The sequence below is a fragment of the Thalia democratica genome, chromosome 1 (assembly GCF_965202585.1).
Source record: "Thalia democratica chromosome 1, ktThaDemo2.hap1.1, whole genome shotgun sequence".
NCBI lineage: Eukaryota > Metazoa > Chordata > Thaliacea > Salpida > Salpidae > Thalia > Thalia democratica.
Genome location: NC_139165.1, coordinates 65,523,382 through 65,595,470, shown reverse-complemented (window position 1 = coordinate 65,595,470; position 72,089 = coordinate 65,523,382). Strand labels below are relative to the sequence as shown.

Here is a 72,089-nt window from a genome sequence, read left to right as displayed (position 1 = left end):
AGAAACATCATTTGTTTTATAGCTCTTTTTAATATATATGTTATAAGAAGCGGCATATTAATATTGATAGGTGCATGAAAATTATAAGTTTTCTTTTGCTAAGCAATTAAATAAACTAGCTTTAGTTTATAAATAGTGCAGATTAAAATGATAATTATTTAGACAACAGCTTTGCTGATTTAGTATAATACTTTTAAAAAAAAGTTTTTTTTTAATATAGATAACTTTTATAGCTTTTAGTTCGAAACAAAGAAATTACAGATTAGTAGTTCAAAGGAAAAAAAATAAAAACTGTTAAAAGTTTTTACTACAAATAAAGATAATAATTATCAAAATACTAAAACTTGCTGATCAAGTTCTGTTTTAAATAGATTTTTTTATTTTTTAACAACTATATTTATTTGTAATAAAACTTCCCTACAAGTTTTCATGGTCTAAAATAATTTAAAAAAACATTGAAATAATAAATGTTCAGTAAATCTTTTCTACAGTTTTTAACTTTTCTTTCAATTAGGAACGGTTCAAATATTCACGAAGGGACACTTTTACACGAAGACTTTTTTGCACAAGGACACTTTTGCACAAAGATTCACTTTTGCACGAGGGGTCACTTTTGCACGAAGACACTTTTACATGGAGCGTCATTTTTGCAAAATAGTAAAAAATGAAACAAAATAAAAAGGAAAAAAAAAGTAAAAAAAAAACAAGAAAATAAAAAATAAGTTGAGAAAAAAAAAATCTTACCTACCGAGGGTATGGGTTAGGGGTAGCAGTGCCAGTAAAAGTAAATAAGAAAAAAAAACATTTAAAAAAACTTAAAAAGAAAAAATAATAAAAATAAAAACAAAAAAGAAAAAAAATACAATTACTAACCGAGGGTAAGGGTTAGGGGTAACAGTGATTATAAGAAAAAATGAATACCTAATAAACATTATTAATCAAAAAAAACCATAAAACTAGAAAAATAACAAAGAATTAGCTATAAAAAAACAAAAACAAAGGATAAAAAAAATACCGACCGGGGGTAAGGGTTAGTTGTAATAGTGATAGTAAAAAAAATAGTAAAATTCAAAAAAAAATATTTAATCCATGCGAAAGCCTCTTCGTGCGAAAGTGTTTTTGTGCAGAAGTGAACCTTCGTGAAAAAGTGTTTCTTTGTGCATATTAGACTCCTACCCCTTTGAAATATTTTTATCTTAGTTTTATGAAATTTTGTACAAAATACTTCAGTAATAAGGAAAATGCTGTTTAGTTTGGAAATTTTATACATTTCTATGTTATACTTTTTTTTCAAATTATATATTGTAAATGGATAAACTTTAAAATATTTATTCTTACTAAACTAAAATGTTAATAACAAATCAATAAGGCTTATATTTTTGTATGTGTGATTTTTTTTTTGATATTAGTAGAATTTGCTTGTAAAATTATAATATAAACGCTTTGGTATATTTTGTTTCTTTGGCAGTACGAAACTTGGTGTTTTTAAAGTTATAACAATTAAATTTGTTTGATCAATAAAATAACGATAATAGAGTTTTAGCTTTTTAACAAGCAAAAAATTAGAAGTTTAAAAAATTATACAAATGTATTTGTTATTACAAAAAATACCTTAGGCAATGTTAGTCGCCTATGGTCTTGTCATCAGAAAAATTAAAACAAGTGGAAGAAAACTACAAAGGTCGACAAACAGCTCGATAATCTTAAATCGATCATCTTCAGAAAAAAAATCTACGACAAATCGGGTACTCCTCACATCAATTATTCTCGTTTCTACTTTTGCAGCCTGCTGGGCGCCTTTGCACATCTACAGATTGGCAAGAATAAAAGGAATTTATTTCAGTTTTGAAGAAGTTTGTTAATTAGTTAGAGATAATCAAAAATATTTCAAACATTTTTTTTTAATCTCAAAGGTTGATAAATAAATTCTTTGTAAATTTCTTCACTTTATATTATTTTGATTATCACTAAGGTTTTATGTTTGAGCTTTTTCGCCTTTGAATTGCATAATATTTATTCAGAGACACAAATGTGAGCTACTTTTTCAAGTAGCGAGGCTTTTTGGTTATTTTAATTCTGCAATAAATCCTTTCATATATTCTTTTATAGCAACGAATTTCGAACAGCGTTGTAGGTGAGTTAACCTTTTGCTTTTTAGTTGAAAAGAATATTACATACTAGTATTAGTTTTCTGATCTTTTAAATCACTTTATGTTTACAAATTTGAGAATTTTATCAAAAAATTGTTATAAAAAAATTTCAAATAAAAAAATTTGTTAGCGAATTAAGTCAACTTTATCAACTAAAAATATTTATAATTTTACAATATAATTAAAAAACTAAAATTATCTACTTCAGTTTTGATCATAAAACCAATTGTTTTTTTTTAATTATAAACAACTTGTTTTTAGAAAACAGCTTTTACTATAATTATTTCTAAGTCATGTTAAAACTTTTTTAACTAATTTTATTTTTTAGAATGAAAGCATTCTTTATCAAAAACTAATGTTTACATAATCTAGAACAATAATTAATAGCAAAGTTTTACTAAAACTTTAAAAATAATTTGAAATTTAAATTGTGTCTGATTAAAAAAAAGTTGGGTAATTGCTTATAAACTTATAGTAAAAGCTAAAAATTTAACCTTATTATGAATAAAATTACTAATATGAATAAAAAAGTTAGGTTTTAAAACCAAGTTCTAACATCAAAAAAAGAGTTTTTAAAACAATAAAAAGATCGACTAATAAAATAAAAACATTTTACACTGAGTTTCATATTTTTTTTTTTACCACGATGTTTTGATAGAAAATTAATTTAAGCATTAATTATTAGTAGAATTTTATAATTTAAGTTGCTTGATGTATTTATAAAATTTTATAGAAAGTCAGTGGAAAAGGTTAAACGTTTTATCAACCGAAGAAAGCTATAAAAAGCACGTTTTTAGACTTATTCAAAATATTGTTATGTTTTATACGTCACAAAGGTTGTAAATCAACATGCACAGTCGAATTGTTTTCTTTTTTTTTTAATAAGTACGTATTCGCATTTTAACTGCTACTCTTCAAAAAAGTTATAAGTATAAAGATAGAAAAAAAAAACTATATTATTTTTATTTTATATAATCAACAGTTTTATAATTTTATCAAAAGCATTTTTAACTTTCTAAACTTTTGTTTTTATGCTTATTTAAGGTTACATGGAAAAACATATGCGTTAAATGTCTTAAAGTTCAAAGTTTATTTGCATGGCATCTCGTTATGTCCATGGAAATAAGAATTTTTTTAGTTATATACTAACGAAACTTTATTTCTATACTAAGTACAATATGTAAGATTGAAAGTTAAATAAGTCTGAAAGTATTGTTTTGGTAGAAAATTTATTCGAATTTATATTTAAAACTGAGTTTAACTCTATTTTAACTTGATTCAAATAATTTTTACAACTAATTTATAAAAACTCTTACCTCGTATCTTATCTCCTTAATTTTTTAGTGAAAATTGTGATAGTTTGATTTTCAACCATAAGTATAAAATAAATTGATAATAAAATTAAGATAATTGTTATACAATATGGAGTTTCTAAGTAGAAAAACTATTGCTTTTTAATGTAAATGGTTTGAATTTTGGAATTAAATTAAATAAATAGCTACAATAGTTTTTTATTTAAACATTCACTCGTTGTATTTTTTTACGCAATAACAAAATTTTTACTGGAAATAAAATGATGCACGTAATTTTTTTCTTCTAAAAAACAATTCTGATAATAATACATATAATTACTATTTATATAGTGCATTGTTTTGTTTTTTTTATTAAAAAGCTATTTTGCTATACACTAATTAAACTTTACACCGGTAACAAGTTATCAATAATTAAAAAAAAATTATAATCTGTTTTAAAATGTTTAAAATGTTTTAAAAAAATATATATCAAGTTTTTGTAAACAATCGGAGTTTTTTGTAATAAAAATATATGGTTTAACTAGTCTATCTGGTCTAAAAACTACTTATTTTTTCAAAAAAATGTGTACCTAACAGTAAAATTTTAATAAAAAAAATTTCAAGCATTAGATAAGCAAAATGTTAATTTAGCGAAAACTTTTTTTTAAGTTTTTTCAATTTTTTTAATGTATAGTAATCAAAAAACAAAACAAAACTGACATTGTAAAATTTTAATTATAAAAATTCTCCTAAAATAAGAATTAGTGTTCATTTTAGTTTTACATTGTGTTAAATTTTTTCAAAGATACTCATTTTCGTAAAAACAATCATAAACTACAGTCTGTAAAAAAAAGTTCCGCGGCCTGCGATGTACTTTTCAGCTAAAACCATACTTTTATAAAACAATAAAAAAACAAGTTTGTGTGGTAAAAATTTTAAATTAAGCTTTTAGTTTTATAACTTTAAAATCTAGGCATTTTTTTTTTCGTACTTTTTAAAATATTTGCTGTAAAAGAATTTTTATTTATAGGTTATTATAAATATTTTAAATAACTTGAGGCGGCTTTAAAAACTTGATTTTTAAATTATCCATTCACTCATAAATGGCTGCCGACCCCTGTTTTAGTGCATGAGTTATTTTTTATATAGAAAAAATTTTTTATAACTAAAATGTTATGCACTTACTAAATATTTGACAAAAGCTACAAATTTAATTTAAAAAAATCTAAATTCTTAAAATTTTAAATATAAGGTTTTAGATTTCCGTCATACTAGTTTAGTTAATTACTATTTTGAATTTTTAAAGTTAGTAGATTGCTAAAAATTTTTTCATAAAAGATCCTAAAAAGTGTTTCGTTAGATTATAACAAAAACAACAAATTTCTAAGTACTTAGTTGAAACTAGCATTTCTAACTAACTAGTATTTCTGTGCTAAATTGTTAACACTGTATACTCATATAGTTTTTTACTTATAGATATTGGTAATCAAAAAAAAATTGAAGACTTTTGTGTATATATTATTTGTTACTAAATTATAAAAAATTTTAAGAAAAAATTCAACTTTTAAACAATTGACTTTAATTTTAAAGTAGAATAAAGTTTTTATGTTATGGTTATGATTTTAAAAAAAAGTAGAAGTTATATTTTAAATTAATTTGCACTTATATAAAATATACAAAGTATACTATAAAAACAATTTAGCCCACACGTAAACTATAATAGTCATTTTTATCTATTTAAAATATATCAAGATGATACTTGTAATCTAGCATCATTAAAGCAAGTTTGAAGATTAGTAAAAAACTATATACAAATATTGAAAATCATTTACTTTTAGTCTTGAAAAGATACATAAATCAGATAAACATGACTTTATTAGATATTTAGAGAAAATATATTCAACGCAAGAAACAACTCATTTGAAAGATATAGTCATTTATTTTTCTAAATGAAAAAAATGAAAAAAAGAACAAATTATAGTACTTAGGAATATAAATATCACATTTATTATAAATTTACTTACTACTTTTAATTTTTTAGCTTTTTCTTAAACTAAACTATTTATTTTGATTTTAGTGCAACCTTTTCGAGACTTTCTAATGAAACTCCACGCACTTGTTTAAAGTTGTATGCGTTTTATCTTTATAGACTTTACACTTTAAAAAAAAAATCAATATTTTAAGTTTTAAGATTTTGTTATATAAAAATTTTTATTTTAAAGTATCACCTTTAGTTTTACTGAATCTAATAGTGCTATCTCTAAAATAAACCTAAACGAAAAAAATCTAAAAGATTATTTACTTATATCATTCCAAAGAAATAAAGTCTATATAAACTTGGCTGAAAATACATTGCCAATAAAATAGTACATTGACAGTTTTAATCGAAATTCATCAGACCAACATACGTATGTTTTAGGACAAAAAACTATCACTGTTTCTTTTAAGCACATTTTGTTAAAATATTAAAAATAATAATAATTTATGCATGTAACTTGATAGTGAAAATTTTTTTGTTAGTTTTCTTAGCTTTAAATAGAATTAAGTAATTTTAGCGTTTTTTTTATGAAAAAACAATTACATGGTAATTAAAATAAAAATTACATTAAAAACACGAGGTTTTAATAGAAGAAATTTTCGAAAAGCTGCAAAAAGCTGCTCTTATTATATGTATGGTCAATTTTGTTTGTGTCTACTCTGATCATGATTGGCTGGTTTTGGTCTGTTGATGGAGAAATATATTGTATGTTTGTGCGTGATTGTTTTTTTTTGCTACTATCCAGTTTTTGTTATATTTTTGTTATATTTATTTGTTAGCTGAATATATTAATTATTATTGCATAATTTTTTTTTTTTTTTTCTTCTTACTTTTATTAGACTAAAATTAATTCCACCAATACAAGTTTCAGAAACTACATTTTTCTTAATAGTTTTTATTTAATTTTTATTTATTTATATATATTTTTTCTAATTTAGCTTAATTTTTAGGTTTTTTTTTCTGAGTACCATTTCAGTAAATTAGTTAATTATCAAGCTTTAAGATAGTTATTTAATGCTAATGTATTCATTATAACACTAGTTTTATGCAATTGCTCAATAGCTGATTGTGAGTTCACTTTGGTGGCGGTGATCACATGATTGGATTGTTGGTGTGATTTTTTTGTTGTAGCGCTGGTGAACACTTACTTGGGGATTTGAGCTTCATGATTTTCCCACACTTTGTGGTTTTTAGTGTTGAGATTTTAGCTTTGTGAGTGTTCTCCAAATGGCGTGTCACCAAGGGCTTTTTTATTTGTTTAAAAGATAGTTTTTTGTTTATTTTATTTTTGGATAGTTAAAGTTAAATATTAATGGGGCAGGTAAAATTACATATGATGTAACACACTCACTTTTCCCCAGAAAACGTTTATCGTTGCAAGGGGTAGAGTTTAAGACTGATGTTTTTTTACCATAAAAAAAAAAAAAAAAAAAGTATATTTAGTTTAGAAATACAGAAGAAATAAAATTATATATGTATACAAATTACAAAGTAGAACTGATTCTCTTAAAAAAATTAATAGTTCAAAAAAAATTGAAAGTAATAGTTAATTATCAAAAACTTTTTTTTTCTTTTAACGTGGTATAAAAGTTAAATACAGCCCTTAAAATTTTACTAGCAATAGTTTATACTTTGAATTATAAACAGTTTGTTTAGTACAAAAAAAAATTAGGCATAAGAATTTAGCCTTTATAAATTTTAATTATGTATAAAAATAAACAAAAGTTCTTTCTATTGAACTTTTTTTTTATATTTTAAGATTTTTTTTTTAGAAATATTTTTTAGAAATTATAATTAATTTTTTTTTAAATAAACAAGATTACTTGAGCATGACATTTTAAATTTAAACAATAATTATTTATTCAGTTTTTTTACAATACGTTACTTTTGGAACTTTGGCAACACTGCTCCACATCATTCTGTTTAAATGCAAACAGTTAAAAAAACAGATAGTTTTAATTAAGGTGTATTGCTTAAAAACTCAAATAACAATTTTACGAAAACAGCTTAAAACTCTAGGTTTATTAAAAGTAACTACATTAAAAAAATTAAATATAAGATTTTAACAAAAAGCATACTAAAAACAATTTAGTAATAATTTTTTAATGAGTAAAAACTGATAGAAGATATTAGTTATTATTTTGGTACATAAGTTGTTTATAATTTTAAACTAAGGTTTTAATTATAACTTTTTAAAGTAAAAAAGAATCAAAACGTAAACGAGTCGACATGGTTGCTTACTTAGCTTATTTGTAAAAACCTGAATAGTAAACTTTTTTAGTCGTCAGATAAAATATACGAGGTTTACTTTGGCTTGAATAGCTTTTTTTGTAATTTTTTTTTTACCTAACTTTAAAACCCATTATTTTTAATTTCTTTCATGCCAACTTGAAACTTATTTTTTAATTCTAAAGAACGTTCTTTTGCCTTGCTTTTCAAAATAAATTTAATCGAATTGGGGTTTTACTTTAGTAGTGGGCCCATTTAAATATTCAAAGTTTTTTTCCAATTTTTTTACTTATTTTAGTTTTTTTCCAAATTTTTTTTTTTCCAATTTACTTATTAAACTAAGTTTTTTGTTATGGATTTTTTTTTTCCTTTAATTTTTTTTTAAGATATCCCTAAATGTTCCAAAATAAAATTTTCCAATATATTGAAATTTATCATGGCTTTATGGCAAACTTATAATACTTTTCAAATAATTAATATTTTCAATAATCTTATATTAATGTAATATTAATACATATTTCAATTTATTTTATGACATATGCAAGTTTTACATAGATTTATAGCACTTGAGCCAGAAATTCCTTGAATAATCTAAATTTATATAAAACTTGCATAGGTCATATAAAAATTAAAAAAAGAATTGGAAAAATTAATCTTAAACTTAGTTAGATAAGAATTTTAAAATAAAAATTGTTTAAAAAATATTATATATTTGCAGCAAAGCCATCATAAGTTTCAACTTTTTGGAAAATTTTATTTGTGGATATTTAGGAAAAAAATAAATTAAAGAAAAAATTAGTTTAATAAGTATGCTAAAAAAATATATATACACTTTTGGATAAAAGCTAAAACAAGTAAAAAAATGGAAAAAGGTGTTAAATTTTTAAATTGGCCCCACTACTAAAGTCAAACCCTAATTCGATGGAACTTATTGTGAAAAGCAGAGCAAAAGAGCGTTTTTTAGAATAAAAAAAGTTCTAAGTTAGCAGTAAAGAAATTAAAAATAATGGGATTTAAAATTTGGTATTAGAAAAAATACAAAAAAAGCTATTCGAGCCAAAGTAACCCTCGTGTAATTAAAACCCTAACGCCATCAGAATCAGGCCACTGAACTTTATAAATACTTAGCTGTAATTTGATGGTAATAATATTTTTTTATCGTTAATCTTTTGAAAATATTTGCCTAAAAGATTCATTTTTCCGATGGTCTTTTATAAAACTGTAATCTGTATTTGTACTTTTGAAGTTCTTCTACACTACATTTTATACGATGGTTACTTTGGCTAGAATTGATTTTTTGTAATTTAATAAGACCATCGTAAAAAAATGAATCTTAAAAGAAACTGATTTAAAAAATATTTACGATAAAAAAATATTATTACCTGCAAATTACAGTTAAACAATTATAAAGTTCAGTGGCCTGATCCTGATGGCGTAAAGGTTTTAATTACGGCAGCAAAAAACATTCAGAGTTGAAATTTGCAAGATTAAAAGTAAAGCCTAGTGATCGAAAAAGTCCACTTTACATTATGCTTGTACTAATAATGTAATTTTTCAGTTTTTTGTTTAGTTTGTTTTTATAAGTTTAAATAACAAAAATGAAAAATAAGCTAGCAGCCTAGTAGCTCGATGACAAAAATGTATTTCTTTAAACAGATTGGTTGACCAAACTTTTTAGCGTCAATTTTTTTTTACCTTATTCAATGAAATTATACCATATATATTTTTTTGAAATAATATCTGATCTGCAAGCTGTGTGTTGCCAACCGTAGCTTCCAGAATTTGAGTATGACGTTAATCTAGCGGTTGTTTTGTTCATACTAAAAATTTGATTATTAAGCGTTTAGTCTTGACGAATTGAGGCCAAAAAAGTAGAATTTTTTAAACAGCTAATTTGTATAATAGTTATTGAATACAAGTTTTTTTAATCTTTGAAAGAAAGTGCTACAACAAATAGTCCAGAAGAAAAATGAGCAATTATATGAGTCATGTGAAACGTTAAGGTATTTCTTCTAATATTTGCTGAGTCAGCAAAATGAAAAGCTTTTTTTATAATTTTTTGTATCTTCGTTTAAAAAAAAATATTTTTTGATCACTTTTTAATATGTTTGGGTAAGGTGGATCAGGGAAAAAGGTATTAAAAAAAACTTTATAATTTTTGCTGACTCAGCAAATATTAGAGGAAACACCGTAACATTACAATCGAACCCCAATTATATATACAAAATTGCACGCTTTTGTAATTAATATAGAGATAGCAAGAAGTTAAAAGTCCGTTTTGGAGTTAGTAGAAATTTTTCTTAAGCTGAGTAGACATGAATGATTTACATCAGACTAAAAAGGAATTCCAAAGCTAAGGAATGAGTGTGTGTAAGTTAATCCAAAAATTATTATACTTATTTGGGGAATGTTCTATATGGTTAAGGATCATAAAAATCGAAATCTTAGGGAGGCCAGTGAGTGCCTAAACAGTAGACTATGGTTTCCATAATCAATAATGGCAGTAATGGATTAAAAAAGTTCAAACACAACTGTATGGCGGATAAATTTTATTACAAATAATATCAGCTTTTTACAAGAATTTGCTATCGAAACTTATTGTCATAACATGGACATACATTTACTCATCAGTTAAAGATATTTAAGAGAATAAAAAATTGAAATTTCAAATTTTAAGAAGTTAAGTAATCACTACTTTAAACAACTGTTTAAAAATTATAAGCATTAGTATATAACTTCTGAAAAGATAACTGTTATTTTGCAATAGTAAGTTTCATTATAGTTGATTAGCACTTCAATATAAAATAAAATTAAAAAAAGAAACAATATTAAAAAATAAATGTTGGTGGCTTATCATTTAGCAAAAAATACCAAGGTAAAAATCATAAGATTAAAAAGTAGGAAAGTCCTGAAGTTCAAATTTTATACAAGTCTTTAATTCAAAATTATAAATTTTTTAATAGTTATTATAGAAAGAAGTTAAAAATTTTTCCAATTATTAGACTTGAAAATTATGAAATAATTTCTCAATAATTTTGTGATGGATTTTTGTAAATAATATTTTTTTGCCATTTAGTTTGTGCAGTCCCTAAGAAATCGATAAGACTTCAATTTGATCAATTATATACCACTTGAATTTATTTTCAAAGTTACTTGTATCTTATTATGTAAACAATAAGACTAAACTTTTTTAGGTTCACCTTGCCCTTTGCTAACAAAGTTCTGAAAGTAATAAGAGTAAAATATTGTGTAATGGTGATTTTTATCTCAAACAAAAAGTAACAGATTTACCCTAGCATGATGTCACACCAATATCAAGCTGAAATTATATAATTTTCAATGTCTTTTTTAAACATAATTTTAGTCTAAAAATGCAATGTTTTTTATTCAACATAATATTGAAAAAAAAATTGTCTGAAAGTCTATCTTTAATTTTAGCTTGAAAATATATAGAAACATCCAGTAAAACTTTGAAGTTTGGATATTACAATATATCTTAAATTATCTTAATGTACAAATACAATATATCTTACTTCTTAAAAGTAAATAACTTTTTATGTATTTATATAGCTTGTTTAAAACAAAGTATCTTTTTAGACTTTACATATTACTGTTGAAACATTGATTATAGAATTTTTTGTGTCAAATCAAATTTTACTACTGAACATGTTAAAATTGTTCAAAATTCCAAGTTTAACTAGGTTTCATAGCTTAAATTGTCAAATTCCAGGTTTTTTGACAACTCTGATACAACTTCAGCTTGATATTGATGCTAGGTAATTACTAATATTTTTTTTTAGTATTTACAGACTTCCATCTTTCTTTTAAATCCCATGACTTTTGCAATTTCATTAAAAAACTTGATTTCCCTGATAAAGTTGATAAAATCAAACACTTGATTTTTACTTGGATTTTACTTATTTTTGCCATAAGTTGGACCAATTGTTAATTGAAATTAAAAAAGATTTTGATAATTTTTAAATAAATTATACCAGTCTTAAAGGTATTCATTTAAAATTGAAAAAAACCATCAAAACAGTTTTAAACTGCATTACTTCAAACTTTCTTTAAACTGTTTTAAATTGTTCACAGTGTGTTTGTGTGACAACTAGCCACATGTGAAAAAAATTAAGCTTAAAACTTCAAGGTTGCAATTTTTGGATCCCATAAATATTGCATTGGGGTGGTTTTTAGAGAATCAGTTGGTGCCAAAGTGAAAATTTCTTCAAGTCATCTGAAATTTTGTACAGAGTGTTTTTATGATATTTCCAAAACATAAAAATTTTTTCAGCTGTAAAAATATGCACCTATATTCAATACACCTTAAATTGTTTTTTAGCTTTATAAGGATATAATGACTTGAAATAAGTTAGTAAGTTAAGAAATTCAATATATCACTAAAAATTTTCCTATTTTCTGTGATTATATGACTTCATAATACTTGAAGAGCAGTTAAAGTGTTATTAGATATAAGTTCTAAGTTTAGGACATGTGTAAGTAAATTTGATTTACTAATTTAAGAATTCCAAATATTAAAGTCAAAAAATCAAAAATATGTATTTTTTAAATATGTTTTAAAATATTTAAAATTAATTGGTTTTGGAGGTGTAATTATTTTTTCATAGTCTTTTTAATATATATTTTTTCACATTCTTCTTGATGAAGCTTAAACACATCCAAATCATACCAATCTATGCAAATTCTACAATATGACAAAAAAATGCTGTACTTCCTACCTCAACTTAGTATTAAAGTTTCATTAAAAAGCAAACTTCAATTGGTATTAAATTAAAATCTACTTGAGGTAAAAAAAAACATAAAAAGGAAATTTCATTCTAGAGTTTATACAGCAAAATTTAGTCAAAAAAATGTTATTTTTCTGAAATAAGTGAAAATTTTATATATTAACACAAAAAATAGCAAATAGATTTAAATATAAGATTATAATTTATAAAAAAAGTTATAGCTCTGAATATGCAACTGAAGCGGGTTCTTTTTTGGTATTGGAGACATTAAGTTGCAGATAAAGATTGACACCAAGTTTTTGTTTTTTTTTTTAATTTATGCAGGGTTGCCACACAGTAATGATAATACAGGACAGTTTGAAACTTTAAATAACTCTTGTTAACTCAGACTCGTTTGAAGTTCAAAAAAACGACACAAGATAGTTTACAGTCACTCAAGAAAGGTTTTTATTTTTAAGAGTTGCAACCATACTTTTGCTAGTTTTGTAAACTTAACCTATGAAAAATTGTAAACTATTATAGCTAAGAGTTTTAAAAACTCAAACATTTTGGCCCTTCTTTAGCTTAATTACTGCTTATTGCCCACCAACAAATCACCCAAAGGAAAGTAATATCAAGCACATTTTGAAGCCCTGGTTTAAACTAGCTTTTATGAAATTTATTTTAGATTTTGTAATTATCTTAAATTGAAGTACAAAGTTGTTTTAGCAATTTAGTTCGACTTAACAAAAAATATAGAAAAGTTGAAGCATATTTGAAAATGGTACTAAGAAATAACATAACAAATAAACATGCATATATAGACACACATGTAAATTAAGTATTTAAAAGTTGCTTTCAGTGTTTTTCCAATATTTTTCACATTTAAAAGGTTATAAGTTTAATAGGTATTTTCACTTAATGTCAGCAAAGCTTTTTCACACTACAAGGTAAACTACACTTTTTGCTTGAATGGTTAGTAAGCCTTTAGTGTAAGTCTAAAACTGCTTTTAAATTTTGAAGTTAACTGCATCATTTAATTATTTATAAACTGTTAAGTTACTTAAAACGTTGAAAACAAAAATAATATTAGTAACTGTTTCTGTAATATTTTCTAAAATTAAAAAAAAGGGTTAGCTAGAGTTTTTATCATGTTAAATCATTTTTTTAAGTGACAAAATGTTAGTTTTTTGTCAGTTGAAATTCTTGAAAGTTTCAGAATCTTTTTGAGTAGTTTAATTAAGTTATTATTTTCTTTTTTAACAACCTTCAGGCTTTTAAGCACAAAAAGTCAGTATTTGTCAGTACAAATTTTCAACTTTTTAAGAGAAATATGAGAATAGTTTTTATTTTGTCTTGAGTTAAAGCTAATAAGATGACTTATCATAACTATTAAGATGTGAATTTATATTTTAATAAATAATTAGCTTTTGTGGTGTTACTGATTATTAAATATGTCTGTAGCAGTACACAACATTTCAAGTTCCAAAAACCTGAACTGATGTGATGATTTTAAGATACTTAATGTGTACAATAGTTTTCAAAAAAACTTCAAAGTACTAATATTAATGTAGTACTCAATTACAACTTATCTAATAGCTTATGTTGGTTCAATTGTTTATAAAACCAACTAGGCGCTGGCAAACAAAGGTTAAAACTCAAATTCAATTTCATTAACGCCCTCTTGGCAGGATTTAGAAACAGGGTTTCCACTTTCCTATAACTCCTAAAAAATTTGCAATGTTCTGAAAAATCCCTATAAATCCATATAAAAATATGTGAAAATCCCTATAAATTACTTTTTTATTGCTTGGTTATTAAAATTTGTAAGCCAAAAAAGCAACACCACATGTTGAAAAAACAAATAAAATTTTTAATTTAATAAAAAGAAAACCTTTGCAATCCCAGTACAAAAATCTATCACTATGGCGCCGCCTAGTGGATAATTTTTTCTTTTATATAAAAAAAAACAATTAATCTAAAGTTTGCTTATTTAACTTAAATTATAGCTCAAAAAACAATGAACTTTCATTTATTTTAAAAATATGTTTGCATTGTTTAAAATTAGATGTTTTTTTTGATAATTTTTCTAAAAATTTGCTATATTTATGGATTTTCATATGAATTTTTTTTGAAATTTTAGTGGTAACCCTGTAGAAAAAATTACACTCTTTTCTTTATACTTTCCTATTACTAATTAACACAATTCCCCTGATACCTGAAATTGCCCCTGGAGGACAATATTGTCCACGTGAGAACAATTTGAGTGGTTTATGTCTAATTTGAGAATTATTAGGCTAAATTTAAAAAAACTTGACGTACAAACCATGATTAACAGTTGAAGCTATTATAAATAAGTCTGTAACTAGTATAACACAATTTTAGAATAATCTTAATAAGAAAATGTTTTTGTATCAACATCAAATTGCTAACTCTTACTAACAAATGCAAAAAAATAAAAAACATTATACTTTAGTCTACCTATTGATGACAGCAAAGTCTTTTTGTACACCAGGTCCTTTAAAATTTTTTGAGCAGTTGTTTTTTTCCTGTGTTAAATTAACAAACTAAACATACTTACTAAATTTCAAGTTGTGGTTAACTTTACGAATAGTTTGAAAGAAAGTTTTAATTTTAAGATGTTTTAAGGTAAAAAAATGGACTATAAAATTGTTGATGGTGATATCCCTACAGTGTATGCTACAATGAAAGACATGGAAGAGTTTGCTACTTTTATTGAAAAATGTGAAGCTAATGGTATACATAAGTATGGTCTTTTTAAGGTTAATTTAGTTAGTGTATGATTTCTAACACCATAGTTAATTGTTTTATATTTAGTGTTGTTTATTTTTCTAAGGATACATACGAGCTAAGTGACATTAGTTAATATTTATCTACAGTAGCATTATGTTATCAAGATGTATTTAAATAAATGAAATAATCACTCTCAGGGTTGCCACACACTTAGGATATTTAGAATTTTATTTTTTAACTCAGACAGACTCAGGATAGTCATGTTTTTTTTATAAAATACTCTAGATAGTTAAAAATGTATAAAAAATCTTAGGATAGATTTATTTTTAAATTTTGAATGAGATTTAGATGATTTTGTTCCATCATTTTGTTCTACTATAACTAATTAATTTTTTTTTTATTAATTGAAAAAGTTTAAACACTTGTGTCATATAAGTTTTTTTAAATCTTAAAACAAGATAGTTTAAGGTCACTCAGGACAGCGTTTTTCGACTCAAAGAGTGGCAACCCTGAACTATATATTATATAATCTGTATATACTTAAAACAGTTAACAGGTTGCTACAAACTTGGGCTACTTAAAATAACTCAAGCTAATTTGAAATAAAAAATCATGTTAACTTTGAATAAATCAAGTTAATTGAAACTTTTTTGAAATATTCAGACTAGCTCAGGATTGTTTGATTTTTTTTTCCAAAAATCCAAGCTTAAATATTTTTTCTTAAAAATTAACACTGAAAAACAAAACTGTTCTTAGTAATTTTTTTTTAACAAGCTGTGTGTATAGGTTTACTAAGTTCCCAACACCAAAAGTTAGTAGTTAATAAAAGCATAAAAGTTTATCTAAGTAATTTAGTTTGCTTTTTTTCAGTGCATAACTTGTTTAAAATATATAACAAAACACATTTCATTTTTATTGGTGGTTTATTTTAGTTTGATTTTAATCTAACAAGTTTTATTGGTACAACAAAGTTCTACAGTATAAGCATTTAGTTAGTTTTTATATTCGATTATTACGTCATTTTATATTTTAAAACTTTAAACTACGGTAAATTCTTGTTTCAGTTTCAATTCAGTTTAATTTAGTAAGATATAATTTTTGATTAGACTTACTACAAAAGATGTCAAATAAATTTAAAGAAGAAAAAAATGTTTTGTTATATATTTTAAATAATGTTAAATAGCTATTAAATTATATCACAACACAATTAAGATAAAATAAAAAATATACTAATGATCTTATTGTTACTTGAAGTTAATATCATTTCAAATGGCTCTACTTTGTAATAGTAAAAAGGTTAAATTATAAATTGTAGCTACTTCTGTAAAAGAGTTAACAAATTTTGAAGCTTAATGGATTTTTTTGCTTTAATCAGCAAATTAGGGACAATTTTTTACTATGATACAATAAACACTAGATTGTACTCATAAACTAATAACATAAGTTACCACACTGTCCTATATTCTTGTTGTGTTCACTTAACACTACAGAAGAATCATTAATTTTAATGAGAAAAAAAGGACCTGTATTAAGTACTTCTCTTGTTTATGGTTGTGCAGTGCATTTTAACACTAATTATTTTATATATAACTTTCTATAGAAAATGTTTTGTGTTTCTTCTTTGTTTAAATTAGTTGATATGTATTTATTAGTACATATTTGCTGACTTTGATAACAATATTAAAAAGATGAAAAAATTATTAACATAGTAATAATTAGTCAGTTAAAAAGATATTTTGAAAATTTCTATCTTTTCTTTAATGATAAAAAAAAAAGTTTCAACAAAATATACAGGAAAACATAGTAAATTTTTATAAGCTTTTTTCATTTAAATCAATTAGTCTTTAAACAAAAAAAAAAAAATTGGTTGAAACTGAAAAACACAATCTGTAATTTTTCGTTTAAAAATAATTAAATTTGTTTTAAACTAAGGTTGTATTTAAAGTTTTCTAAAAAATCTTACATAATATGTGATTAAATTTTTTGTACTAATATTAGTGAAATAATAATGTGCAAATTTAATATTTTATTTACTACCAGGTTTTGGTGGCAAAAAAAGTTACAAGTTTTTCAAGTATTATAAAGTAGTACATTGCACATTACTATGTTGTTTATCTATAATGTTATTTAACAACTTATTTATGCATTGAAATCTAAACAATACTTAAATGTTGCATATTCAAAAAATTCAGGCAAGTATATAATCGGATTAAATATGTACTAGTTTTAAAACAAATTGAATTAATTTAATGTAATGATTCAAAAAAGTTTAATTAAAAACTCTTTTAAAAGAAATAAAAATACCTAGAAATGTTTTCATACATCAATTGTATTAAAAAAGGCCTGGTAAGCCAATATGCATACTTATTTATGTTATATAAGTTAATCTTAATTAATTAAGTTTTTAATTTGTATAGAATTTTGTAGGTTAAACCTCCAACTGAATGGCATCCTCGACCTTCAGATCCACAGTATACAAATATAAAAACTTTCGAAGTAAAAAATACTGTAATACAGAAACGAATGACTACAGGAAATGGGACAGGATGTTTTATACAAGTAATAAACTTAATTAACATAAAATGCATGAAAAAAATCTCATAAACATAATGTGTACATTCAAACTTAAGGTTTGGGGGTTAAAACACCTTTTTTAAGCCTTATTTTTACATAAATACAGTACCAGTTAATTTTTACTGATTTTAAGATTTAAAATAACTTATTTATAACATAATTAAATAAATAATGCTGTCTTGAATACTAGGTATAACTTAATACATTTACTTAATTGTTTATTGATATCTGTTCAAGTTTTGTATATTGAGCTCATCATATTTTTTAGACATGGCTATTTTTTTAGGGTGTTTTGTTATTAAATTTAATATATAAGTTATATAATTAAGTTTTATAATTAAAAATATTTTTTGTCATCATAAACTTTTTTAAACAAATGATTCATATTTAATTATTAATTCATAAGAAAATATTGTAAATTAGATGTTTTGCTTAATTTTAACTAAACTTTTTGAATTGTGTTTCTAACTAATAATGAGTTCTACAAATTTTAAGTTTAGACTAAATGTAACAAATTTCTTTCTTAACATAGTACGGTGAACCTTCAAGTAAAAAGTATACTGCGCAAGATTTTCAAGGAGTAAAATTCTTAGGTGATCCTGAAGTCAATCCTAATTTAAACAAGAATTTCCTTGAGTTTGCAGACAAACATTACTTTAAAAACTTGGCTCATCAGAAGTCTTATTATGGATCTGACTTTACAGGCACCCTATTTGATAAAGTTTGTTTTTCAAGAAACTGTTTTGGTTTTTAAAAAAAGGCGTAGAAAAGTGAATAAAATCTTAAATTTAAAGCAAATTGATGTTAAATATTTTAAAGATTGATACTTAATCTCTAAGCAATTTTTTTTTGATTAAAAAAAGGTTTGGCTTCACTAAAATTTGTTAACACTAAATATAATAAAAGACCAATTTTTGCTTGACTACTTTTTTATTAAGTTTTTAACCTTAAAATTACAAAAACAAAAAATGCAGAAAATCTGCAAAATGCTGCCATAATTATGGCTTCAATTGATACTTACTGTTCTATAAAATTATTTCAGTTATATAATTTTAAGTCCAAAAATATTAGTTTTAAAAAATAATGCTTCTAATAGCTAAATGAGCGGGTTACCGCAATTTTTAAGGTTATTTGTATGTTTTTTGATTTTTATTAGGATACCACTGGATGGAACATTCAAAATCTTCCATCTTGTCTTAAATTGCTCGATCTAATGGGTAAGACAATTGAAGGGGTTAACACTCCGTATTTATACTTTGGCTCATGGGCTTCTACTTTTCCATGGCATACCGAAGATATGGATATGCACAGTATTAATTATCTACATAATGTTCCCAAAGCTCAATTTCCAAAAAGATGGTAAGTTTTTCTGATAAGTGCCTTGTGTTAGGATCAAACTAGAACAAGCCTATTAAAATTGAAGTATTAAAAAGATTGTAATAGCTAAAAAATTGTATTTTGAGTTGTCAGTATTCCTTATAAAGTTGATTGTGTTTATATGTTTTATGGCTGCTAAGTTTGTTGTTTGTTTTTATTCAATAAGGTTGAACAAAAAACAAATTTTTAATGTAATTATTATTTACTGTAATTAATTTTGATAAAAAAAATGGTTAATATTGTTATTACAAAAAAAATTATAGGTGGGTAATTCCCCCTGAAGAAGGTCATAAATTTGAAAAATTGATGATCCGTAGATTTCCAGTCCAGTACAAGAACTGCAAAGTTTTCTGGCGACACAAAATAGTAATCATACCACCAAAAGTTTTAAAAGAACAAAATATCAAGTTTTATCAGGTGGGAGTTTTAAATATAACTTGCAGAATAATTATATGTTAATATTATAACATTTAGAAAATATTAATATTATTTTCTGTTAGTGTTTCTTGTATTTAATAAAAACTTAAAAATAAACTTTGCATTAATTTCTAAATAATTGGTACTCGCTTGTATCTTACAATTTAAAATAGCTAAAAAAATAGTTTTCAAGTTTGTTTTTTAAGGCTTCTTCTCATGAAAATTTATTAAAATAGTAATTTAATTACTAGATATAGATATAATTTTAAAACCAACCAATTTCTTAAATTAATTAAGTCACTCATTCAAGTTATCTCCCGCTACCCTTTCTATTTTTTGTAAAAATTAAGTTATTTGTTTATTTAAGTTAAATTGTGGAAATAGCCCTTGAAATATCTAACACAACAATTAATTCAGTCAATCATGACATAAGTTAATTACTAGATACAGATATAATTTTAAAACCAATCAATTTCTTAAATTAATTTAGTCACTCATTCAAGTTTTCACCTGCTACCCTTTCTATTTTTTGTAAAAATCAAGTTATTTGTTTATTAAAGTTAAATTGTGGAAATAGCCCTTGAAATATCTAACAACAAGTAATTCAGTCAGTCATGACATATTGACAAATAAGAAAGCACGTGTTGTGCAAATATTTTTTTTTTCAAAATCTCAAATTAAATAGTTTCCTTAACTTGAATGTTTTAATAGTATTAATGTTTGTAACATATAACAAGATAAAAGAGGATCAGAAGTTAAGTTTTTTAGATCATTAAGCTAGTTTGTAGTGATTAAATTGAATCTCATTTCTCAGTATCATGCTGATTTAGTTTGTGTTTATGTGTTATGTGTTAAAAGTTACTTTTCAGAAATTTCTTCAAAGTTTTCTTATTTTATTCCAGGTTTTTACAAACTTTTTTGTCCATTTTTAATATAAAATTAAGTTTAAGCTTAAAAAACTGTTTTAGATAGCACAAAATTGAAAGATCGCGTAACACTTCTTTAATTTGGTTTTTAAAATTAATAACCTGATGGTCAACGATGGTCTGTTATTTTTCGCCTAATATAGTTCTTACTAAAAAATAAAAATATTTCTTACTAAAAAATAAAAATAGTTTATGGTAAAACAGAATTGTAATAATAACTACTATTACAATATAACAAGCTCTGTATCTACAATAATTTAACTAACAGACTGTTCATTGGCCTGGTGAGTTCATGATAACTTGTCCATATGCTTACCACATGGGCTACAACTTAGGACCCAACGTTGCAGAGTCTACGAACTTTGCAACCAGAAGATGGGTTGATTACCTGAAAGAAGCAACTTACTGTGAAAAATGCGACGGCCGAGTTTACATACATCCTGAGTTTTTTATAAAAATTTTTCAGGTTAGCTTGAGTACTGGTAAAAGGTATTTATGTTTGTAACTGATATTGATCTATTTATCTCAGAATTATAAGGACCTTTATGGTAAATACATTTTTTCTCTAATTTTGAGAAAGTTTTAAGTTAAATTTGAACAACTTTTTTGATGGTTCTACTTAAAGAATTTTCTAATCCTGAAAAATCCTAGGTTTTTAAGAAGTATTTTTGGAACATATGATGATAAACTTAGAAATTATAGAATTTATGAGTTTGTAAAAGAACATTTCTGAAAACTTAGGTTTCATTGCTGAAAAACTTAAGAATTAATTTGAAAAAAAAAAGAGATTTAAATTTTACACTGTGATATGTTCTAATGAGAATTTTTATTAAGTCCAGTGTATATATATTAAAATTATATAAAATAGGCTTCTAATTCATACTAAAGCCTGTATAACAAAAGATTTGACCATACCAATTCAATCATCAGAACACAAGCCTTCGGTAGACTGATAGCTGTTTCGTCCTTATTAGGACTCATCAGTCAGTCAGTCACATCCGAAAAGCTTTTAGAATCAATATAGAAACGGCTTATGATGATAAAACATGAATTGCTGGGATATATCAGTGACGTCAGCATTGTATTTTGCCGTGCAACGTTAAATACATTGTCCACTAGGCGAGAAGGTGGTACGCGTTTCGGTTGTGACTGACTGATGAGTCCTAATCAGGACGAAACCGGTCTCAGCCTACCGAAAACTTTTGGTCTGATGATTGAATTGGTATGATTAAACGTTTTGTTAGTTTGAGTTTATCTCGCGGCTTAGGCTCTGTAGACTTCTGCCTTTCTTCTGTTAAGCCTCTATATTTGTAAGAAAGTGTAAACTTTATTAGAAAGATTTCAGACAAATACTTATTTTATTATTTCAATCAATTTTACTACGTAGCGTTAGACATATTAAATAAAAGTTTATATATATTAATTTTTAATCAAACGACAGCCGGGTCAATATAGAGATTGGAAAAGACGGTTCGAAAAAAATGGTAAAAGAATAGAACCTCAGCATACATATAAACCTCCTCTCAAAGAAACAACTTGGGAAGATGATGTTGAAAATTTTGTGTAAGTTTTTTTGTAGATTTTGTATAACTATCTAATACAAATCTTATCCAATTTACTTTTTATGACAGAAAACATTATAATGAGAAAAGAAGAAAAAAGAAAGAAAACTGGCAAGACCGTACCATCGAACAGTTAGTTTTATACTCTAGTAATGTATTGTACTTACATAAATTCGGTATATTTTTATTTGTTAGCAATTTATATTTTCATTTTTTATAAAGAAAACGTTAACATACTCTAAATCAGGGTTTCCCAAAGTGGGCGATTATTTTAGTAAGTTGAGGGACAACAATTAGTAAAGGGGCGAAATGGGGGCGATTTTAAAGTTTTGGGCGATTTGGGCGCCAAAGTGGACGAAAAAAAAGGGTCTTAGGTGTATTAATAGTAATTTTGAAACTTACACTAGATATTCTTGAGTTGCAAATGAAGAGCAAAAAGAAATTCTTAAATGTTTTAAGTGTATTTTTTTGAGCAGTCTTGTCGGAGGGGGCAATAGCTTTTTAACTTCTTCAAAAGAGCCAATTTGAAAAAAAAAGCTGGGAAATCCTGCTTTAAATAGTTATTACTCAGAAGGTTTTATGTTAAATTGATTAGTAGTGCAACTTTTTTTTTAAATTTCAAGAGTAGAAAAATCAGCTTTAATACAAGAAATAGTTTTAAAATTTGATCAAGTATAGCTAAAAATGATAGTTATTTAATTAAGACAAAAAATATTAATTTTAAAAAATAAAGCTAAAAATTAATGAATGCTAAAGTTTACAAATGAGATAAAAAATAATCAATTCAAGAAAATCTAACACTTAAATTGTGCTTTAATAAATAAGCTTTGTATTAGTTTCATAAAGATTTAACAACGTTTGATTATAATTAAAGACATACTTAAATAAATTTCAAAGCGATCTTTTCTTGTTTTGATGCTCTAACAACTCAAAATTTAGATTGTTAAATATTTAATAACTAATCAAAAAATAACATTCAAAAATTTAGTTTCTTGATCACAATTCAGCCGATCAAAAATAAATATATTGTCAACTTCATTTGAAAAAAGTTCTTAATGAATCACTAAACTTAGACTTGATCTACATTAAATATTATATTTTGAATATATATTGAAATGTTAATAAAAATTTTAATACTTTTACAAATACATTATAATGATTTGACTAATATAAAGTTTTGAATTTATAATAATAACTTCACATTTACTTGAACTAAAATAGAAAAGATAGAATAATATATATATTTTTTTCCTTCAGAATTTTAAATCCTCGATCAACTAACCCCAATACACAAAAGAATAGTCTAAAGCGTAAGACATCTTTAAGTACACTGAATAGTAAAAAACGATTACGAACTGATATTTCTAATAAAAGTAAGTTTTTTAGTTGATGAGTAAAGTGTAAAATTAATGAAACATATATTGAATATTGTAGTTTTTCTTGATAATAAAAAATATGAGATCCCTACTTCACATAAGGAGATAAATAAAAACTAGTATATGGTTATAATTTTTAACTTAATTATTATAAATTAAATAAATAATTTTCTTTTAGCTTGCATTGAGCCAATTGTCAATACATCATCAAACAAAAATCAAGTTGAATTAACGGGTTTATCAAATGGAGAAAACGATCAAGGTCAGGATGAATTTTCGTTTTAAGTTGTTACATTCAAGTACATTGTTAACTGAGATATTTACTGTGTATAATAAAACAACAGAGACCTCTACTTCAAACATGTAGATAAGTAAATAAATTGTAGATAATTTTATTATTAATTATAATTTGGTTATCACAAATTTACTAAATAAATTTTTTTTTAGCTCGCATTAAGCCAGTTGTCAATACATCTTTAAACAAAAATCAAGTTGAATTAACGGGTATATCAAATGGAGAAAACGATAAAGGTCAGGATGAATTTTCGTTTTAAGTTGTTACATTGTTTACTTAGGTATTTCTTTAAAATATTTGAATTAGATAATTTGAAGATCTTATTAAAAAATAACAAAATTAAAATGATCAAATCTTGGTAAGAGTTTCTCATGATTGCAAGAACTTAACGTTTTTACATGTACTTAAATTATTTCATAGTTATTTAAGTTTGCTTTACATTCGAAACTCACTTTAATGTTACAAACAATTACCTCAAGTATAAAATTGGACAACTTTAAAAAAAGCTGAGTAAAAATCCGGGTTGCCACAAAACCTGAAATCCCCGAAAAACCTGGAACTTGACAATTTAGACTAAAAAACCTGTAAAAACCTTGAATTTAAGGATTTTTGAACAAAAATTACTAAAAAACCTGGAATGTTAAACAATTTTTACATGTAAAGTGGAAAAACTTTAATTTGACACGAAAATCTATTAAATAGATAAAAAAAATGTTGTCATGATTTAAATTTTTTATTATAAAACACATTTAAACTAGCTTTACCGTATCTTTTCAATGTTGTTATACTACTTGACACAATTTTTAAGTAATAATGTAACTTAAAACTAAAAATAAACCCAAAAACATGTACATCTAAAAACCTAGAAGAAATTTCTCTAAAACCAGTGGCAACCGGTTATTTATTTATTTATGATTTAGTACTTTTTCAAACATATGTCTATTCAATGATAAAATATTTTGAAATACATTGCGAACACTGAAAATATTTTTTTGTATTTAAAATAATTTAATTTAATAACAAAACTATGATATTCATTTAACTTTAGTATATTGAGATAAAAACGATACTAAAAAATATTTGTAATTCAGCCTTAAAAAATTAAAGTTTTAATTTAATATGAAATTAAAATTTTATGAAATATATTTGAAGGTGTTAAGCTTCAATCCGAGCTAGTAGAAAGTACGAATGATCACACTTTAGGCTGCTGTATATGTTCAGTGCTGTCAACCTGTCAAAATGTTAGGTTTTAAAATGTTATTACTAACTTTATTGCAATTATTTATATTTCGTACGATAAAGGTATTTACCTGGTTCGTGGTAAATGAAAAATAAATAAATTTTGTAAACTATTTTTTTAGAACGGAGCACCTGATACTGAACCATTAAAGAAACTAAACAAAGCTCTGCCACTTATTAAGAACACCACTTTCAAGTGTAGTGAAGAACTCCCAAAAATAAAGGACTTAAAAATCCGTATAGGTACTTTTTTAATGCTCTTAATCCCATATAGTGTTTTTGAACAGATTTAATATGCATACCAATTAAAAGTATACTTTATACTAATGTCGGATATGAAACGTTATAAAGTTTTTATCTCTAAATATCAAGTAAAGCATTTTTTTCAAAAATAAAAGTTGGAAATCAACTATGTTTTCTACTTCATATTAAGAAAATTTTTTCTTAAAAGTTAGTTTAGCAGACTAAGAAGTCATTAAGGGCTCGTAAATGCATAAAATAAATTATTCCAAAAAAATAATTGAAAATAAATTGTTAATTGAGCCATTAGTTGTAACATTTTAAAAATGGTTATTTCAAGTTATAACTAACGGCTCCATTAATAACTTGTTTTCCATGACTTATGCATGTTTTTCATAATCATCTAAAATATGTACAATAAAGTATTTAAATAAAATAAGAACTTAAATCTTATGAGAACAGTATATTAGAAATGATTAAAAAGATCAAACTAGTACATACTGGTTATTTTGCAACTAAGTTTTATGTGATGGCAGATGAGAACCAAGCTGAGGAGCCTTCGAAATTGTTGTCTTGCTGCGTATGCAACATAACCGTTCACGCTCGATGCTATGGAGTTTCAAAAGATGTTTACGTTGATGATACAACCAAGAAATGGAAATGTGAAGTTTGTGCTAGTAAAGTTCGTAAACCAGTTAGTGAAAATAGTTTTATTTATATTTTTATAATTTAAGTAATACTTTTGTATGTAAGATAATAAAAATTAAAAGGATAGGTAAGAAAATAGTAAAGTATACATGACATCAGTTTTTAAATTTTTTATACAATATAAATTGCAATAACTGAGTGTTGAAGTTTCGACTTATTTCAATTATTGACAAAAATTTTATTTGATATTTAATAAATTTAAATTTACAATTCATATGTCATGTTAACTTGTATTGCTCTTTTTTTTTGTTTTGACTTGAAGCTTTTTTGAATTACCAAGTTATTGAAAAAGTTCTCACACAAATTTTTTTTAACTAGATGAAGTTAAATTTGCATTAGAAAATTAGCAAATTTTATAACAATTAATTAATTTTTCTTAAGTTTCTTATCGTTGTTTATTACTTCGTGTTTTTCTGATGCACTTTTAAGTTTAGTTTTTGCAATTTTATGCTTTCCAATTTAATGAAATTTTAAGTATTTTTTATAAAAAAATGTTTATGTAAAAATTAAATTACAATACCATATGTAAAGCTGTTATATACTGATCGCTCTTATATAAAGAAGGTTAAATGTTTAGAATTTGAATTATGAGTTTCTTATTTTAGTATAATATTTTTTTGCTTGTTCTTAACTTTCTAACACATGTTCCGTTTAAATGAACACAATTAAGTTTATATAGTTAGATTGATTTAAAGTCTGTTAATTGTAACATTGAAAACTTTTCCATACGCACTTATTAAAGTGGCATCTTAACCATGGTGCTTCTTTTAGTGATATGGTACATTGTAGTCGTGATGCAGTCTATGTCAATTTTATAGTTTGGTAAAAACATTTTAGTAGTTAAATTTAAAGTTTAATGTAACTGTTTTAAACAATCCATTGATCATATTTAGATGGTATGTATATATTGTGCTATATAAAAAGTTTTCACGTTTAAAAATTTATAATAAAAGCAATACAGTAACCTCTCGCATCTTTACGCACACGTGACGTTACGCACTCTCGTTTAGTTACGCATTTTAGAATTCTAAAAAATTCAAAAACTACAATTTTTTTTATTGCACAAATTTGGTTTTTTGTACATTTATAATTTAAAATATGTTTTTAAATGATAACTCACCTCTCTATATCTTAAGACTTTGTAAACTTATGTTCCTTCGCTAATTGATAAACATTTAGTTATACCGGAGTATAATATCAGATTATAGTACCAAATGCATATTTTTGTAAAAGGCTATAGTAATAAACTTTAATATAGACACCACACCATTTCATAATTGTAAACAAATGCTTAATAATAAATTGAATTTACTACGTAGAATAGAATATAAATGTTAAGTACCAAATAATTCACATACAATTAAAGATAAAATCTACTTATTTTTAAAATTAGTAAAATTTTTACAACTATTTTTATTTTATATAGGTTTATATATTTTGTATTTTAATATATGTATAGTTTTATCTTTTATTTTCCTTATCATAAATAAAGTAAACAAATTGTTAAAAATGGGAAAGTCCCCAGTCTGCTTTTAACTAGAAGCAATATCAAAAAACATCCATTATAGTAAGTATATTTAAGTACGATCTCTCATATCTTAACGCACTTTTTCTATGGACACAATGTGCGTAAATAAGCGAGAGGTTACTGTAATAAAATGCTTCTGATAAAAAAGTAATTTTATAGTTTAACACCTTTTGTTTTAATAATGATACTAAAAACTTCTAAAGTTTCAACGTCAAGATATTAAAAGCTAATTTTGGTTTAAGTAATCTCACATAAATATGTTTCAACAGGTATTAGTATTAAATTTAAATAAAAAAGCAAAATGCCTATCAGCTGCCGCTATTACGGAGAAAAGTTCCCTGAAGTTGACGACGTGGTCATGGTGTGCGTAAAACAGATCGCCGAAATGGGCGCCTACGTCAAATTGCTCGAATATAACGATATCGAGGGCATGATTCTTCTTTCTGAGTTGTCGAGAAGGCGCATTCGTTCCATCAACAAGCTCATCAGAGTTGGCCGCGATGAATGCGTAGTTGTGATCCGTGTTGACAAAGAGAAGGGATACATTGATTTGTCAAAGCGCAGAGTTGCACCTGAAGACGCTAAAAAATGCGAAAACCGCTATTCAAAAGCTAAATGTGTTCATTCCATTCTCAGGCACGCTGTTGAGTTGCTGCACTTAGAAAAAGTTGACGTAGATTTTGAGGATTTCTACACAAGGACTGCGTGGTTCCTGGATGCTAAGTATGCCAAAGAGAACGAGAAGAACAAAGCATCTTATGACAAGTTTAAGCAGGCGGTTGATGACCCTTCAGTACTTGACGAGCTTAATTTAAGCGATGTTGAGCGAAGAATTTTGATGAAGGATATCAAGAGGAGGCTAACTCCCCAGCAGATGAAAATCAGAGCAGATATTAGAGTGCAGTGTTTCGCTTATGAAGGTATTGATGCTATTAAGCGGGCACTCACTGCTGGACTGCAATGCTCAACTGAAGAGCACAATATCAAAATCAATTTGATTGCTCCACCCGTATACGTTATGACTACTCAATCGCTTGATAGACAGATGGGTCTAGACGCCTGCAAGCAAGCTATGGATCGAATTGAAGAAATCATTGTTGAAGCAGGAGGCAGTTTTGAGGTGAAAATGGCTCCAAAGGTGGTAACAGATCAAGACGAGCAGGATCTCGAAAAGGAAATGCAGAGACTTGCTCTTGAAAACGCTGAAAAAAGTGGTGATGATGATCATTCTGGCGAAGAGTAGAAAATAAACATTAGACAAATTAATTTTTATTTGAACATTGGTGTTTGCACTTTGATGTTTAATTTCCAACTTATTTATTGTATATGAGATAGATTTTTAAAACTAATAGAAAATTTATTGTTGGTTGTATTATGTTTATGTAGGCTAAAAGACCTATAACAATATATTCTTCATACTTATAAATTATAGTTAAGGTTGACCAATTAAATTTTGTCTAAATCCCCAGGAGTGCATAATATGCAAGCGAAAAAGTGGAGCTTTAAAAACTGTAAGTGGATCCACAAGATGGGCTCACGTGCAATGTGTAATGGCTACAAATGGTTGCTATATCAAGTACATAAAAGGTGACAAGTTTGAAATTAAAGTGGCTGAAAAGGATAAAAGAAAGCTTAAAAAACCTGTAAGTAGCTGTGTATTTTCAGAAAAAGTTCAAATACCTAATGAAATTAGATATGTTATATATATAGTAAAGTAGGCATTTACATTCAGCTAATATAAGCATACTAAATATCGTGAAATACTGGAAAACATTAAATATCGCAAAAAAATTACTTAAGGAAATATCTACTGTATCATTAAATTTTGATAAGAGTAAAGAAAAATCGATTTTAAGTTTTATGACAGTTTAAGCAAGAGCTAAATATAAATATCTTTGATTTTGTTACAAATGAAATAAATCCTAAAATTGAAATAATACTGGAAAGTTGTTTCAAAATTCAATTTATATCATTAATTGAAATACTAGCGAACGCTACAAAATGCAAAGCTGACAATGTAGTATAGTTTTTTTTTTTGGAAAGAAAACTTAGTATTTAACAAATGCTTTGAAATTCACTCAAAATTGTTACTAAATTATAAGACGACTTAAATTATATTAATGCTAAGACTTGAAAGCAGTCATATGACAACGAATAGGAAGAACTTGATAAATTATGAAGAACTTTGATTAAGGTTAGATTTATCTAAAGTCATTTAAAGTAACACTACAATGTCTGTAAGGAAATTTTAAACTATTAAAACCATTTAAAAACAGTTAAAACTCAATGACAAGAAAACTTAAGTTTTGAAAACCAGGGGATAAATTAATAAAACTTGGAGTAAGTTAACAAAAACCTTCTGTCACCCTGCATAAGTTAGCTATTAAAATGTTTGAAGTTGAGATAAGTTGTACAGCAAAACCTAATTTTGTTATATTCTCAATTCAGTGCTGCTATTGTCGAAATGTTGAGTTCACAATTAAGTGTTGCAATAATGATTGCAAATTCAAAAACACTGAAGATACATTTTTTCATTTTCAATGTGCTACATATAATAATCAGTATATCAAACAAGAGATTTTTCCCAACTCGTTGATTATGTACTGCAGTGGCTGTAGCAACAAACTTCAAAAGATTAAAGTTGGTGTACATAAATAATTTCGGTCACTTAGTTTTGTTTTAATAACATAAGCTATTTGATTCACTAAATTATTACTTACACCAGTTATAACAGTTGTTTGAAAATTGAAGCTATTTAAAAAAAAAAGTTTTCTTTGAGGTAATAAAAGTTCAAAACATAAAAAAGTGGCTTAACATTAACCTCAAAGTAAGAAAATCACAAATATACAAAAAAAAAAAAATAGACAAAATTAGTTTGCGTTTCATAAGCTGCACTTGCATTTAAACATAAATTATAGCTATTTAATAAAATAGCTTAAAGCTTGCCAATGATAAAACACTAAGAAATGTTCTGCTTACGTTCATGAAATAAAATTTAAATTCAAAAACTTCTTTTCAATTTGATTTCAAATCAATAAATTATTATTAAATGAATACAATTCTACCCCGGAGTTGTAGACATTGCTTTTATAAGCCAGTCCACTACTTTTTTTTTCGTTTTTCAAGATTTATTTTAGTTCTGGAATTTCGCCTTGTTGTTTCACTAACAATAAAGCAAATATATATAATGCTTCAATGTTACTGACTAACCTAAAAAAAAATAAATTTATACTTATAAAAACTACAAAGCCAGATGAATTTTTTAACATTGTATATTTGAATATAAAAACCTCTTTTTCTTCATTTTTATCACTGATCTGCAATAATATAATTTGATTGTTTAGTAAAAACGGTCATAGCTAATTAAAGATGCTTTATAAGCTTAGTATATAATAGATTAGTATTTTAGCTTAAATTTATCATTAATATTACCAATATCGTGCAACTAAACGAAACAAACTACGTATACTTAACAGTATACAATAAAAAATTATCACAATTTGAGATGTTGTAATTAGTATAGCTATGTCATAATTCCTAATTAGCAATTTTGATAAACAAATTTTGATTTTCCGGTAGTATGTAACCGTTTTAAAACAATGAGAATACAAGGTAGAACATAAACTAACAAAATATATCTATTTGAAATTTATATTTGAACAATAATAATGTTGATAAAGGAAACAAACATTTTTTTTCAGAATAATTATAGCTGTCAAGTAGGGGACTCAGTAATTTATAAAAATGAAAAAAAAGAATATTGTGAAGGAAAAATTGTAAGTTCGACAAAGGAATTTATGCATAGTGTTTATTTTGTGGAAGAAGATGAACTAAGTGATGACATTCTGCAAAAATATATAACAGTATGTTACCAAACTTAAAATTGATTAATACCATGTTTTTTTCTTGTACAATGCATTAATTAAATAAGATTAAACATATGTTATATTAAAAAAAATAGTGAACCAGCTAAACTTTTAGAATCATAACTGGGACAACTTTCCGAAGCTAGACCAACCCGTGGAAGTTTTATGGGGTGACGGTGAGACTTATGCTGGTGTTTACAGAGGTTTCAGAGTTACTGATTGCTATCAGGTATATTTACATTTGTATTTTGTTTGTACTGCAACCTAGGTCTTTTCAAAAAGTTAAGTTTTAAGGTGTAGAAAATAAACAATTTTGCAGGTTAAAGATATCAAATCCGAAAACGATGAGTGTCAAGTATTAGAGCAAGGTGTTGATTTTGTAAAAAGGTTAACCGATTGTCAGCTGTTTGAACTCAAAAAAGTGACAAACCCTTCTAAGTCATTAAAAAGTTTCATCAATAAAAAAGTAAGTAGTTTTAGATGAAAACAGTTATTTTTAACTAAATTTAACTAAATTATTTAACATTTAACTAAATTACTAAACTTAAGGTTGCCACTTTACCTGGAAAAACCTGGAATTCGACAATTTAGGCAAAGATAACCTGGAAAAACCTGGAATTTGAGAAATTTTCTAAGAAACCTGGAAAAACCTTGAATTTTTAATAATTTTAACTTTTTCAGTAGTAAAATTTTGATTGGACACAAAAAATCGATCATATAAATAGATTTTTTTGTCATCATCAAATTTTTTTTTATTAAAAAACACATTTAAAGTATTTTACAGAATCTTTTCAATGTTTTTATACTATTTAACACAGTTTTTTATATATAGATTAACTTAAAACTAAAAATAGACCCAAAAATATGTACTTTTAGAAACCTGGAAGAAATTTGGTAAACCTGGAAAATTTTTTGAAAAAACGAGTGGCAACCCTGTAATCTACTAAAACTAAATTAGCATTTTTAAAAGACTGCTGATTCCTATAGGAAAGTTATGGCATCAACGGTTGCAAACTTAAAGAATAGAAATTGTAAACAGAAAAAAATCCAAACACAAAAAAACATCACCATCTGAAAGGTTTTTAAAGTCTATTGTTACAAAGTCAAAATTATTACTTATTTAGCTAAGATCATAAAACTTACTCGAGGCTAATTAAAATAAATGTTCAAGTAAATAGTTAGAATTCATGAAAAATCAAAATGTTCTCTTGAACGAAACAAAATAGTAAATTTAGCTTAATATTTTTTTTACTTATAGATAAAATAAAGTAAATATGAAACTCAAAATTATTTTCAAAACTTTAAAGTAAGTGTTCTAGACTCAATGTAACTCAATTACGTTAATATATGTTAAATTCGTAATTTTTTTTAGTTTTTAGAGATAGATGTTCAAACTAAGTTTTTTCTTTTATGTTGATTATTTTATACAAAATAAGTTAAATAAAAAAACAGCGTTGCCAAAAAACTTAGAAAAACCACGAATTTGACAATTAAGGTAAAAAAACCTGGAATTTCAAAGAATTTTGACATGTAGTGTAATTTCGATTAGATAATAAAGTTAAAACCTATCATGTAAAAAATCATATCATTTTAAAAACTTTTTTTTTTACTCATAAATATATATTAATATTTATTCACCAGTATTACGGATATTGAAGTATTTTTAACACAATTACTAAGTATTAGATTTAAAACATGGTGATATTAGTTTCACCTATTTTAACTTTTCATTCATCAGATTTTTTATGTAAGATATAGTTAATATCTATTTAAGAAAGCATTTTGATGATAAGTTTTTCAATTACATAAAAAATCATATCGGTCGTTTAAAAAAACTAATAATTAAAATCTCAGACGATTCCATAATCATAATAACAGTTCCATTTTTTATCCAAGTAAAGAATAAAGCTTTTAAGCTTTGTATTATTCAAATTGCAAGTATAAATATCTTCAATTTTTAGTTGAAAGTCTGTACTAAAATATATTTCTTCTTACTTCTATTTTGTTAATTTCATTCGAAAAAAACCTTGAATAATTTCAAAATATTTACAAAAGAATTCCAGTAATAAAAGTAATAAAAAAAAAAATTTAACTTTTTTTTTCAGAGCAAATACACTGGAATCGTGTAATTCTTGTATAGAATTCTACTAAAAAATTGTATTGTGATTGAATTCCCATCATTGCCGAAGTTTTTAGAAATTGTGCATTTTTTTTTATTTCGTATTTATTTTTTGAACTTAACCTACTGTTAAAAACAAAATTTTATATATGGTTGTTTATATAAACTTAACTTAAAAAGTAATGAGTTTCTTTAGGAATCGAAATTAATAAGTATAACACAAAAATCTTTACTAAAATCTAATAAAAATACCTTTACATAAGTTATATGACTAAATTTTAGTGGCCATAAAGCAAGTTAAAAATTTTATTCCATAACTTTGTTTTGCATAAATTAAATGTTTCTTGTTCGTTAGTTTTAGTTTTATAATTTAGATGCAAAGTGCCTGTATTATTTTTAGTGTTTAAAAACTGTGCAAAAGTCCTAATACTTATTTGTTTGTTTGTAGCAGTAAATAAATCATTGAATTTGATAGATATCTAGTTACTAATATTTTCATGTATTTCTTAAACTATTTTATAAACTTAGAAGTATTTAATACATAAGTAAAAGTAATAAAATACAGTAACCTCTCGCATATTTACGCACTCATGACGTTACGCACTCCCGTTTAGTTACGCATTTTATATCTTTTTAAATGATAACTCACCTCTCGATATCTTTAGAATTTGTAAAATTATGATCCTTGACTAACTAATAAACATAATACCTCAGTATATCAGAAATTTTGTTAACAAAAGAAGTATAAATTAAAATCTTAAAGAAATATGACTGAGTTAAATAATGAATCAATTATGAGAGTTTAAAACACAAATAAATATTACAGCACTTTTGCCCTGTATATGAATAAACATCTAAAAAAGAAATCTAATGAAACTTCCTAGCAAAACGTAGCAGTGATACTTAATAAATATAGAGCTTACAATTAACACAAATCTCAGTTGTTTATTATTATTAAAATAAGTATAATTGTACTACAAACATTATTATTTTATATAAATTTAAATCCTTTTTTTTAGAATATTTATAAATAAAGTAAACAAATTTTAAAAGTGGAAAGTCTACAGTCTGTTTATAAGTAGAAGCAATATCAAAAAACAGCCATTATAGTAAGTATATTTGGTATCTTTACGATCTCTCATATCTTTACGCACTTTTTCTGTGGACACAATGGGCTGAAAACGGGGATCAAGCGGCCATTGACATAAAACTGTTATAAAAAGCACTATAATACAGTTTAAAGATGCACTTAGTGTTACAATATGAATAATGTTTGTTTTTATTTTAAAAATAGTTAAAATTTTAATTTCTAATGAAATTTTAAATAAAGAAACTTAAAAAAAAGAAAATAATAATTGGCCATCTCAAGAGAGTTACATTTACTCCCATTTTAGTTTAAATATGAATGAATTTTCAATATCAAGCCGGGTGAAACTATACTCTAAATACAGTTTATTTTCATTTCAAGGCTGATCTTAGTATATCTAAGTATGTAAAATTAATAACGTTAAATTTGTGCTAGTTTATAAAAGAAAAAAACCAGAAACATTTTGAACAATAAAAACATTTATTCATTGCAAAAAACAAAATAATTTAGCCTGTGATAAAATAAAAGTACTTTAAATTTACTAAAAAATATGTGTCAAACATTACGTTCTTAAAACTTCTTTGAAATTAAGTTTCTAAAATAAATAAAACACTCTATTCAGTACCACAAAACATATGTAACAACGTTTCCCATTCTGAACTACGTGATGAAACTATTCCATTTAGCTGCAAATAACTTCGCGCAGAATGTCCAACTTCTTTACAATAAGTGCAATTCAGTCTGTCTGAAGTGTTATTAACATCGCAGTCACTCTTGTCCCATAATCGATTTAAACAGTCTGTTAAATTTTCATACTGAGAAGTTTTCCTTGAAAAGTTCATTTTGTACTGTCTTAGAAACTTGTTGTTAGCTTCCAATCCACTTTCGGTGTAATTTAGCAAAACTCTACCGTTGTTTTGCTCAATTAGTTCAGCACTATGAGCAAAAACAGTATGCAAAGTTGGTGTAAAGCGAATCCGTTTAACCGACATGACCAGCATAATTGTTTTTTGACAAAAAACTGAGTATTTCTCTACATTAATCTTTCTGTTAGAATTTATGAGGCATAAAATAATGGAAACATACAAAATAAAATTGTCAATGTTTTTATTTAAACTAACATCAGAAATATGCTTCGTCAGCAGAATCCTATTATTGGTGTTTAGCAAAGTTTTAACTACGTTACCTGTTGTAGAGGTTCCACCATGGCCTGTGGGATCCGGTTTTTCAAGAGCAACATTAATTTCTTCTTCTACACATTTCTGAATTTTTTTCTTTTTGACTCAATTAAATTATTTACACCTTGACTTTTAGATATTCCTTCAAACTTCGATTCTGATTATTTAAAATGTCCAGCCACAGCATGATAATGGTCTTTTTTTTCATAGTGAAAAACCATAAATAGGATATTATATCAATATTTTTAACAGAAATATCGCTTTTAAAAACCAAAAAAATAGTTATATTCCACATGATAGATTTGTCTGTAAATTGGTATATATATTCCTTGTCATTTTTACTAAATTATAAAAAAAAAATATGTTGGTTCTACGGTGGCAAATCGAGAAAATTAACCCTGAAGAATACCCTAAATTGCCAGAAATCATCAATGAATTTTCGGCGAGAATAGAAGACTTTTTAAATGAGAAATAATATACTTTTACATTTAAATATTCAAAGAATTTTGACTTTTTTCAGTTAACACTAAACCAAAGAAATGAAAAAACTTAAAAAAAAGTATTTGTATAAATGCTTTTAAGGTTTTTTTTTAACAGTAGATGTAGACCTTAATTTTGACAAAAATTTTAGCAATTTTCGAGGCTTTTTTAAACTTAAAAAAAGCAAACTTTGGCTACATTTAAGCTTACATAACTTTTAGTATACTTTATGCAGAACAGAAACAAACCCAGTTTTTAAAAGACGAAACCCCGCTCTAAACAATCAAATAAAAATCTTGCTTTAACTGTTTAGTCGCGAAAATAGTCAATGGCCACTTGCCAGCCCACTGTGCAATGTGCGTAAATAAGCGAGAGGTTACTGTAATAGCTACGAAAAATACTGTTTCACTACTAGCTCAAATAGTTGAATTTAACAACTCTGTACGTTTACGTTCGAAATGCACTAACGTAGAAAGCCTAAAACGTTTGAACTCTAATTTTCAGTATAATACAGGGTTGCCAAAAAACCTAGATTCTGGAAAAACTTGAAGTTAAACATTTAAGGTAAAAAAGCTTAAGTTTGAAAAATTATGAAAAAAAGACTTGGAATTTTTACACGAAAATAATAAAATTTTAATTAATGTATAATCTTTATGGTATAGAAAAAAAATCATTTAAAACATTTGTAAAGTGGCTTTACAGTATCTTTTCTATGTGGTTTTAAAATTTAATAATATTTTTTACCTTAATAATTTAATAGAGCAAAATACTTTTTTTTTAAAAAACATGGAAGAGATTTAGAAAACCAGAAACTTGTTTTCTAAAAATAATTGGAAATTTTGCTGCTTTAAACTTTAAGGAGTAACTTTGTGATTAAGAAAAATAAATTCAACATTATTACATAACTATTAATTGTTTGGTTTAAAATTAAAAATAGATAACTTTGTTAAAAACTTAAGAGTGAAATGGGAACCATTCAGAAAAGCACCGAAGTTATTTTGCACGATTCTTTTTCTATGCTTATATTAAACTTGTATTATTATGTTTGAAAATATAAAAACGAACTATGCAATATGGTAATTTAATGTAAACAACCTTTAACTGTGTAACAAGTTTGATCTTTAACCAAAACTTCGTGTTTAAATTGTACTACCAACAGGGTTGCCACTTTACCTAAAAAACCTGAAATTTGACAATTAAGGTAAAAGAGCATGGAATTTTATCCATTTAACATGTTCGGTAGAAAAATTTCGATTTAACTCAAAAAATCTATCACATAGATAAAACATTTTTGTCATCAACTAATTTTTTCTAATAATAAACACATTTACAGTATCTTTTCAATTTTGAAAAACTATTTAACACAGTTTCTTACCTTAAACTTTACTTGAAACTAAAATCAAATCCCGAAAATGTATACTTATAAAACCTGGAAAAACGAGTGGCAACCCTGTACATACTATTATTTTAAAACAAATCTTGATATTTTACTAATTCAAAGGGTTGCCTAAGGTTTGTTGTAAATTTCTTTTAGGTCTTTTTAATTTTTTTCCAAACTTTTGTTCAATTTTAGTATAAAATTTAAGTTACTTTAAATGTGTTCTTAAATCGAAAAAAAAAATTAAGTATATCTTTTGTATCTAATCGAAATTTTATTACTTATCATGTTAAAATAAGTTAAAAAAAAAAAGGTTTTTATTTGATTTTAATTCAAAGTTCCAGGCTTTTAAATAATCTATTTGATTGTGTTTAAGTAAAGCTACAAACAAAATTAAACTTTGTACTAAAATCTCACTCCGTGCTAAAGTGTCATTCCGTGCTAAAATGACTGAAAGATGGTTTATAAAAGAGTTTTTTATATCTTCCAAAACCTGATTTAGCCAAAAAGCATAAAGTTATTAGAAAATATATGCTTGTATAGGGTTTAAACTTAGTTTTTTAAATTAGAATTTGAAACCTTTTCATTTTTAAATGTTTTGAAAATTAGATCTATCCTACTGCGAAGATATTATAAAAGCACAATCAGTTCTAGATGAAATATAATATATTTATAGTATATTTAATTAGTTAAAACAGTAATAATTTTGATGAACTATTTCAAAAACCCTACCTTAACTATGTACTAAAAGTAACATAATATTGTTTTATGATCGACAAAAAAACGCTTATAAGTTTTAAGTGTTTTAAGTACCTAGTGCGCAAAAAAATCTTACAGTTATCGAATGGTACTCCACGGTTACAGTTTAATAAGTAAACAAGTAAGTAGCTTTTTAAGATGGGATCTTTAATATAAAACTTTTTGCTTACCTATGTTAGCATTTATTATAAAAAAGTTAATAAACATTTTGTATACCTTTTGTGTTTGTTTTAAACGCTTTTTTTCGCTCTAAGTTAAATTTCAATTTTTATATATTTATTAACAGCATGAAAAAGAGTCAAATTTTTTTATTGAAGTTATCATTTTAGAATTTTTCAAGACACAGTTTTTAGGTGTTACAGTCTATGCTAAAGCGTTTTTTTTAAGTTATTGAAAGTTAACATGACGGAGTTTTTACTTTTCAATTGTTTTTTAGTAGTGCTGTTTACTGAAGTAAATTATTTAGTTTTTCAATTTTAATTGTTAGTTTTTTCTCAAAGTTTAAGTTATGACTGTCTTATTATATTTTAAGGTCATAAAGTTAAATTAAGTATGTAGTAAATGACTAGATGATCAAGATGTATTTTTGTACATTAGGTCCTAAGAAAAAAATATTTTGAGCATTTCCATATTTAATAAACTCATTAGTACTAATTTTTAAACTGACATGTACAAAATAAAAGCTAACTTACTGTTTAAAAAGTTAGCCACTTAAATGAAAAATAAAATTATAGATTGAAGTAACTTAAATTTTAATTGTTGTCAACTTTAAAATACTTTTATAGTGTCGTTAAAAGTTTTTTCTTTAAAAATATAATCTTTCTTATTTTAAATAAAATTTATTCTTCTAATTAAATCAACTAGTTTTTTTTTGCTTCGATTTAATGTATACAAGTTAAAAATGACTTGAAGAAAAACAACGATTTAAACAATAAAACGAGTGAATATTTAAATTATAAAGAAACACTAGAGACTAGAGTTTTTAGTAGATAGTAGTTGTGAAAAAATGTTGAAATAGAAAAATGTTATTGTCGTGACAAAGCAGTTGAATTCTTTGGTAAATTTCAAGTGAGCTGTATAATTAAAAAATAAAACTTTACTATAAAAATGTGCGAGAATCTACTTTAAAAATTCCCAATTTTTAATTACTTTAAAAAAAAACACAAAGTTTACGTCTTTTTTTTTACAAGTAACTAAATGTAGTTGATCTTGAAGAAACAGTAAAAATTTTAAAGTAGGATTGCAATTTCTGGTTCAATAACATAATAGTAATTTAATTACTAATGATTTCATTTCCATTAAAAATTTGTGCAGTGTAGTGACTGTTTTCTTTTAATAGTTGAGAGTGGCATCAAAATTTAAAATTTGATTGTGTCATCATCACTGTAAAGCTTTAATTAATAATCTGTCACAGCTGTTTACAAGCTGAGCACCAGTCAATAATGGGACTCTTATAACTTCTGATGTTTGTGAATTAAACATTCAAATATATACTAAAAAAATACTAAAAAAGCACAAGCAAATCTAACAAAATATTTAAAGTTTTTGTACAGTACCATTTTACCTAAACTTTATTTTTTTTCTATTTATTTTAAGGGGTCGCACAAGCTCCATGACACCAGTAAAATTAGCTTTTGAATCAGTCGTAAACTTAACAATTTAATTGAAATATTATCTTTATTAGTTAGATTAAAGCTAATGTTTAATATCTTTATGTTATTATTAAAATGAGGTTATTATTATGTGTCAACTGTAAACCAAAGGTGCTTCTGATTTGCCAATACTTTACTTAGTATTACTTTTGTATTCATTTTTAAAATTACTTTTTTAGTAAACTTTTATGCAATTGAGTAAGGTTGGTTAGAGATAAGGGTGTAAATCAGAGTTTCCCAAAGTTTGGCCAAGTACCTCTCTTAGGGGCCATGACAAAAATTCTGGGAACTATGAGCAGCAAAGGGGTACCATGAGGTCATAATGTGAAACTTACACTAGATATTCTGGAGTTGATGATGTAGAGAAAAAGTCTTAGGTGTATTTAACAGTAGTTTTTTAAGTAACCTACTTGGAAGGGGCCATAGTTTTTTTAAACTTCTTTAAGGGGTCCTTTTGAAAATCAAACTATTTGGTCCTAGGACCTGGTGCACAAAAAATCTTTCGGTTATAATATTGCACCTAATCATCATTTTATCTCGTTTAAATTATGTTATAAATGAATAAAATTCAAAACCTTACAACTAGATCAGGACCCATCATTATTAATAATAATCTATGATATTCGAAAATACATATGAAATTATGCAAATGAAAATTAATTGTTGTGTTTTTGGGTGTTACCCTTTAAAAAATTTGTTTTCAAAAATATGTAATGCAATACTTATTCACATAATCATACTTCACTTATGGACAGTTTCAGTTAAGAAAAAAATTAAAAAAAATCAAAATTGAATACAAACGTTTTTGTGTGCTACAAATATTTAAGCTTTCATGCTGTAAGAAAATTTGGTTTTGCACACGAATCGGGGCACACGCTTTTTAACATTATTTGAAGGAACTTTTTCCTAATTTTAAAGATATTCAACATACTTTTGCTAACAGGTCCAAATTTCAAAAAGTAAAGACGTCGTAAGGTAAGAACTTTGAGAGGTACGCACCCGCGTAAGGTACGCACCCGCGTAAGGTACGCAAATTAGAAATTGTCTATTTATAGTTGGTTTGAGATACTTATTTAAAACTAAACATTTAAAAAATTTTTACAGGTATTATCAGAGACGAAGACAAGCTCTTTAAAGCAAAGTTAGAAGACTGTAACAGTAACTACCAGTGACATTTCAACTACGTTTGACATTTTTACTATATCAAAACTTTATCGTCAAATAAATGAAAATTTTAATTTTGTGAAACCTGTATTTGACTAAAACGAAATAAAATTAAAAAAAAGTTTAGTAATATATTTAGTTACACCAAAGTTTAGTCAAACTTGTACTAGAACTGTTTTAGAAAGAAAATAAACTATTATTATCAGTAGATAGAAATAAGAATGCACCTATTCAAAAGAAATTAAACTCTAAAATTTATCAATATTTTTTAGTTTCAACTAACTAAGTTTAAATAACTTTTTAAGTTTAAACTACAGACCATTTTTCTAAATAAATATAAAAACAACTTAAACATAGTTTTCAAAACTAATTAAGTATAACAAATATACTGTATTTTTAAAGTAAAGATACTACTCAAAGATTTTGTTTAATTTCGTTTCTTTTTTCGTTTGCTTTGTTTGCTGAAAATTAAATTAAAAAAATATTAGATTGTATTTATACAGCATGATCTGAACATCATCTAAGTTGACAGCACAACAGAAGTATTAAAATAGTTTCAAGTCAAATTAGTTCTAAAATGTTTGAACATTTGTCAAAAGCTGAACCTGGAAATTTCGAAATTATTTTCTTAAATATGATTATTTAACTAAAATAATTCTATAAAAATAAGTTTCATGGCAATTAAGAGGCGACTGCTACGCTCTTTTTTTTTTTTAATATAAGAAACAAAAGTAAAACATTGATGTTAACAATATTAAAAACGTATATTAAAAAAATCACTAAAGACATTGCTATTTTTTGCTTATTATAAGAATAAAATTAGATTAACTTGTTTTATTTTCGCTAAAAGTGTATGCACGCGTAAATTTTCTTGTTTATTTAAACTAAAACTTCGTTAAATAGCTTAATTATATTAAAAAACTATTGCACACACTATGTATTACACACAACTTTCAATACTTTTTTATTTTTTAATAATTATCTGCACAATATGTAAATTTTTCTTTATTCAAAAATAAAAATTTGTTATAATAGTATTATTTAAACCAGGGGTCGGCAGGCAGTTGGTGCTCGCGGGCCAAATTTCAAGTTTCCAAAATCCTCGCGGGCCACAGTTTTAGTTTTAGTGACATTTGAACAATCTTTTGATTTTAGTTTTATTCACATTAAAGAAAGTTTTACTTTTGTTCACTTTATTAATTTTAATGATATTTAGCTACAAATAGAATGCCTATTTTTATTATAAATATTTATTGAAATAAAATTTACATTGACAAATGTACTTAAGTCTTAATTAACTGTGTACCTTTTTAAACATATTTAATGCTCGAATACTTTAATAAAGTATATTATTAGTAATTATTTAGCTTTTAACATAGTTTACACTTTAAAAAAAAGTGCAAAAACTCTCAATTAATATAGCTCAGATACCTAAAATATCCTCAGTATAAAAAGTACACAATGTATAAGTAGACCAGAAAAAAAATACAATTAGTAAACGACACTACATTCATAAAAACTGTTTTGAGAATTTGAAGATTTATTTAAAGTGTTTGAAATAAAAGTTTACCTGAGTTTCTTTTAAATGTCTAAAACAGGTTTAACCTAGTTTGAATTTTTCAAGTTTTTAAACTAGACTGTATGTTTGGCAACTCTTTTTAAAATAAAGTCACAAAATAAAGAAAAAACGAAGTTTATTAGCAGTGAATTAACTATATAGCAAAACTAATATCATAAGTCAGCTTGAATGGACAATTACGGTTCTTAAACACTTTTAACAATATTTGACAATTTAGTAAGCCATCAATAAAGTAGAAAAACTTAATTTCTTATTGAACATTGTAGCAATTCTTTATCTGCAATAAAGATGTTGTATTTAAAGAGTAAATGTGAAATATAAAATGAGCTATAAAAACTAAAAAACGTTAGTTAGGAGTTATTGCGAGAAACAAAAAGAAAAAAAACAAATAGCTATAGTCAGTTTCAACAAAGCAAATGATTATATTCAGTAACTACAGACTGATCAGAAAAAACTGTTAAGGCTAGCTATAAAGTAGCAAAAATAATTACTAAAAAGGAGATACCGTTTAAAATTTAAATTTTTTTTAAGAATTTATGTTGGCAGTAGTAAAATATTTTTGTTTGTTTCTTTAATGACAACAAGAAGTCGTGTTTAGCAAATCTCTATAGATTATAAAGCAGCATAAATCAAATTAGAACTTTAATCAATCTGTTATATGAGAGAACTGGTACAACAAATACTACTCATCTGAGAGTTTTTATTAGAGGTGTTTTTACTGACTTTGATTATTTAGAAAAGTTTCTAGGTTTACTTCCAATGCACAACAATAGGTAAAGGCGTTTTAAAAGCAAATATGCAATAAGCTTACATAAAGTTTTCAAAAGTATAGTTTTCTGCTTCTTTTTTTGGTATAAAATTGAATTACATGTAATAAAAAAACTGGCTTTAGTAATATAAAATACTAAATAGATATTTATAAGCTACTTTTTATGTGTTTAAAAAATTATCTATATAGTAAATTATTTGTGTCAAACGAAATTTCATTACTTTACATGTAAAAATTGTTTAAAATTCCAGTTTTTTTCACAAATTCTCAAATTCAAGGTTTTTCCAGAATTTTTAAGCATAAATATTCAAACTCCAAACTTTTCCGGAATTCAAGTTTTTTAGCGACACTAATTGTTCACACCTATATGCATACAATTATAAAAATAATATTTCAAATTTTATCAGCTGCAAGACTTAAAGTTTAACATATATCATAATTCAAACCAACACTGTAAATTGAACAAATTATACATCATATATTTAATTTAACACTCATAAAGCAAAAAAGCCAGCCTAAATTACCAAAAACTAGCTTATTATTTTAGTATACAAATATCTATTCAAACCAAAAACTGAAAAAACGACTAAATTGACTTTAGATTTGAAATCTACAGATAGTCATAGTTTAAGTGTGTGGCAATGTTTAGTTGTTTATTTGCTTGATTTTAAACTATTTTGATTAACAATATACAAAACCTTATAAATTTGCCATCCCTAAATTTAGTTTGTATTAAAGAGATAGTTCAAAAAACAGTAACTGTGTAAATTAGTGCATAAAAATTAACTTAGTTTGTCGAAAAAACATTGTTTGAAAAATGAAAATGTATACCTTTCAAAAAATATTTTAATTTATATAATGTATTGTTTTAAATTTGTTTTTACACACCTAGATACTAGATGTATAAACAATAATTTTAGAAAAGTATGAATTAACTGAACTTAATTAAATTTAAGTATTAAATAAAACGTGGTTTAAAATGGGAACCACTCATTTCCAACCGGCGATAATTTCCCAACTGATCAAATCAATCCGAGAACCGCTTACCAACCAAGGGTTAGGGGTAACAGTGATAGTAAAACATAAATAAATAATAAATAAAATAAAACAAAAATACTAGAAAATAAAGGAATAAATAAAGAAAGTTAAAAATTTTTTCTAGTGGGAATTGATCCTAGCGGGAATTGTCAGTATGCCGATTAAAATATGAGCATCCTTGTGCATTTGTGTGCATAGAAATTAATTTAAAGTGCTAAAAAAATTACAAAAAAATCAAAATTTGTAAAAATAAAAATAAAATAAGCCTTTTTTCTTACTAATATGTTATTTTAAATGTTTTTGTGCACACTCAAATATAACTTTTAGTAATAAAACGTCTATAATAGAAACTTAGTTTTAAAAAACATGTAAAAAATATCTAAACTTGCTGTTGTAAGAAGAAAGTTATGATGAAACTGAGAAAAAACCTTGTGGAATGCTAAACTCTCTTTTTTACATTTTTGAGCTGATACTGTAAAGTTTTTTAATTGTTTTAAAATGTTAAACAGGGACTTAAAACGAAATTAATAAAACCAAACATAAAACCTAAATAAGTTTAACTTAATTTTTTTTTTGCTAAGCGGGCCACATTTACATGCTCGCGGGCCACAAAATTTTTTTCCGCGGGCCGCATTCCATTCAAAAAATAAACGTGCTCGCGGGCCGCAGATTAACTCTTCGAGGGCCGCATTTGGCCCGCGGGCCGCAGTTTGCCGACCCCTGATTTAAACCATAAACTGTTGCACGCATAACTATAACAATGCAAGCCTTAGATAAAGTTGTAAAAAATATTTAATGAAAGCGTTTAAGATAACATTAACTTACTAATCAGGTAAGCATTTTAAAAGAAAACAAAGTTTGAAGTTATTTAGTTAAATATACTTTATTTAATTGAATTTTTTTCTTATTTTCGTTAAATTTTAATTTTTAGATTTTAGAATTCAGTCTTGAATTTGTCAGCTATGCCATGTTTTGAATATTCGGAAAAGTACACCTATTCCAATGTTTGATTTTAAAATAAACAATGCAATCTTACCTAGAACTGAAGTATTTAAAGACCTTGGAATTTTTATTTCAGATAATTTAAAATGAACCCATCACATTAACTATATTTACCGTACTGCATCAATTTTATCTCTTAAGTCCTAAAAAGCTTTATATCTACGGATTTGGTAATTCTTAAAAAACTGTACCTAGTTTACATCCGTCCTAAGATGGAATACAACACACCTTTATGGTCTCCATATTCTATAAAAGACATTAACCAAATAGAATCTATACAAAGAAAATTTACGAGATTAATCTTTAATCGGTGCAACATTTCATATACGTCATACATAGACAGACTAAAAAAGCTTAATATAAAAACTTTAGAGTACAGAAGACTTGAATTTGATCTCATTACTTTTTTTAAACTGATTAACAATGAAACTACTATTGATTCTCAAACTTTCTTTAAACCTTATGAAAATAATTACTCACTCAGAGGTAATAGTAGAAAATATACATGCAAATATCATTTCTACTATGCTGGTTGCAAAAATCTTTTTTCTATCGTTCGGTAAAAATGTAGAACAAACTTCCAAATGAACTAGTATCGTACAAAAATCTTAAACATTTTCGATTAAACTTAAAAAAATTTGATTTAAATAAAATATTTACCAGTAAAATTTATAAGTGATTAGTTTTGTTCATCTCTTTAGCCATTGATTTGGTGTGTGGTATGTAGTTTATTGGTAGTTTAATCTGTAAGCTACACCTTCCCCTTATAGATTTTAGGTACTTTTCAACTTTGATATTATGGAAGGGCTATTGTTAATGTGCTTTAAGCTTTAGATTTTAAAATTATTAGATACTCAGTTGATTCCTAAGCTAGATTTGTGAACTGTTGCTGCCACATTTTTGAAGTGATTTTTGACTGAATTTGACGTGGTGAAACTTTAAAACATAACGAGTGGCAAATAGTAGCTGAGATGAATGTTTTGCAAGATGAAGACAGGTTCTGAAGAATTTTGACAGGAGTTGCTTGTTACAGGGATTTGTTGCTTTGGAACGTATAGTTGGAGATTGGTGACTTTGGAATCGTTGAATATTTGTTTGTGAAAGTTTTAGTTTATTCAGTGTGTGCCTAGTATAAGTTTTTTGTTTATTTAATCACTGTAATTTGTTTTTTTCTTTTTATTTTATTGTCTTTCAGTTTAAGTGGCTTAGGTTTTAATGCCTAGGTCCTTCGTTGGACAATAAAATTAATAATAATTTAAGTTTGATAAATTTTAGAGTTTCACTTCTTTAAAAATTTGCATTTTTATTTACTGATAAATATAATAAATATCTTATCTTAAACTAATATAAACTAATTATTAATTATTTTTTGAACTTATTTGGTTTTAATAAAATAAATGTTTCACAAAATTAAAATTTTCATTTATTTGACGATAAAGTTTTGATATAGTAAAAATGTCAAACGTAGTTGAAATGTCACTGGTAGTTACTGTTACAGTTTTCTAACTTTGCTTTAAAGAGCTTGTCTTCGTCTCTGATAATACCTGTAAAATTTTTTTAAATGTTTAGTTTCAAATAAGTATCTCAAACCAACTATAAATAGACAATTTCTAATTTGCGTACCTTACGCGGGTGCGTACCTCTCAAAGTTCTTACCTTACGACGTCTTTACTTTTTGAAATTTGGACCTGTTAGCAAAAGTATGTTGAATATCTTTAAAATTGGGAAAAAGTTCCTTCAAATAATGTTGAAAAGCGTGTGCCCCGATTCGTGTGTAAAACCGAAAATTTTATTGATATTATAAATTCTGCAATTTAGGTCATTATTATGGCATAATAATACTACTAAAGCTTATATCAAACTTTGATCAATACTAGTTAAGTTATCAAAAACATTTGTATGTATGGTAAGTCGTTTTTAGATTTTTTTTAACAATGTCATTTAAAATATGACTTTAAGTTTTTTAGAAGGTTTATTAAATTTTAAGTTTGACACAATCAACATACCAGGTTTTAGAAATGAACAAGACAAGCTGCACTGACCATTAAAAGTAAACTAGAAGTTTGTAAAATGGTATAAACAGTGTGCCAAAGTATTTATAATTGAGCAGTTTAGCATAGGCAGGTTATTAATTTGGTACTACATTTTGAAAAGTGAGGAAAATTTATAACCGTTTAAAGCAGAGAATGAAGAGCTAAGCTTTTATTATTTATTACGCATTGCATAATATACAGCAGTAATTAAAAAAAAAAGATATTTTGTACTTATCCGGATAAGTTAATAAGCACTGTACTATACAATGAATCCTGCTGAATCTTCCTAATCTTTCAAATATAAATTTATATCTTCATATCTTTGTAATAAAAAATGTTGTTTCAATAATTATTTCATAATTGGCTTTTTTTTACTATGTGTATCATTTAACTTAACAACATAAACAAAACTTGATCAACTTTAGTGCTTCCTTCGTGACTTATACTTCATTATTTTTAGAATTTTTTTTTTATAATGATCTACAAAGATCAAAGAATAACATAAAAACTTCTTAAATTTTTGAAGTCATTTAGAATTTTCAGAGAGATTTAATTGATAAGATAAAAATTTTTCCAGAGTTTCATAAATTTATAATCATCAAGGCTAGTTTGCCTGATAGCATCAAGCTTTCTTTTCTTCAGAGGTTTGGGTGCAGTACAACTTCTATCTTTGTCTTAAGATTCACTTTGAGACTTTTTTTCACTTTGAGACTTTTTCGCTGTGTTGAGTTTCCAAATGCTTGTGCATGGAAGAGTTAGTATAGGACTTAGTCTTGCTACTTGCTCTTTTTATCTTAGCTCCGCAGATATTGCATTCTGCGATGGAGTTATATTCTTAATCTATAGTAAAGTATTGCCAGACTATTGAAGACATTAATAATACAGAAAAACAAAAATAACTATAGAATAAAAATATGATAGTATTAAAAAATTAAAATGCACTAAATCTTAATTCTAAATAGTAATTTAAATTCTATTTAAACTATACTTTGATAAAGCTGTTAATATAGGTTGTAATAGTTTTGTTCTTAAAAAATGTTTTCATTTAAATAAAACATTTTGTGGATACAAAAAAAATGTATTTTAAACTACTATACAAAACATGATATTACAAAATACAAACCAATATATCTTCAAATAATTATTAAGCATATGCTATTAAAAAGCTCAAGCTTTATTTATACTGACCTAGTGAGTCAAACTTATTTCATGAAATTAACAATTTAATTATATTGTATTTTAGCATTTGTATGTATTTACATTCCTAACAGAATAAAAATATCAATAATTAAATATAAGCATTATAATATAATGCTACAAGTTTGTGAAAATCTCTTTCAATATGTTTTTTTTTCTTATTTTAACGATTAAATTTATTTATATTTCTTGGCATAAATGTCTGAAATTATGTAAAAAACTTTAAATATAAATAAAACATTTATAAAATCTACTAACAGAATCTCCAAAATGGAAAAAATAACAAAATAAGCTTTATAAAATTGTGAGAATATATAAAAAATATTTTATCATAAACAAACTACCAACAACATTTAGATTATTCAGGGTTGTCACTCTATAAGTCAAAAAATCTGCCCTGAGTGACCTTAAAGTGTCCTGAGTCAGCTTGAGATTTTTCAAATCCTTAGAAAAAAATTAATATCTTTTCGACATCAATAAAATTCAAGTTTTAACAAAATTGGTTATCAAACAAAGTATTGAAAGTAATTCAAGTAAATCTCATTCCATATATATAATAACTAGCCTAAAATTTTGAAAGTCTTAAAACTACCGTGATGTATTTATTATAAATTAAACCACCCTGAGTTTCTCAGAACTTCTAAGAGATTTTCTAAGCTTTTAGAATACCCTATGTTTCCCTGAGTACCCTGAGTGTTTGGCAACCCTTGTTTGCTATAATTAATAAAAGATAAACAAATTATTTAAAAATATATGGTTTTTGTAAACTATACTTCTGCACTAAAAACAGTAAAAAATTAGCCAAATAATTTATTTAAAGTTGTTGTCTTTAAAGATATATAACAAATAAAGGTACTCTTATTGCTAAAGACAGGGTTGCTAAATATTTTTGGCAAATTATCTCCAGGTTTTCAAAAATTCCTGCAGGTTTTTGAAAGTACACAATTTTGGGTCTAATTTTAGTTTAAAGTTTATTTTGAGGTTAAAAAATGTGTTAAATTGTGTGTAAACATTCAAAAGATACTGTAAAGCTCCTTTAAAACTGTTTAAAAAAAAAATGTGATGATGCTAAAAAAAAATTCTATATGATAGATTTTGTTATGTCAATCAAAATTTACTATTTAACATCTAAAATTATTAAAATTCCAGGTTTTTTTTTAATTTCACAAATTCAAGATTTTTCCAGGTTTTTTAGTCTAAATTGTCAAATTCCAGGGTTTCAGGTTTTTTGGCAACCCTGTAAAGAAAATGATATAACTTAAGTTTTTTAAATATTTTGTTTTAATAACAATCTTTTACTCCAAAAAATAGAACATCAAATTAAAAAAAAATTAAAAATTTGTGAGCTATGGATGTTGGTGGACCAACATCCAAAGTCTCAGTTGAGTCTGGTTTACTGTATGTGGGAAGATTGTCAACCTGACCTTTTTGTCCATATTTTCCTGCAGACGGGGTGACTTCCTAGCACGTTTATGCTTAGGACCCTCTGCGGGCAGTTTGGTATTTGTATTATTTATATTAGACATAACAAAAATAAAATTCTTTTATGCTAACTGTTATAATGTATCAGTGAATTTTATCTATCAATACTAAAGACTATTCTAGACTACTTCATATAAATTAGGCAATATAGTATGGGTAAAAAAAAATTTATACAAAAGAACCATGCAACATTTTTATATAACTTCTTACTCAAAAAATATATAAATAATAATAATAATATATATATATATATAATAATTATAAAAAAAATCACTAAGCAAATGTTTTTTAATGAAATGTTGCATAGTTGATTTTAGCCTTATTTCTCATAAATGCAGCAAGCTCTAGATATTCTCTTAATATTCAGAGTTCAATAATGAACAATGAAAGTAGTTGCAGCAGTCCATTGCAAATTAATTAAGCTTTTATCGTTAACAATTTTTTTTTTACTTTTAGGTTATTGTTTTTAATAAAAATATTAAAATTTTGAAGTTATAATATATAAATCATAAATTAAAACTATCAGTATTTTAAAACATTGACAAAAATATATAAATAAAAGTATTCAAGCATTTGCTTTAATGTTATATATGTAAGTTGCATTTTTTTTTAAATAATGCAGCAGTTCATAACAACTAGCAAACATAAAAAAACTAAACATGATGAATAAATAAGAGCGGTTATCCAAATAGCTGAAATAAAAAGCCTTAACTATTTACTTAATTTTATTTGAGAGTCTAAAGAAAATAATGTATCATATTTTATGCTGTGTGCAAAACTTTAAATAAATATTTATAATGCTTATATAAGTAAGAAAGCCCATTTTTTTATTCACTCAAGCGAGAAGTCATTACCTAGTTTTACATTTCATTAAACTTTTGAAAAACAATAAAGTAAAATTAGAAAAGTTTAAAGTGGTCTAGCAAGTCCGAATCTTATTTTGAAATTAGGATTTGGACAAATCCAAATTTGAGTCTTATTTTGAAATTTAGGGTTAGGCCGAATCCGAATCCAAGTCTTATTTTGAAATTAGGATTTGGTCAAATACGAGTCCAAAAAGGCCGGATTCGTCCAAATCCAAGTCCGAATCTTGGATTCCGTAGATCACTAATAATTTCTTTAACAATTTACTTGTTTCATTGTTTAAATATTAACAACTAAAATCAATTTAAAGGTAACTTGCCATACAAAAACAAAAAAAAATTAATTAAATAAACAACATTACTAAAACAATGTAAGCCGAACTTAACTTTGTAAAATGATATAGCAAACTTTAAAATGTTGTTCGTGTGTATAGCCTAAAGTTCAGCAATGTGCTGCAAAAACCACTTTAAACAGATACTACTAAAAGTCAAGTAACTTTTGTTCTAATAGGAATTATTTATTTATCTAGAAAAACTCAATATATATAAATTTAGAGCTTAATTAAATTTTAATATTTAAAAAAGTTAAATTTATAAATTTTATATAAATACTCATTCTCTATTTCTACTTAAACACGATTTGGGCCCACTGTGAGTGGCAAACCTGTTTTAAAATTTCAGTTTTTGAAAATGCTTTAACTTTAACAAATTAAGCTTTTTTAATTTTTTATAATAGAAACAGATTTTTAAGTTAACTAAATTTTTTTTTTCAATATTATAATTACTGAATTTAATAGGTCATTGGTAATTTGTACACAAATTTAATTGTTATCTTGCAGTAAATTTGTAAAACATAAATTTTTGTTAGTAACAAAAACTGTATTCCCACCAAAAGATATATATTTAATTTAATTTCATACTTAAAAAATACTTACTGCACCTGAATGTGTGTATAGTCCATTAGCTAATTAGATAGTCTTTACTAAGTGCTTTAAAACTTAATACCTGATATTCTTTTTTGTATTCATATGAATTACTTTTTTAGTTAAGTATATGTCTGAGTAAGAGAAAAAGAAGACAATATTATTTTTTTAAAGTTAGAAAAATAGTAGTAACTCTAGTATAATTTTTATAAATACTTTTAAAACTTACAGCTTTAAATTATATATATTATGTTAAAACATTTATTGTTAATCACTTTAACTGGATACGCTTTTTCTAAACGAGATAGCTCAGAGTGTGGAGTAACAAAGAAATGCTTGTACTTCCCTGAAGGTTGCTCATTGTCAGACAACAACTGTATTCTTTTCACTTACAGTTATGTAAGTTTTATAGTTAGAATAAGACAAAAAAATATTCAAGTTTATAAATTGATTAAATACTTGTGTTTAAGTAGTTTTATATTTTATTCATTTACGTTTGTTTTAAACTTACTTAATATATTTAGTTGTTTTTCACATAATAAGAAAAGTGTTTTGAATTACAAACTTTAATCTCTAAGTCAAATAGTTGTAAGTATAGATTACTAAATGTTTTTTAATTTTTAGAATAGCACTTCAAACAACTTTAAAATGGAACTAAGTGGAGGAACAGGAAATGGGAACCATTATTCCGCAGTAGCATTTTCAAATGTTGCAAAAATGGAGAATATGGATGTGTACTTTTGTACTGGAGATGAGCTGCTCACTGGAAAAGTTGAACAACAATATAATGATCCTGTCATAGATAGCTCAACCCTGGTAAAATATAGTATACTTGTTAAACTACAAATATAAGAACTAAAGTAAGCTGCTATCATACTTTGGTAAAGTTTGGTGTATTATACTAAAACAAAAAGTTTTATTTTGCATGTAAATATTAATTAATTTTTTTAGAGAATGTTTTATAAAAACAGCTAATAATATATACAACATAAACTTTGGTTATGTATGACTCAACCATGCTTTTAATATTTACTTGATTTGCAGATTTATTTGAAATTTGAATTAGTAGTTAATATGAACTAAAAATATTCAAAGTTTACTTTGTTATTTGTGGTCTGCCGCACACTAGTTTTAACTTATTTGATAATTTTTCGAAAGCTTAGTTTAGTTTTAACATTTTAAAACAAATTTGCTAGTTTTTGTTAGATTATAAATGAGTTAGAAGTCATTTATTTCAGTTACTCTGATATTTTATTATAAACTTATGTTTTACTGTATTTTTTTTGTAAGTACAGTGTTGATATTAAATTGTTATACTAAATACTTTTCCTTACAACTACTTCTACTTTAGTATGACTAAGATGTTTTTCGTAGTATTTTCAAAATACAATTTGAAAGCTCGTATTCACAGTTATACTCTTAGTGATTAAAAAAAGTATAAGTAAATAAAATCTAGAAGTAGTGGTTCTCAATATTAAAAAACAAATATGTAAATGATTCAGTGAAAAAATGTTCTCAATAAATTACTGTTAAAAACTTTTTGCAAGTAGATAGTTTAATTTTATTTTTTTTATTAAGAATAAAAATAATTAAAAAATTTGGTTGTTTTTATAGTTTTATGAAATACTAAAGCTTGCTAACATCTATGAAAAATAGAACACAACTGATTATGCATATCTTAGTTTTATTTTTGAATATAAATTCATTTGTTTACACTAAAGTTTATATGGGCGCTGAATAAAGTATAATTGCATAAAAGATGCAAAAAGTTTTTTAGGTTTTTAGTAAATTCTGGCTAAACTATGATAGTTTGTTTATAGTCAGTAACGCTATTTTATTGATTCAAAGAGTAGGAAACCCGATCTAGTTATTGATTTTTTTAAACAAGTGTATAAATTTTATTGTAATATTATTTTGTTAATGTTTAAGATAGCTTAAGTTCTATTCAAATTTTAACATAGAACTTTTAAACCTATATCATAATTAAGAAACTTTATTTGTCTAAGTATGAAATAAATCCGTCGTTCTCTTTTTGTTTGTTTGTTATAATATCTTAGATACAATGTCTCTTACGTTTAACTCAAAGTAGTAATAAAACACCCTTAAGTTTAAGCTTTTCTGAGAAAAATTTTATTGTAATAATATTTATTTTTTTGAAATTTTTAATCTTTTGACTGTTTGAAACCTTATCTATTCTGATATATTTGAATTAATCTCTTATATTTTTTAGTTTAATTGATTATTTAAAAACATATTTCAGCCAGAAGTTACAGCTATCACAGCAGAAACAATAGACGGAATAGCTCAGTGTAGCTTTACAAGAAGTAGTTCAGTAAAACGAGTGTTACAAGGGAGTTCAATTGACTTTGATTTATCAAAAAATTCTTTTTATGTTCTTTGGGCTAGAGGGGCCTATAGTGGTAAGTTATTAAAGTTTACTTTAGTTTAATAAAGTAACTTTATTAATATTTTTACTTGAAATATTTCCAGCTTCTTTTAATTCAAATATAGAAATAGTACAATATTTAAGTATTTAATTTATTTTAGTTGTTCATGTAAGTTTTTAGCTTGATTAGAGCAGTGTAAAAATTTAATAAATTGTATTATTATAGTTTTTAAATTTTTGAATTTTTGAAATTGTTTAACTATAGTAGAGTACCTGTAAAAACTATTTTAGATTAATTTTGTTAAAGCAAGAGTTACAGGCTTGCTAAAGTTTATTGTTACTATAGCAATTACAACATTTCAAAAATGTTTTACAATAAAAATTAAACACATGTTACAAAGAAATTATTAAAAAGATAGTAATTTAGTATTTAATGCCTAAACTTTATTATTTTCAGTTAAAAATGTTTATGTACTAAAAAAGCATTAATGGAGATTGATCAATAAGTTGAAACAGTTTTATTATCCAAAATTAAGGCCATGGGGAGGGGGGAAAAACACTTTTTTTTACAAAAATTAACTTTGGCTTTTATATGAAAGTTAGTACTACAAATTATAAGCCAGTGTTTATAGAATTCAAAAATATCATTTAGCTTTAGAGATATTTTATTTTTTGTAAAATGTGTCCGATACAAATATATGGACCGCAAATTTTTCGGGGTCAATTTTCTCGGAAATTTTAAAAATCACTAAAAATCTATCTCCTTCTTTATTTTTCAAGCAATCCTCTTCAAATTTTTCTACTTAACATTTTTTAAATTCACAAGTAACGTTTTTTTCTTATTGTATAAAGATTAGACTGTGAAAGTTTGAAGAAGATTGCTTGAAAAATGTAGAAGGAGATAGATTTAAAACAAAATAATCTTTTTTCGCTGATTTAGTTTTCCCTTCCCATAGGAAACCTATTATGCTGCCCGACTTTGACTGGTCATATCTCATACCTTTCATCTTTCATAAAATATCTTTTTAATACCATAAAAACATCTTAAAGCTTAGAAAAAACTCTATAAAATAAGATCAACTTGTAAAATGCATGGCTTACCCCCCTATGGCCTTAATTTCAAAAAATTATGTTTATTTTTGAAGTGGCATATAATTTACGTATATAAAATATTTATTATAAAAAGTGTTGCATTCTCATTGCTTACCTTTAATCTTAGATTCGTTTTAAGTTGCAAAAAAGTTAGCTAACTTTTTAAACCCTTAATGTTAAATAAAATTTCACTACATATATGCTTTATGCATAAAATGGTTCTATAAACATTGCATATCTTAAGTTTACTATGTGAATTGGTTTTATATGAATCATAAGTGTTACGATCTAGTATCATTGATTAAAATAAGGATGTATAATTTATTTATTAACAAAAGCTTTACTTCCTGAGAATAAAGAAAGTTAGATTAAAAGTTTGCTTATTTGAAAAAATAGCAATAAAGTTTACAATCATTAGTTTTGAAATTTTCAGTATTTTCAATTCACAATTTGTACCTAAATTTATTGTTGTTTTTTTTTTTAGTTTTTGTTTAATATATTCTTACAAAATTATAACAAAGTAATGTTACTGTGCTTTGAATCTTTCTACCAGCATCATAAAGACTTATTTTAATATCTTCACTCATGTTTTTATTTCAAAAAAACACTAGCTTGTCAAAAGCATTTGGTTAGTACACTATAGCTATGTTACAAAGTTTTGCTTGTAGTATAAAGTTTTTTAATCCTTAACATTTATGTGAATAAAAAGAAATTCAAATGAGTAGATAAGATTTTCTGTGATCATCTAGTAAAATTATTAAAAATTAAGCAATATTATTCAAACCAGAAAATTTAATTTTACATGAGTGACATAATACAAATATGTAAGAAATCTCTTATTTTTTACTTACTGGTTGTTTTGATAAGTTTTGGATTTTTTGTGTAACCCAAAAATCTTAAAATTTTTATTTTATTGACTCAAAAATTTAGCTATGATGTTTAAAAAGTTTTGTACGAATTTATAATGTTATAAGAAAACTATTAGAAGTAACAAAACAATTTTATTGCAGGAAAACCTCAGTATCATGACGCAAGAGGAATTTCTACATCAAAACTAACTGCTAACATTGAAGCGTTAGTCAAAGTATATTTATGTTTTAATTGTTGCAACAATTTTGTACTTAAACTACTAAGAAATATAATGTACAATTATTTTGTTTAAAACAAAGCTGATAAGAGCTTGGGAAACCATCAATTTAAATGGGGTTCCTAAATATCAAAATTGTGAAGTCTCTTGATTTAATTTCAATTTAAGATTTTATGAAAAAGATAAATTTTAAATGTTTTAATTTATTTGAAAGTATATTCTTTATCTTTTCTACTACTTTTAACTTTTGCACAATCTAAGATTGATTTGTTATTAAAAAATGACTAAACTTTTCAACAAATTTTTGGTTTGTAACTGCATCAGTTTTTCTTTTATTTTATAACTTTTAAGCTTTTTAATTGGGTTTGGTCAGACGTTTTTGTAAACTAATTCTAGAAGTTTTACTGCAATATTATTATTTTGCTTTAACTTTTGGCTAAAAAAAGTATTAAAAAAATTAAACCAAAATAAGAGCTACAGAGCATAAACGTTCTCTACAAAAATCAACCGTTTTTATGATAAACAAAATATATTAAACTGTTCATAAGTGCTTCATTTATTTTTTATAGACTTGTTAAGCAAATTTAATGAGCAATTAGTAAAAAAAAATACAGAATTTTATTTACTGAGAGCTTTCAACAAAAAACTGCTACTATTTTGAAAGCCTTTTTAACTAATCATGATCCCATAATAAGGGACTATGTATTGTTTATTTTTTTGGGAAAATTGACTACAAAAAGTACCTATTTGTGTTGAAAATTTGTATGGTAAAACTCTTAGTTTCAAGAGTTTGTTAGTTTTCTTTTTTTTTAAGTTCAATAAACTAGTATTTACAGTTAACTGCATTTATTATTTTTTGATTCTAGAAAAGGAAAAGTTTATGTAGTTAAAAAAACATTAGTGTTTTTTTTACTTGTATGATTAAGCTTTTACTAGTTTGTAATATGTGCCTACCTAAATATTAAAGCATATTGTAGTTTTGTTTATACTGAGTTTTTTTAGCTTGGCATCTGAATGTGAAAAGACTGTTGGATGTTTTAGACAACCTGCTAATTGTATACCTGGCACAGATTGTATGTTCTTTTCTTGGATATACGTATGTTTTTTTTTAAATAAAAATGTGATTCAGTTTAAAAAATATTTTATCTACTAAAACTGGAAAATTGTTTGCCTATCTGGAATGAAATATTAAAACAGTTTTAACTTATAGTTTTTTTTTTCCAATAATTGCTATAAAAAGTTGATTTACATATTTCGTGAGTAAAATATATTTAGTAACACAATACATTAAAACCTAAAATGTGTAAAGTTTACACTGTAAACTAATAATTATTTCAAAATAATTTTTGTATTTAGTTTAAAATTTAGACTCTTTGCTTTAACTACTATAATGTTATTTTTTAAAAATCGTATAAAATATACTGTTTAACTTAATTATAGTTTACTAAGTTTTTATCTGTGTATCAGTTTAGACTTGATCTTAAATCGAATTATTGTTTTATAAACAGGATGAGTCTAACAATCAATTTGAATTCACCATAGTTGGAAAACAGAGGAGCACGGAATCGTACCTAGCATTTGCATTTGCAACTTCAAATATGATGCAAGACGCAGATGTTTATTACTGTACTAAGGACAAGCTTGGGGTGTCTCAGATAACAGATTTAGGAGCTCAACCTATCGATGTATCAGCACCTGTTAGTGATTTGTTTTTACTTCGTTTATAAATTATAATTATAATTAAGAAAAAACTCAAGTGTTACAAAACTTAGTAAGCAACAATGATATTAGAATGCTTTTTAAGTTTTATTTAAAGGTATTTAATATTTATTTTAGTTTAAAGCTATTACCTTAGTTTTATGGTGATTTCATAACTATTATAAATAGTGATATTTTGTACTTTATTTTAAATGATAAATATCTCAAAATGAGAATTTTTGCTAATTCCCTTGCTTACACAGGATATCACAGAAGTTAGTTCTAGTGAGGAAGATGGAAATCTAATTTGTACGTTTACACGTCCAGCTGCTCAAACAAGGCGAATTTCAGATGGAGAAAGCAAAGTGTTTGACTTAAAAAACGAAAAGTTTTTTCTGTTGTACTGTATCGCTCCTGTCAGTTCAAGTAAGTCAGCATGTTGTTAAATGTCTGCTCAATTATCGCATTGAGAACTTTAAAACCAGTGATAACCTTAAATGGCAAATTCAGTGTAGAATATAGACAAATAATACAAACATATTATTGATAATCGAAGACATATTTTTTTAAATCTCGAAGCTAAAACTTCATATTAAATTATTGTATATTATAATTAAGTTATTAATTAACTAACTTTAAACTTGCTTTTAATTTTTTGTATTAAAACTTCAAGTAATAAGTAAATTAAATAAATAAATTAGAAATATATTTTTTGTTCTTACATTGTTCTTAAGTAGATGTTGAAAAACAAAAAGTTCAAGATAAATGTCTATAAGGCAACAATTTAAAAAATACTGAAACTTAAGCTTAAAAAAATATATTTGAAACATACATAAGTCTTAGATTTTTGAAAAACAAATTTAGTAAAAAAAAAACTTCCATGAAGAAGTTTACTGTGTTTTGTTCGTTTTAAATGTAGAACAAACGAGCTTTGGTAAGCTTATATTTTCTTAAATTGAACCAATAGAGAAAAAAAAAGACTTAATTTCAAGTCAAGTTTTATCAACCGCAAAATAGACAGTGAACAGTGCATATTGTTAAGGTGGGGGGATGACGCAACACAGGTCACATGACGACAGAGGCGCATCAACCACGTCCATCGACTTCACCACATTCACTGGAGGTAGCGGGGGAAGCACCGGAACAAGTACCACTGTCAAGCTTGTCAGGGCTCACGCGTGAGTGCTTTGTAAAGTGTTAGCTTGGTAATTTTTTTTTACTCGAATTTTGTGTAGTTGTACTTTACTGTTTATACACATTAAATATGTCCTTAGTTTTTTTTTTTTTGATTTAATTGAACAGAAAACAAACTAATTTATATTATTTTTAAATACTAATTTGGTTTGTCAGTTTTATGGAGTTATAGTTTTATGGAGTTATTTAAAAATAAAGATGAGTAAAAAAATAAAAAATACAAGTTGATCTAATTCAAAGTTATCATAGCTCAAATGGGCTGCGATTAAACTCTTATGTTATAATATCAATTTTTTACTTTAATAATTAAGTTTAGTTCGTGCACATGCGTGTGTTCAGCTTTTTACGTTTCTTTGCATCAGTTTAAAAGTTAAATTCATGTCAGAATTGTTGTTAGCATTCTTTATATACAGACAAAAAAAAAAGAAAAAAAAGCGTATAATGTAAAGACATGTTTGAAACCAGTACTTGTTTTTGTGAATTTTTTTTTGGTTAACTTTTTGTTTAAAGTTACTCTTACAAAATAGTTTTTGGAAAATTCAAAAGGTATTAAATGTTTAATTTAAGTGTTAAATATAACAAAATTGTTGAGTTCTATCTACTGCAAAAAGTTGTTTACCTTTCTTTTATTAAGTTTAAGTAAAAGGAGTGAATTATAAATATTTTAATAAGTTGCATTCATATGTGTAATTAATTAATTTTAAACGCAAAGTTAAAAGCATAATAAGTAACTGTTATATAGTGTAAAGTATATAAAACTATTCATTCTTGAGATTATTTTGTTTTCAAAGTTACCTATTTTGAAGTTCTGAGTAGCATAACACGGAGTCGTCTCCGTGTTAAATTCTAAGTTCCTTAAAAAAATGAGAAATTATACTGACGTTTTAAAATTTTACCTAATAACTTTTTGAAAGCCAGTATTATAAAAATAGTTTTATCCTAATAAAATTAAACGTTTATAAATATTGTTTTTGAGTTGTTTTGAAGTTTAAATAACAAAAACTTTTTTATGATGTTTATTAAATTATTTAAGGTCAAATGTTAGGTTAAAATATGTGAATTTGGTTTTTTAAAGATTAAATTGTCATTCAAAGTATATTAATGTCAGTCTTATTATTGCGATCAAACAAAGTTATCATCAAAATGTTTGTTTTCTTGTATCACGTTAGAAAAATTCCTTCTGCGATTTCAACAAAAAGTTGCAATGTTTCGCAAATGCTTCTCAACTACTTTTATTTTCTTTAGTTTTATTTATACAAGTTTTTCAAAATTATATTAGTCTATACGTAAAAAAAAACACATAACTAAGCTTTTTTTATAACGATGAAAAGATTAATTAAAACTTTTTTTTTTTCAAGAAACTAAAGTAAAAAAATGTGTATACATTTTTATGTGAGTTCTGTAGTTCTTGTATTTTAATGATTTATTTCTTTGTTTTTATTGTCGTCAAATTTTTATTATATTATAATACTTTTTATAATAACAATTTTAGCTAACTTTTGAATTAAAAAAATTATCAAACTAATAGTTTGACAGACGTTATTTTCTTCAAAGGTATAGTACAAGTATATTGTATAAAACTTATATATATTACAGTTACATTATAACAGTGTGCTGATGATGCTAGCGTGGATGTTGTTTTCTAACATCGGAATTGTAGTGGCTCGACATTACAAGCCGTTGTGGCCTGATAACAAAATAAACGGAACAGCTGCTTGGTTTCAGGTTTGTTGTGCAAACTTTGCTGAATAATGTTGTTCTTTACAGGTTTACTGAAGTGTTCTATAAATATTGCATATGTTTTATAGTACTTTTGTCTATTTTTTAAGCTTCAATGGTTTCTAGTTCTTTTGAAAACTTTTGATAATGAAAAAAATAAAATGAACTAGTTTAAAAAAAGTTATTTTTTTCTATTTTTTAGTATAAAACACAAGCTTATAAATTAAGAATTTTAGTTGAAATTTTCATGTATTTAAAGTTTATACAGTTTCTACTTATTTGTAGGTCCATCGATTTGTAATGGTTACTACTGCTATTTGCACTATAGTTGCCATTATTTGTATATTCAGTGCCATACAAGGTTACAGTACCGTAAGTTGTTTATTCTTGTTTACTTGTATACAATTATATTTGTTATATAAAGGTGCGTCCGATTTACCAAATTATTTTTGTGTTTTTTAATTTATGTGCTTTGCAAATATAGCACTTTTATAATAGCTATATGGATATTATGTTAGGGTCTATTCTATTTGCGGAATGATTAAAATTAGCTTTGTGCTTTGTAATAACAAATATTTAACTAGCTAATTTCAGTAAAAAGCTAGATTTTATGACTGAGCTAAAAACTACAATCCGTTTCTAGTAAACAAAAAAGTTAGGGTTAAAAAAGCAGTTAAGTCAGGTTTCATTACAAACTTGTCCATATTTATAAAAATATAAGAAAGTTTTATTGAAGTATTAAAATTTACATGTGATGTTCAGTGAAAAACACTGATTGGAGATTTGAAGCGGTAATTTAACAATATAAAAGTTGATATTATCAACAATCACTAAACTCATGATCTAAAATATAAATGATGCTCAATTAGTAAAATTGAATATAAAGTTAGCATCGAATAGTCAGATTTATTTTTTGAATATAAATTAAAGTATCTTAAAGTTTTTTCATGACTAAGTTTGTAAAAATTTTTTAGTATTCATTTAACTATAGATAAACAGAAACTAAAGTCTTTAAACTGGTTAAAACGTTTTATAAATTAACTATGATGTATAAAAACGTCACGTAGCGTAACAAAATCCTACATTAAAGCAAAAAAGCTACTTAAACTTACAATGCTTTATTACTATCTTAATTAAAGTCAACTTGTATTTGAACTTTAATAGCTTTGAATAAGATTGCTTCGACTAATTTGAAATAGACTTTATATTTTTGTTTGTTTTTTATTTACAATTAATTTGAAAAGTTGTAATTTTATTTGTTATTCATTAAACAGAATATATTAAAGGCACATTATTTTAAGTAACAGATATAAAAAATAAAATGCTTGTCTTAAGTTATAAAATTAACATTATCGTAGGGAGCAGGGTCCCACCCTGTCATCGGTATTGTTGTTACAATCCTGACAATCACCAACCCGATAATGGCCGGTTTCCGACCCGCACCTGACTCTGAAAACAGGTGGATGTTTAACATCGGTCACTTTATTGTTGGTTATTCCGCCCGGTTGCTTTCCATAGCTGCTATATTTTTGGGTAAGCTTTTGTCGTTAAACAAATTAAATTGGTTGTTGTACTATAATGGATTAAACATGTTTGAAAACTTTCATCTTTACTTTTGCAAAACTGTGGTTAATAACTTTTTATACCATATATTACTTGTAGTTAAAGAAAGTTCTACAGTTAAAACTAATTTAAGGGTTGCCAAAAAACATGGAATCCTGGAAAAACCTGGAATTTGAAAATTTAGGCTAAAAAAATCTGGAAAACCCGGAATTTGAGAAGTTTTTAACAAAAACACAAAAAAATCTGAAAAAAACATTGAATTTTAAACAAATTTTACATGTTAAGTTGTAAACTTTCGATTTTACACTTAATATCTATCATATAGATAAAAAAAATTTGTCATCATTAAAGTTTTTTTAATTAAAAAACACATTTAAAGAAGCTTTACGATATCTGTTCATTGTCCTTATACTACTTAACACAGTTTTTTACCTTAAACTCTACTTTAAACTTGAAATAGACCATAAAACGTTTAATTTTAAAAGCCTGGAAGAAATTTTGAAAACTTGGAGAAAATTTTCCAAAAACATTTGGCAACCCTGTAATTAGTTGTTTTAAGCTTTAAATTTTCATGATAATATGAAAATAATTTGTTTTATTCGCATTGTTTGAAAACATTTAAAACTGTTATATCAATTCAAGTGTAACACAGTTTACCGAACTTGATTTTGCGTTTTATGCAGTCATGCTTAAAATAAATGATGCTTTTTATATTTTTATTTTTTGAAAAATATTAAAATGTTATTGTAAGAAAAGTTTACATTATACCTAGATTTTTCCGATTAATTATAAATGTAACGGATTGGTTTAATTTTCAATTTAAAGTCTTAAACTTTGCAATTTGCTATTAATCATAGTATCTATAAAAAGTAATATATTTGTATTAAAATAAAATTCCATAGAATTTCGAAACTTAAGAAGTGTACATAAAAAATATTTTTCAATAGATATTTTTTTTTTGCCGACTCATTATTATTAAACTTTAGTAAACTTTTCGATGATTTATAACGAATGTTTGCTAAAACACTTATCATGTTTGTCCGACTAAATAAACCTTTATTTAATGTTTATAATGATAATCGCTTAAATTACGTTAATCATAAAGTAAATTAGTTATATAGTTCAAATATTTCCAATAGGTAATAGTAGTTATAAATCAAACAAATCAATATGTGATTTTACAATAAGTCAAACGAGTAATAAGATTTTAAATTTACTCATTCTTTATTTTTTGAAACTATGATTTATTAGCTAGTACTGAAGTTGTTGCCCAATTTGAACACCAGGAAAAAGCATTCATGTTTGTTAAATTATTAATAAGTTTCTTGCTTTCTTAGTAAATACACATATATATAATAAACAATGAACTTTACAGCAAGATGTCTTCAAACGATTTATTGTGTTTTTCAAATTGTCTTAGCTACACTAAGAAGTACTTATACATTTTACATTATTAAGAGTTATGAGTTATACATGAGTAAAATTTATAGGTGTTAGATTGCGCTGGTTTCGGCAAACTAACACTACAACTTGGATAATGGTTGGATTCGTAGTCAATCAAGTAATTGTTGAGGTGTTACTCGAATTTGTATCAGCTGTAAATGGTCATGTTAAAACGAGTTAGTTGAATTTGATAAAAAATAATTATGGTTTTCAGTATTTTTTAAAATCACGAACTAGTCATTTGCAACAGACTATTTCCTAGTTTAGAAATAATTTGATACAAATTATTGATTATTATAACTTTAAACCTATAATTGGTTATGATATCTATAGTAAAACGAAGCTAAGTTGTATTTAATGCCTTTTTAATTTAAGTATTTACTAGTATACCTTAAACAAGGTGGCTACTAAACCTAGAATCCTGGAAAACATGGAGTTTAACAATTTAGTCTAGAAAAACCTAGAGTTTAAACAATTTTTACATGTTGAGTAGTAAAACTTTGATTTTAAACGAAAAATCTATCGTATCGATAAAATCTTTTTGTCATCATCAAAAGTTTTTTTATTGAAAAATACATTTAAAGTAGCTTTACAGTATAATATTTAATACTATTTGTTATACAATTTAACACATTTTTTAACATTAAACTTGACTTTAAACTAAACATATACTCAAAAACCTGGAATTTCAAAAACCTGGAAGAATTTTCTCAAAAACCAGTGGCCACCGTATTTAAACTTCTTCAAAATGTGTTATATAGTTTTCAACTAACTAAAAGTTGATTGAAAAAATCATTTAAATCATTTGATAAGTGATTTTTTGTTTCATAAATATAAACGTGCTTTAAGGTTTTAAAAATATATATTTAGTATAAAGAATTTTAACTTTATAAACAAACAGTTATTAGTAGTTGTGTAGATTAGTTTTATTTGTGAACAATACAATACCAAATTAAAAAGTATCCTAAATTACTTTTTAATATTTTAAAAAATTTTAAATAACTATATTTAAAATAAATTTTTAATTTTAGATTAAAGAAATTTAGTTTAAAAACTAACTAAAATTAGTTTTGCTAAAATATTTTTTTAGTCTATTAGTTTGAACAAACATAATTGATAAAAAAAAGTTTTTTATAAAATACTACGTTTTTACTATGTGTTCAAAATAATCAAAAATATTAAACATCGCTTGAAACCAGCTAATTAGAAATAAATTAAATTTACGTTTAACCAATGAAACATCTAAAATCTTATAAATTGGTTATTTAAACTTTTTTTTAACTTTTTATAGTTAGTTCAACATTTTAAAAACAAAATTAAGAGGTTATAAATGGTTTAGTTATGCAATAGAACATATAAACTTTAGTAAAAGTCTATCAGGGCCAAAACATGGACTACCATGTGCCGTGAGACAATCTCAAGTTAATATAATTTTGATCATACCACTTAGATTATCAGACCTCAAGCTTTCGGTAGACTGGTAAAATCATGGTAAAACATGATAAACCGTTTGTAGGTTAGCGGCTGTTATTTGGTTGTGACTGACTGATAAGTTTTAATAAAAACCAAACCTGGGTCTCAGTCTACAAAAAACTTTTGGTCAGATGATCCAAGTGTTATGATCAAGGCATTGGTTCAAAGTTATAATTTTATAGTTTCTTTACAGATCCACTCTCTGTTGATCAGTTTCAACATTAAAAATATTTTACATACTTTTTATATCTGAAGTTTAGAGTGAATGCTTTAATTTTGATAAGTTCGAAGGTTATTTGCAACTCTTTTTTAAAAAGAGCTTCAAAAACTTAAAGTATATTGGTTACATGACAATTAAAATTCTTTAAAATGTTAAAGAAGCCACATCTTTGACAAAGTAATACATATTTGAAAAAAAAAAACGAAATATACTCATGTAGGTCTAAATAATAAGAGTATGATAGTTCTGAAATATATCTAAATATAAATAATCTGAAAAATGTATTCCTAAAAACAGAATATTAGTAGTTATTTAAAATTTACTTTATTATAGTCGTATCTCAAAAAATATTTTAACTTGGAGAATAATAATGCTCATGTAATGTGTAGGTCTATTAAATAAGACTATGACGGAAAAATATTTTAGTTTTTTAAAAATTTGTTGAAAGAAGCAATTAATAATAACTAAAGATTATTTAAAAAATTTAATTTATCAAAATTTAAATTGTCAGAGTTTTAATAGTTGTGCAATGCACTCAATCTATTACATTTGTATTATGTCAGATTCGAAAATTTTTGGTTTATTTTAATTCAAACTGCACATTTAACCATAACAACATTAGTTTTTTAATTAGATAAGTTTAAAATAATTCAGAGTTGTTATTTCTTACAAAGAATGTTGTGTGCATAGTTTAAAATTTATCTTCAAGTTTGACTGCTTTTCAAGGGTAGATGATATCATATATGAATTTAAAAATTAAAAAAATCTTCTAAACGTCATCTTTAGTTTGATAATTGCTGTTAACTTATCGATATCAATATTTTATATAGTCATTAAACATAATTATATTTAGTAGGGATCTACCGGATTCACTATTTAGGGTTCGGCCGGATCCGGTTCCGGATCTTTTTTCAAAACTAAGATCTGGCCAGAACCGGATCCGGATCTTGTTTTTAAAATAGGATTCGGGTCCGGATCCTAAATATTTATGTAGTTTCAATAGAGAACAAACTTATAAAATTTGATTATTATAATACAATTAATTAATGAAAGTTGTTTAATACAAATGTTTTGTTAGAATACACATTGTTATTGTCTAAATATTGTATTTTAAAACTAGGAAAAAGAACATTGTAAAAAAGATCTATATATATATAAAATCTCAGTTTAAATGTTAAATTTCAAGCTACTTATACGACTGAACTTGAATTTTGTACCTTGTATGGCATAAAAGAAAATTAAACTAAATGTAAATTATTTAAAACTAAATAACGAATTTTAAAATAACTTTAATAAATAAGCTTTAAAAATAACGAACTTCATTATTTTAATTATGTTAAGCTTAGCATTATACCTATATTTATGAAAGTTCGTACTATAAAATGAACAATAGCTTCTTTAGCAACTGTTTATGTTTACAAATATAGTAATTAGTAGATAACATTTACTCATATCAACGCCATTAAGCTACAATGAAACGTGTTCTTGTTTTTCCAACTTGTTATGAAGAAGTAAAAGTTTTTGACAGTTTTTGGAAGCAATCGATTTTGCTTTTGTTCGTACAAGTTACCAGCTTTTCAAAAAAAAACTTTTAGAATAAACAAAAGGTAGTGGTGCAACCTAGCAAGATACCTTCTTGCAAACCTAGCACGATGTGTGTATTTTTTCTTGTTTGAGTTCCACCAAAACTTCAGCTTCTTTAACTTCTTCAGCAGATAATTTTTTTCAGCCCAAAAAAACTTAATTTATGTCTCAATCTCTTGATCAACTGAATCTTGTTGCTCACTTTCGTGAGTGTTGCACTTGTTTCCGATTTAAATGTAGAATAGACGACAAAAAAAATTTGTGATCATCATTTTTAGGTAATTAAGCTTTAGGTTTATTAGGCGTACTAAAGGAACTTGACCAGTCTCACGACAACTATGATTTTTTACCTTGATTTTAGTAGCCTTACAACCTTCTGTTTAAGATTAGCAGGGAAAAAGTCAAGTCGATACCGTGGATCAATAGCTGTTGTGAGTACAAACAAGTCATTATATGAAGGTTTATTCGTGTGCTGTTATTAGTAGTATAAAACCTTCTTTCAAAATCCTCTTTTATATTTTCTACTAAGGTTGGTAAGGCTGTAGAACTACTTTGACCTGATGGACTATAAGCTTTATGATTAAAAAACGTTTTTTGTACTGCTGCATGCGAAATTACACTTGACAGCAATACGTTGTTTTTACTACACTGCTGCCTTACTATATAAAAGCGTTCGAGCAGCTCATTAAGGAGGCTAACAAGTTTCCTTTCATCAACTGTAAGAATATTTTCAGATTTAAATTTGTTGTTAGCCACGTAGTTCTGGACACTTGTTTTTAATTTTTCTAGTCTTTTTAACATAAGGTAGGTTGAGTTCCACCTTGTTTTAACATCTTGCACAAGTAGCATGGCTTTTTGCATTGACACTGATGAACCTAAAGTGACCTGGACTTTTTTGGTTTCTCGCACGCTGTAGAAGAATGATTACTGTGGCCAACAGTTTGACGGGCTTGGCTGTTAACACACTTATGTTACTTTCTGAAAACAGTGAATCTTTAATTATCAGTTGAAGCGTGTGAATGAAATAGGGTGCTAAAGAGAATTCTAACAACAACACCAGCCTTCATGTTAACTGCATTGTCGCGCAGAAAATTTTGTTGAACTATTGCTTTCTCTTAAAGTTTTAGTAACCAAACATTAAATGAGCTGCATTTGTAGATTTTTTTACATTATTTAATATAATTAAATGAGAATAAAATATTTAAGTTAAAATTTAAAGACTTTTAACAAATTGAAACTCATCAAAATTTAAATATATGTTTTATACTAACAAAAGAAAATATTTTAAGTTTATAAATAGAATTTAACTATAGATTCAGTAGAAGAATCTAATCTGCAAGAAACGTTAAATTAACAGTTCACTATTTTTACTATAATGGATATATGTACCTGTATGTTTACAAATAATTTAATTACCTCTCGCTTATTTACGCACATTGTGTCCACAGAAAAAGTGCGTAAAGATATGATAGATCGTAAAGATACGAGAGGTAGCAAATATACTTATTATAATGGCTGTTTATATAAAGCAGACTGGGGACTTTCCCACTTTGAACAATTTGTTTACTTTTTTATTAATATGAAAACAAAAGATAAATCTATAAATATATTAAAAAAAGGATTAAAACTTATACAAAATAATAATACTTGTAAAAATTGTTTACTAATTTAAATAATAAGTAGATTTTATTTTTATCTTTATTTATATGTGACTTTTTTGATACTTAACATTTGTATTCTATTCTACTTAGCAAATTCAATTTATAATTAATCATTTGTTTACAATTAAGAAATGGTGTGGTGTCTATAATAAAATTTGTTTCTATAGCCTTTTACAAAAATATGCTTTTGGTGCTGTAATGGATTTTATTCTTTTGAACAAAAATATATAAAGTATAAGAAAAATGTTTAATAAAAATTGTTTATGTTAATACAACTTTTTTTAATTTGATCTTTGCCCACATAAGAATAAACTTGTCTTGCATTGTATAAAAGATATATTAATGGGTTTTAATAAAATCACAGTGAACCTAATTTGCGCAATATTAAAAAAAAATTAAAAATTTTATTTTTTGAATTTTTTAGAACTCTAAAATGCGTAACTAAACGAGAGTGCGTAACGTCACGAGTGCGTAAAGATGCGAGAGGTTACTGTACTTAATTAATCTCTTTCGCTTGAATAATTTTGAATATTTTAAATATTTAAAACACAATTTTATAAGTATATAAAACTGAAAGAAGCTGATCGCGGAAAATAAAGTCTTTCCAAACTAATTGGATCCGGAACCAGCTAAATCTTAGCTAGGATCCGGTTCCGGATCTTTTTTTTTTAAATTAGGATGCGGGCGGTTCCGGATCCAGGCAAAAAAAGAGCGGGTCCGAATCCGGATCTTGGATCCAGTGAATCACTAATATTTAGCAATCTTAGTAAATCTTTTATAAAATATTATTACAAATTAGTTGCAGCAATATTAATAGTTAATTTTCTGTGTTTTTCTATCAAGTTTTAATTAGATAAATACTACTGGTAAAGTTTATTTTCTATAACTTAAAATTATTTATTTATTCACAAATTTTATAACAAACTATCATTTTAGAATACAGCAAAACTACTAACAACTCTCAAGCGGTTAGTCAAGCTTTTTTTGATGTTTATATCTTTTTTCTTAATATTTACTGTAATTTTTGAAAACTTTATAATAACCCTACTGATTTTCTATGATTTTATTGAATAATTAATTTTAAAACTTTATCTAAAACTTAGTAAAATAATTTTTTTTATACTGTTAATCATTAAACGAGTTGACCTAGTTTCTAAAGTTTTTAAGCATAAGATAACACATTGATAAAAATATTTGTTTTAAGTAAAGCCAAATAAATAAAAATATGTTTACTTTACAGGGATTCAATCAAAAATACTTGTTACTTGCATATTCAGTCTTAACAAATATTGGTTTTGTTGCTGCAATAACTTATTATATAGTCAATTGAGGAAAGAATATATTAGAATTTAGTTTTATTTGCAAAAAAAAATATTCAAATTCTATAAAAAGTTTTATATGTTAATTAAGAAAATAAGGTAAATACAAAAATTATTCAAAACCTTGACTAAGCTGTTGTTAAATAATTGTTTTTTTTTAATAATTTACTCGTTTTTAAGTGAGATTCTGTAATAACTGAAATGATCATTCGTATAACAAAGAAATTATTTTTCTAGTCAATATGCAGCACTTTTGCTTCTTTGTCTTTATGCAATCACCTATTTTTCACCTTTATACAAACCATTTTTAAAACTTAAATACCATGAAATCCAGTATTTGATGTACTGAACTTTTTTACTTGAAAAAAATTTATTATAATAAGTTTAAAAGTTTATTTTTTATTAATATTTTCATATGCTACACTTAACTACTTAGTTAGTTTTCTTTGTAATTTAAGTTTTTTTGCAGGTTTAATAAGTTCTCAATATGTTTTTAACAATATTTTTCAATTTTTGTACAACCCCTTTACATCTCAAACACAGTATAATATTCTTTAATTTTATAAACAGATTTTTAATCATTTTAACTTATTGGGTATAAAACATGTTTAAAAAACAGTATTCTTTCAGGATTTTAAGAAATTATAATAAAGTGAAAGTATAAAAGTTTTGATTTATTTTAATTAGAAAGTTAGCTAAAATCATTGTTTCTTATAAGTTTCATTTAAAAAAGTATTTTTAGACGTTGAGTGATTTCACTCTAAGTTATAAAGATTTTTAAAAATTGAACAGTTTCGTGTAAACACTTGAATAAGAATATTTTATTTGTGAGCACTTGCTTTTTTTTTTTTTAATTTTAACTTTTTGTTGCATGAATTTTTCACAATTTGATTTGAGTTCAGTTTTTAATTACATAAACTTTAAGAAAATGTTTTTTTATAAATAAACGTTTTAACTTCTAGTAATCTTCAATATTAAAAAATGAAAGCTTTTATAATAACTAGTAAATACTTTTTAAATCACAGAAACAAGCTAGGTCCAATCAAAAAGATTGCTTGCAATAGTTTTTTTTTACATTACTTCACAAAAACGCTTATCACGTTTAAATTAAAAATAATTAAAAATAAAAGTTGAATCATCACAAAAGTACATTAAACAACGTTTTTACATCATGTGAAATTTTTTATATAATTGTTTTGATAAAACTTTGGTAATTTTACGCTTTAGTGAGCACAAAAGGTGCCATTACAATAAAAATAGTTATTATTTGAAAAGTAGCATAGAAGCTCTCATAGACTAGTTATGGTTAAATGCCTCGTACAGTGGAGACAAATCTTATCTTTGTATATATTTTTTTAAATGATATAAGCCTATTACATTCTGCAAGTATTAATTTTGTAGTGTTTTTTTAATGAAAATGTTTATATAAGTAGTTGTCATATTAATTTGAAAAAAAAATTTGAGCAATTTAGGCACTTAAAAAAGCTCCAATAATTATATACTTTGGTTTAATTCTAGTATTTTTAAGTAATTTTCGTTTACAAACTTTTATTTTATGAAGGTTTAAAACGATTGATAAAACGCCAAACATTATTAAAGTACGAAAATATAAATTTCACCAAGTCCTTTTTAGTTTAACTTTTATAATATTC

The 72,089-nt window shown here is 25.2% G+C and overlaps 3 protein-coding genes across 6 annotated transcripts; all 3 read left to right on the top strand.

Annotated features, from left to right (window-relative positions):
- The first annotated feature begins 15,062 nt into the window (after nt 1–15,062).
- LOC145849206 (lysine-specific demethylase 4A-like) lies at nt 15,063–33,697 on the top strand. Of its 4 annotated transcripts, none has more exons than XM_082954329.1 (21): nt 15,063–15,216; nt 17,615–17,746; nt 18,294–18,482; nt 18,918–19,120; nt 19,402–19,555; nt 20,750–20,947; nt 21,923–22,044; nt 22,113–22,175; nt 23,301–23,416; nt 23,598–23,681; nt 23,867–23,950; nt 24,867–24,955; nt 25,076–25,196; nt 25,730–25,887; nt 28,899–29,072; nt 29,878–30,069; nt 31,131–31,292; nt 31,411–31,524; nt 31,615–31,761; nt 32,283–32,373; nt 33,401–33,697. In XM_082954329.1, the coding sequence occupies exons 1-20, from the start codon at nt 15,091–15,093 to the stop codon at nt 32,319–32,321; spliced, it is 2,667 nt and encodes an 888-aa protein (XP_082810455.1). In that variant the 5' UTR covers nt 15,063–15,090; the 3' UTR covers nt 32,322–32,373; nt 33,401–33,697. The 4 variants fall into 4 exon arrangements, with proteins under 4 accessions (XP_082810455.1, XP_082810454.1, XP_082810456.1 ...); XM_082954328.1 differs by having other exon boundaries at nt 32,266–32,373; XM_082954331.1 differs by having other exon boundaries at nt 15,098–15,216; nt 18,355–18,482; nt 32,266–32,373.
- On the top strand, nt 27,703–28,898 carry LOC145849208 (eukaryotic translation initiation factor 2 subunit 1-like). Its single transcript, XM_082954332.1, has one exon. It carries the CDS (start codon nt 27,731–27,733, stop codon nt 28,670–28,672), a length of 942 nt encoding a protein of 313 aa, XP_082810458.1. The 5' UTR covers nt 27,703–27,730; the 3' UTR covers nt 28,673–28,898.
- An 18,536-nt stretch (nt 33,698–52,233) lies between the features above and the next one.
- Nucleotides 52,234–71,304, top strand: LOC145831309 (ferric reductase 1-like). The gene is made up of 14 exons (XM_082938513.1): nt 52,234–52,397; nt 52,623–52,814; nt 54,259–54,418; nt 56,487–56,550; nt 57,566–57,659; nt 58,072–58,260; nt 58,525–58,687; nt 59,304–59,439; nt 61,066–61,180; nt 61,460–61,546; nt 62,533–62,707; nt 64,228–64,356; nt 70,055–70,086; nt 70,359–71,304. Exons 1-14 carry the CDS (start codon nt 52,248–52,250, stop codon nt 70,446–70,448), a joined length of 1,776 nt encoding a protein of 591 aa, XP_082794639.1. The 5' UTR covers nt 52,234–52,247; the 3' UTR covers nt 70,449–71,304.
- The last annotated feature ends 785 nt before the right edge of the window (nt 71,305–72,089 follow it).

What these genes read in the sequence shown, in the direction of transcription:
- LOC145849206 (XM_082954328.1), top strand. Translation starts at nt 15,091, where the DNA reads ATGGACTATAAAATTGTTGATGGTGATATCCCTACAGTGTATGCTACA. An exon ending in ATAAGTATGGTCTTTTTAAG is followed by an intron (nt 15,217 to 17,614) that starts GTTAATTTAGTT and finishes AGAATTTTGTAG; the next exon opens with GTTAAACCTCCAACTGAATG. An exon ending in CAAGACCGTACCATCGAACA is followed by an intron (nt 22,176 to 23,300) that starts GTTAGTTTTATA and finishes TTTTTCCTTCAG; the next exon opens with AATTTTAAATCCTCGATCAA.
- LOC145831309 (XM_082938513.1), top strand. Translation starts at nt 52,248, where the DNA reads ATGTTAAAACATTTATTGTTAATCACTTTAACTGGATACGCTTTTTCT. An exon ending in TTCTTTTCACTTACAGTTAT is followed by an intron (nt 52,398 to 52,622) that starts GTAAGTTTTATA and finishes TTTAATTTTTAG; the next exon opens with AATAGCACTTCAAACAACTT. An exon ending in AAGCTTGTCAGGGCTCACGC is followed by an intron (nt 59,440 to 61,065) that starts GTGAGTGCTTTG and finishes ACATTATAACAG; the next exon opens with TGTGCTGATGATGCTAGCGT.
- LOC145849208 (XM_082954332.1), top strand. Translation starts at nt 27,731, where the DNA reads ATGCCTATCAGCTGCCGCTATTACGGAGAAAAGTTCCCTGAAGTTGAC.